This window comes from Pempheris klunzingeri, chromosome 13 (assembly GCF_042242105.1).
Source record: "Pempheris klunzingeri isolate RE-2024b chromosome 13, fPemKlu1.hap1, whole genome shotgun sequence".
NCBI lineage: Eukaryota > Metazoa > Chordata > Actinopteri > Acropomatiformes > Pempheridae > Pempheris > Pempheris klunzingeri.
In genome coordinates, this window is record NC_092024.1 from 17,677,831 (window position 1) to 17,738,778 (window position 60,948).

Here is a 60,948-nt window from a genome sequence, read left to right on the forward strand (position 1 = left end):
ACAATACACTTCAAAATACATTTTCTGTCAATGTGACAAGTGTGTGGGGGGGGAAGTAATCTTACCAAAAATAGCTTTTCTTACTAAGCCCAAGTGGCATGTAGCCTCATGGATAGTTTTTCGCTTTATTTACCCAAAGGTTTGAGATATTTGTCTCAAAGATTTCTACTGTCAAAGCAGCGCAATAGAGAAAAATTGAATTTTGTCTGAGTCCTGATGGACCACTGTCAAACATTTTAATTGGAAGTAGTTCAGATGAAAACTGTCCACAGGGAGGTTTGTGGATTATCCGCAGCAATGGGGACTTTATTTCAGGATTGTTGAATTTTACAAATTCCTTTCGCCAGTGCTCTGAGAACCACAAAATTCAATGGTATTGAGGTGGAGGCATAAATCTCAAACACTGTGTGTCTAGAAGCTGTGTAATCTTGACTGCTGTCTAATCAAAACCAAATCTATCTGGCTCAAATGCCACTAGTGATACATGAGTAAATGAGAAAATGTGTTTTTCTTGGGGGGGGGGGCATTTTGGGTAAACTGAAGTTTTAAGGATTCACCTTATTGCTGTTCTTCACTGGGTGCAACACATGTGGTAATGTATCTGGGAAGTGTTCCCGGGCATGGCAAACAAAATTAGACGCAGGGTAAAATTGTATTTGCTCTCTGCTGCCATGGGGGACCCGTTATGTAAGTGGTTTAAAATGTTTAGGCAACTTCTTGTTGTCCCTCTCTCTGGTCCCCTTCCTCTAATGCTGTGTTAGTGTTTATTTTTACCCTGTGGGCAGACCAAGGTGCTCTCCAGCATGTGCACAAACTTCCCAGAGATATATAGACACACACACAAACAGTCCATTCTTGTCATGTGATGCAGGCCTTGTGATAGTTGATGTTGTTATAGGAGACACATTCCAGCAGCATTTGGAGGGGGATCTTAGGTGTGTGTGTGTTTCTGTGTGTGTGTGTGTGTGTGTGTGTGTGTAAAGAGCTGGGGTGCCTAAATCAAATCCACCGCACATCATCCATCAGCAGGTCTTACCCTCACTCATCGGCACGGTAACTTCACACCGCCAGCGACGCAACCACAGACCAGATCCCATTCTAGCCCCTATTTTTCCACTCTTTAGGGTCATCTGCTAAAACTGCGGTTTCAAGCATCACGATCAAGCGGCGCCGACGTCCTCAACGCCTCTCATAACATGGATGCAGGAAACAGGAGTCCCATCAAACCCTTTTGACCATGTGGATCTAATAGCAGAGGTCACACGTGTGTAACAGGGGAGGGGGTAAAATCTCCCCAGAGCACATTTCCATCGCTTTCTATCAACACACTGTGTGGACGTCAGTCAGCTGTCCACCTCAATGTAAAACTCTTGTCTACATTTATCCACTCAAACTGTATCATGGTCTGCAGTCCGTGCTGTAGTCGACTACCTGGTCTCCATAGAAACACAGATTTTGAGCACAGAAGTATTGCACTTCACCAAATAAGTAGTGTGATTTAACTATACCTGCTGCCTGATGTGAACACCGTAAGCAATTTCAATTCATAATTCATCGATTATTGGAAGAGGCCCTTGGCATAAATCTCACTCACTTTAACTGTGGTTGCTGTTATAACCTACAGTGATGACTATTTGTACTGTAGATTGAACTGCACCTTCCCCAGATTAATCATCTCATAGATGTCACTAAAAGCGACACATTCAAGTTCAAAATGAGAAAATGTTTTGTTTCAATTGATAGTGAAATTAAAAGTCCATCTTATTGTTTAGAGGTTACAGTAACCCCATGATCCCCACTGTGACAACCTGTACTGCACTGTGTCCTACATAGCTGTCATTATATTGTCTGTATATTGTCACAGTCCAGGGGCGATTTAAAACTTTTAACTGGGAGTTTTAGGGAGCTTTCAGAAAAACCTAAAATAGCACGTACACAGTCTGGATCTTCACTCAATTCTAATAAAATAATCTATAAAGTGTCTCTTTTACTACTTTTTTTTTTAACTGTGATGAAATGTCACCCAGTCTCACTATTGTGTAGTTGACTTGATTGTTTACTCAAAGAAATGTGGAGTTAAATATTAAAAGGCCAAAAAAACACACAAACAGATTCCAACGTCTCAAACGTGAATATATGTTGGATTCTTCAGTTTCCCCTTTCAGCAAATTAATAAGACAGTTAACTGAACAAAAAGATGTCATCCTGATTTCAGGTATTGCTCATCTTTTTATTATCTCATCTTTATTATCTTTTTATGTATTCTTTGTCACCGTTTGCAGAAGTTTATTGAAGCACAATGTGCCTTCACAATGTGTTGGTTGTATTGTAAAACCAACTCTGAACTTCTAAAATCATGCCCTTAAATACCCCTCTATCTAAATAAATACACACATAAATATCAAAACTTTTAAAACATTTTTAAACGAGAAAAAGTAAACTGAAATGAACGAACCCACCGTGGACCTGAACTGAAAACAAAAGTTGAAATCAAATCAAATGAATGATGATCAACATCTACAGCATCTCTGGTTTACAGACTACGCTGATAAATTGATTGAGAAAATCACTAGCAGATTCATCAGCAATGAAAATATACTAGTATATACTTTAATATAGGCTATAGAAATGTAAAATATTATGAGATTATACGTTAAGGTCAAAGGCTAAAATCTTTTGTGACAGCTACCAGCATCACATGAATATGGTAAAGGTACATTAAGCCTATAGATGTAAAGCCAACTGTTGGACAAAGGGAAATACTGTGTACATGTACTTCAGAATGATATGCAGCCTATATCCTACAGAACATACAGTCTACAATAACCGGTATATTCAAGGATCTTTATTGTGACACCAGCACACATTTCCACATGAGATGGCATGAAATTAAATACTTGGTTATACTCTGAAGAGAATAAATAATATAGAAGAATAAATAATAATAAAGAGCACTACAAAACAACAACAAATGCACTATAACACACTATACAACAACAACACTATAAAAACAGTACAAAAACAAGCATGCATGTTACTAATAAATGTTGCATATTGCAGAAATGAGCTGTGGACCTAACTGGCCAGCCTGTCAGTCTCCTGGAGCCCCCGCCCCGCCTCTCTGTTAACGGGAACTCCCCCTAAGTTCCCCGGTTCTCCTCTCTCTGCTCATTCTCTCCATGAGCTGTCACACACACACACACACACACTCATACACACATCCCCCCCCCCCTTCCTGCACACAGACACGATCACACACACACACGGAGTCGCTGCATGTCGGAGCAAACGTCCGTCCTCTCCGCGCCGCTCCCGGTTACCGAAGAGCGGCTGTTTGGCTTAGCAGGCTGCGGCGAGCCTGGTCGTGACAGAGTTTGGAAGCGGCTGAAGGAGGAGTGAAGGAGGGCAGAGGAAGGTAAGAGACGGGGTCCAAACCACTGTTTTCTCCGCTCTCCGCTCACAAACTTTGCCGTGTTTTCTGCCCTCCGCGCTGTTCTCCGTGCGCCGCGGGGATGTGGCGTGCCTCTCCACAGCCGCAGGGTTTCTGATAACTGGGGCCTGTTTATTCAAGTGCTCCTCTTTGCGCGCGCGGGTATGGGGGTGCGCGCGTGTGTGTTTTTTGTGCGCGCACGCGTGCTCCTTCGCAGCAGAAGGGGGCGGAGGAGGGGTGGTGGTGGTAGTGGGGGATCCTCCTGTGGTGTCACAGGAAGTTTGGAGATTTTGGACGCGCGGATTGTTGTGGATCATTGAAGGTGGCGACCTGCGTTAATGATAATAATTAAAAAAAAAAGACAAAGCTCATGTGAGGAAAGTCAGGCTGGTCTTGAAGTTCTGCTCAGGTAAAGTCAACGCTGCTTCTTTATTTTAACGCAAAAAAAAAGGTCATCTGTTTTGTCTACATTGCAGAGACTGAGTGAATGAGAGTGTTGCTGAAGTCCAACTAGTGAATTGTTTGGATGCTAAGAGCAGAAAGGACAATTTTCTCAATCTCAACAGATTTTTTTTCACTTCTTTCACGTGGATTTTTAATTCTAGGGCAGTGTGAGACGATTATAATCATTGTGTACATTTTTTGCAGTGCAGCGTTGGTGTAATTGGCAAACCAGTATGCTGACATATCATATACCCATTTGACTTTGAAGCACACTTTATACACCGTAGACAAAAGTTTATTTCTATAGCACCGCTGAGACACAGAGGCAGTTTAAATAAATTACATTTAAACCACAATAAAAGTGGAAACAAAGTGTTTTGAAATGTCTGCGTATACCCATGTGGGGCTCTTCACTTATCACTGCTGTGTGTCTCCTTTGTATGTGTGTGTGTGTCCTTTGACAGTCCCATCATTCGCTTGTGTGTGTGTGTGTGTGTGTGTGTGTGTGTGTGTGTGTGTGTGTGTGTGTCCGGGTGGTGATATCCTGTCATATCCTTAGAGGTGGGGGTCAGTCACAGGGTCTCCCCTCTGGAATTCTCCTAGAATAGACGTGGCACACACACACACACACACACACACAGATACACACCCACCCACCAGCAACATCTTCAGTCAGCTGAATGTCTTTTCTCCTAATAATGACCCATGATGTCCTCACTACTTTGATTTAACACTGTGTGAGGCTGCTGTTGCTCATTACCCTGAAATCCGCTTTATTTCAAAGCTCCATAAATAAGCGGACGACAACAGCCGTGACGCTGCGCTCGTCAGTTAGACCGCGTTCTTCCCCTTGATGCTGACACTGATGTAAGTCTCCTTTACATGCATCTGTTTCATCATTAGATGTCAGTGTGTGTGTGTGTGTGTGTGTGTGTGTGTTTGCCTTTGGGCCTCCTCTTTGTATTATCTGCCTTTGGAGCCAGGTTTAAACAGTTCAGATCCATCCTATTGTTTAAAATGAACAGCTTGGCTCTTTAGAGTCCGTTAGTCACTGCACCTCAGCTTTCATCATTACAGTTTTCTATTTTTTGGTTTTTTTTCATACTTAAATGTGAGATTTTCCTCTTCCTCAGTCTCATGGCATCACCACAGATGCTGGTCGGGATGTCTTGTTCAAGGACACTTTTGCAGCACATTCAAACCTGGGATTTCAAGTCTTTCTGGATATTCTTTCACTGCTCTTATGGACAGTGGAGAGTGACAGGAATGAGTCAGACAGGATACGTTAGAAGAGCAACCAACCTGTGCTCTCTTGTTGCTCCCTGGCCTCTTCAGTGGATGTGTCTGTGAAATGATGGATGCTAGAAAATGTCAGTGTGTGTGTGTGTGTGTGTGTGTGAGTGTGAGGGACAGAAAGAGTGAGAGGATCTTGTCTGCCGTAACTTGAGCCTGGCTGGACACACTGACTCTTGGACGGCCACAAAGACGGCTCTGCATGAACTGTGGGGAATGTGGAAGTTTGTGTGTGTGTGTGTGTGTGAGAGAGAGAAAGAGAGAGAGAGGGGGGAGATAAAGAGCATAAACATCCCATCACCAATCGCAGAACAAACACTGAACTACAGACACCACCACCATTATAATCATAAAAAAAAATCAATGACAGACCCTGAACTAAAACTAAATGTCAATTAACAGATTTGAACAGATTTTGACAGAAAGTCATTCAACAAAAATGATGATAATCAGTAAGTGGTTTAAGTCATTTTGAAGATAAAAATACCCAACAGCCTCGGGCTCCAGCTTCTTTAATATGACTATTTTGCACCATGAATTGATGCCACAATCTTGCTTTTTTTCTCCCAAAACATATTGTGGTCTCAGGGTGAGGCTGCAACTAGTGACTATTTCCATTATTGATTAATCTGCTCATTTCTTATTAATTGTTAGTGAAAACTGACCATCACAATTTCTAAAATGTTTTCAAATAACTTTTTTTTGTTGGACAATCTGTCTTACTGGCAGATAAGACCAAGAAAAGCAGCTAATTCTTAAAAAAGTTAATAATTTTTTTGCCAAAAATGACTCATTGATGACTAATGATTAATTAAGTCGGGGTATTTGGAGATACTGAGTACCAGAACACCAAAAACACTCTGACTGAACTGATTGGTTGAAGCTGTGCGTCACTCCTGTAGTGACATTTATTCACCGCAACAAATGAACAGAACAGAGCAGGAGATGTGTGGACAATGGGGCTGTGAGAATACAGTTTGAATCACAGAATAGTAACTGCTGGCAAAAACGGATGAATAAGCTTTGGTGCTCAAAATTCAGTCTGTGACCCAATGCAACTGAATGAAGGGGGAAACACTGCTGCAAGGACAGTGACAGAAACAAATGTGTTTTTCACCTTTCCTCATGGATGGACAGATTGAGAAGAATGCTTTACTGATGTGAAACATGATGTTAAACTAGCCCGGGGCCTGACATCTAGTCCATGTGTAAACTTATCCGAGAGTCTCAGCCCACAGGGGGAAACTTAGTATATTCACACTTCAGGGGAGCGAGAGAGGCCGCGCAGTTTGCATCCTCCTTCTTCCAGTGATCAGCAGTGGTCCTGGTTTTACTCTATTATCAAAGGGTTTCAGGTCTTATTATCTTACCTGAGCCAGAGTTCATCATGCTGATAGGAAATCAAAAGATGCTGCCTTTACCCATCATTATCTGTGTTTAAAAGGGCCGCTGATATCAATTGAATCCCTTTAAATGATAGAACATTTAATAATCGCAGCCCATGCTTTCCCCCACATTCCTCCCCTTCTATCTCCGTTCTTTTCATCTACACATCACAGAGGAGGTTGTTTTATGTGTTGTAAGTTCCTGATAAGTTGCCTCATCAGCTACTTCCCAGCTCCAATGGCTGGTTTGTGGGTGGACTGGTGGGCGGATGGGCAACAGTCTGTGTCCTTTTTGGATCTGTATTCACGCGAGCCGCGGTTTCTCACTGTCCCTCACAGATGTGCGTCTTTTCACAGGTGCCCGTGTCTCTCAAGCCCTGTGTATGCAACTCTGTAGGTGTGTGTGTGTGTGTAATGGCATGCATGCATGTGTGATATTAATCTGGGTTTTATCCATTTCTCACTTAAGTGTAGAAGGACAGTACGTGCCTAGCAACAATATCCCGTTGGTGCACGCTGGGAGTGTCCTGATGTAATGAAGTAATGACTGTGGTTGTGGTGGTTTAGTGCAGACAGGACAGATGTAGGTTGGACCAGTGGGCTGAGTCACACAACGTAGACTCACAACGCCCCGTTTCATTCCAGTTTTATTTTCACATGGATTAGTCATGTCTGGCTGATACCTGATCTGCTTAATAAGGATTTAAAGTTGAGCAGCAACAATCAGTCACTTAATAGACTAGTTCATCAAAAGTTGATTAATATGCAACTGTTTTGATAACTGATTAAGTATTTAAAAAAAACTTATTTTGGCTGTGGCTTGGACAAAACAAGACATCTGATGGTGTCATCTAGAGCTCCAGGATATTGTATATTAAATATAGACCAAATAATGAATCCACTAATAGAGAAAATAATTGGCAGATTAACTAGTAATACTAGTATCTCATGTCTTTTTGAAAGAGGGATCCTCTTGCTCTTCCTGAGCTTTCCTTTTTTCTCCTATTAAAGGTTTTTGGCTTGTTTTGAATGAACCTTCTCCCAGATTACACTTGAGCTGTTTGTAATTCAGGAATTCCATTGAATATACAAAAAGCACACAGTCCTGTAATAGTGAGGTCCGCACCGGTGAGAGCTTCATTAGTAGTAAAAAAGGAGCACTCCACCAATTTTACGCATGAAGTTCAGTTTACTTGTTATGACGATTACTACTGCTGTGTTCTGGTGCTGGAGGTTCTTCTGGAGGGAACTTTTTAAAGTCTGAGAAAATGATCTTGAAGATGTCATTAGGAATTTGGACTGCAAGTTTACAGAAAGCCTCTCCTGCAAACTGGGAGTGTGTAGTTTGAAAGACCTGGGTGAGAAGGGTTAAAAAGGCTTTAAAATCTGTTTTTGAAAGGCAATGCAGTTCACAATTGAGTTTAAAAACATCAACAGTGGGTTGGGAAGAAATCGGTGAGTGCCAGTGGACATTGGAAATTTAATTAAACATGTAGCATGGTGCGGTTAACATCTTTCTCTACCAATAGAGCTTCCTCTGTTGACATTATTTCACAATTTAGTATAAAACCAGTAAAAGCAGCCTTTTTTCACTGTTTTCTAACCAAGGGAGTAGAAATACAAAAAAACCTCAAAAACTTTGTTACTTAGATCCACACAGAAACAGATGGTATGAATCTGTGAATGCAAACCAAGCACAGACATGCAAGGTTATAAACAATAGGAGTGCGATTAATAAAACAGAGTTATGCAATAACAGAGTAAAAGATGTGGAAACTTTGTTTGAACTGAAATGGACAGATACACACCTCTTTGGTGAAGTCCGGACAACTCCCTGATACTCTGTTAAACTGTCTGTCAGACAGCCTGTGTGTGGATAAGAGTTTTATCTGTGCGTTTTAAGTGAAGGGGGTAATAAAAAGATAAAGAGAAAGATGCACATAAAGAGAAGACGAAATCCAATGCAATACAAAATTTTAATTAAGTTTCATTTTTGGATCTCTTTCATGTGTAATTATGGGTTACCCACGCCCTCCCTGTGTGTGTGTGTGTGTTTGTGTTTGGCTGTTCATCCTGATGAGTGTGTGTTGTGTGGGTGTGGTGTGTCTGTAATCAAGCCAGCCTTAAACTGTATACCAGGCCGCCGACTGCAGTAGGACTTCTCACATTTATGCTTTCTAATTGATTCAGAGTGTGATTTATGTAGCTCTCTGCACCCACATGTACTTGCCTGCCCTTAGTTGTGCAACACACAAGCACACACACGCACACACACACACACACACACACACACACACACACACACGCACACACACACATATGTATGCAGCGGAATACACAGAGACATACAATGCCCTGAGTTACTCATCTCTGCAGCACAAGGCACTATTGTACTTTGCGACTTCATGGCACTTTTAGTGACACAGTCATTCACATTTCCCAGCAGCATATGTGTGTGCGACTGTGTGTGGGTGGTCGTCTCATATTCCATGTAACACTGCCGGCTGCTAAAAATGAAGACGTGACAGGGAAAGTGTGAGTGTGATAGTGAGAAGTGGGTGTGTGTGTTTTGAGGGGAGGGGGGAGCTGTATCTCAATAAGCTGAGGTTACATGCTCTGCTTGGTTATCGATGCCTTTTGGCTTCAAGTGCTCTTGTCTAGTCAAAAATAATTTTCTATCTGATTTGTTTTAGATACTTTCACACTACAGCGTCAGCTTGAACAGAATGTTTTCTTGGTTTTCTCTGCCAGTAGAAAGAGGGGGTGATGCCGATAAATTAAAGAAAGGGAAATTCAGACATGGGAGAAGGAGAGAGGAGACACTTCAAAGTTAGCTTACAAGCACTTCACCTGTTCTTTCTGAATGTTGTGGTTTGTGGCAAACCATAAAAGTGGGCTACCATTACAGTGGAAAGGTTGAATTAGGTTCACTGCTTGTCAGTTCTGGTGGTAGCCTAAAGCTGGCTTCAAGTAGGAGTGGGTGGTAGTAGAGTGGGTGGCGTGGGAAAAACTGCTGTCATTACCGTTGCTTTTCCTTCATATTGATTAGCTGTAACATTTAGTTGCATATCGAACCAAAAAAGTTAAAATCAAAACTTTCACAGGTTTAAATAAAAAAAGACAGTAACTATGAAGATAGAAAGGAGGAAAAAGAAGTAGTATGCACCTGCAATATTGGCGATAATACCTCACTGTGAGGGAGAAAACTGGGTTCATGGTCAACTTCAGCAAGAGCTGTTGGTCTCAGTTGAACCAGGATGCTTTCTTAAACTGTTCAGCATTGTTTTGTTTTGTTTAGCTTACCTGGGGCTTCTGTTTAAAACCTCTATGATTGTCTGACTGCTTATTTTTCTTGCCCTATAAGACGGTGCAACAGATATAAATGATATTTAACTCATGCTCATGATACTAACTTATGCTTATTGATAGCTGGATGAATTGGAGAGATAATCTTGAGCGTTAAACAATGATATTGAAATATTGTCAAGGAGGGCTACAGCTAGTGATTACTTTCATTGCTGATAATTTTCTCAATCGATCAGTTGTTCGGTCCATAAAATGTCAGAAAAGGGTGAAAAACATGATTTCAGTTCTTTCCAAAGCCCAAGGTGATGTCCTCAAATGTCATGTTTTGTCTCCAACCCAAAGATGTACAGTTTACAGTCATAGAGGAGTAAAGAACCTGGTCCACAATGGGGTGATTCATACATGAGTGTGTGGGAAGTGGACTGTGCCTGATGGCCTCCACTTGCCACCTTTAACCACTGAGAGATCCACCCTGGGGGAAAAAAACAGGAAGGAAAGAATGAAAAGGAGGCTAAGATTAGTGAGACAGGGATGAGGAGCCGGACACTTTGATTCACAGATATCCCATCATCCTCTGCTGCTCATTGACTGGCTCCATTGTGGCTGCGGAAAAAGCGTGTTGATTGGTCGGTTGGGCCTGAATGTCACTGCTTCTCGTCCGTGGACTTTGGAATTTGTGTGTGTGTTTGTGTGCATTTGTGTGCGATGAGTTAATAGCTACCCATTGAGGGGTTGATTGTGTTCTGTTGTCCACACTGGCTCTCTTTGTCCGGACTCACACACACACACACACACACACACACACACACACACACACACACACACACACACACACACACACACACACACACATACACACCCTGAATCTGAACTAGGCATTCCACCAGTGGCAGGGCACTTGCCAAAAGAGAAAGAAAGAAAAAGAGGAAGAGGGAAAGAGGAAAAAAAGAAAGAAAGAAAATACGAACTAACTAACAGTACCATTCATAGTCATGGCAGTGTGGTTCTTCCTGGCCCTAGTTCGAGACATGAATGGGTCTGAGGCTAAAAATATTTCATTGCTGCTTTTTTATTCTCCTTTTACTCCTCCTGCTCCGGTCATTACTTCTCTCTTCTGTCGTATTCTCTCACAGTGGAAGCAGATGAAGAGTGTGCTGCTTTAAGATGCGTTTTATAGCATTTCTGAGTTTATAGAGTCAGACTGTGGTTGCTGTTGGTCAAGGTGTACATGTAGGTAAAATACTTTTTTACCAAAGTAACCCTTTGGGTAAAAAAATCTAGAAAATAGAGGCAGGTTATCAGTAATATAGCAAATTAAGGGGAGGATGACTTGCCACAAAGGTCATGAGACGAACCCAAACCTGTGACATTATAAGTAGACAGTCTGTGTCTTTGCCCGCTGAGGCAGTGGGACGTCCTGGCCGGCAACATCTTGAGCTGTATAACAGACAGGCTGACTAAATGACAGAGGCATAGGGCTGCTTTTTATTGGTCAGTGTGGGTAGACCATGTGTCTCACTGCCTACCACAGATAGAGGAAGACGGAGGGAGGAAGAGGGGGGGAAAAGATGGAGAAATGGCAAGAGAGAGGAGTGCAGAGACATAAAGGAAAGGCGACAGAAAGAGACGGACAGTAATCCGGCAAAACTCACAGGGAGAGGGAGGTAGACAGACAGAGAAGTGGGTAAATCATTTGATCTAACACTGGGAATTCGCTCTACCACGGAAATACCTCCAGTGCAGCATGGGAAATAGCGGGAGAGACTATTTCAGGCTTTGCTCCTGTTTGTTATGCCAGCAGGCATCTCGGGGCAGAGTGAAGGTTTTGCAGAGCATTAAGTGCATTAACATGTGAGGCCGGAGGAGAAGAAGAAGAAGAGGAGGAGGAGGAGGGCAGCATTCTCTCTCATGGGGGGGGGGGGATGACCCCACTGCACTAGTGTGCCCTCTCTTGTTCTTGCCCTCTCACAGTTTAATCTAAATCCATTCAAGAGCCTTTATTGGCAAGATAAGATCGCTCTGACATTGCCACGGCTTAAGTGCATCTCTCCCTCTTTCTGGTCGGATGGGAGGAGGAAGTAGGTTGGCGGTGAGAGAGAAATGACAGCCTTTATCTCGGTCAGTAAACACAAGCCAAGGGAGTCCCTACGTTGTTTAAACTGCGCCTTTAACTCCCAACTCGCATACATACACACTCAGAGGACACTGTAACACAATCGCTCACACAGAGACGCACACTGTATATATGGATAAGCAGGCCTGCAGCGGACACACACACAAACACAAACACAAGGTCAAACCCACAGCGATGCTCTTGTGCTCACACGCTTGTATGCAAAGGCACACACACACACACACACACTCAGAAGCTGTGGTTGGACAAAGCAGTGGTGTGTGTTTTTGTGTGTGTGTGTGGTGGATTGTTGGCAGCTAGTATACGGTGAACTGGTCAGATCCCAGCACACTCAAGCTTCCCTCCTGCCTGCCAGTCTGACCGCTAGTGGCTGTGTGTGTGTGTGTGTGTGCGCGTGTGTGTGTGTGTGTGTGACTGCTCTACAGCACAGTTCAACACAACTGAATTTGCCATAACCCAGAGGCTTACTCTGTATTTTTCTCTCATAGTTGCTCATTTTTTCAATTTCATGACACATAGGAAATGTTTTTCATGACCTGCATGCATCATCTGTGTTTGCATATGTGTGTGTTTGCAGCTCTATCGAAGTAGAACGATGCTAAACATTGCAATTCCCCATTTCTAGAGCTGCTGCTTTCCCAGTCATAGGTCAGAGGTCAGTACCCACTGCTAATAAACATTTAACAGATTTCTCAGCACAGTTTTCAGACACTATTAATTATTGTCATTTTGCGTCATCACTGTGTCACTGACAGGTGCAGAGCCCCACAATCGTAGCTTTCACATCTATGAAATTCTGCACATTGCACTGTGCGGATTTTTAAGGGCACCATATAGAACATAAATTCTTTCTTTCTGTCTTATCCTCCATCTTTCTCTTAGCTGTCTCTACTGCCCCACCTGTCTACCTCTTTATGTGTCCTCCACTCAATACAAATTATCCATCTTTCACCGGCATATAGCAAGTTTGGCTTGACTGATCATGTCGTATGTTCCCATTGCCTTTTCATCCCACATTGACCGCTTTCATGAGATAGTCCACAGTGGCATGAGAAGAGGGAAAGGTGAGGGCTATAACCGATTCAAGCTTATGTAACATACGTACATTGTGTGATTGTTAAGCTTCTAAAAAGGCGTCAATGGTTCCTGCAGAGAGATGTTGTGTTTGGTGGCTATAGCAGATGCATTGTGCTTACAACCAGAGGATGCTGGGTTGAGAAAGGCAGGAGAAATCTGGGCGAGGAAAGTAAACAGGCATTAAGTAAACAGGCCAAGTTGCCCTTGAGCAACACTAGAGTTTAACAACTCTGGCAGAGTTGCTCCTTTGCCATCAGCAGAGAACTCAGTAGCTGTGTGAATGCGAAGCAGGGTTTCACCAGAAATAAGTGTGCTCAGCTCATTTTCCATGTTTCTTTTTAAAACAACACACAATGACAAAGTCCCAGCGGACTCTCGAGGTTGCCAATTGTGTGACTTTTCCCTTATTTTGATCAAGAGAAGACGATTCTTCGTGCGTGCGTGTGGCATCTGTATCATATGCCATCACTTCCTATATTTGTCAGCTCTACATCCTTGTGGTTTCCATGGTTGCAGACAGAGCTGGATCCCTGCTGCGAGACAGACACGCACAGACACCAGACAGATGAGAGTAACTTCAACTGGTAGTTAGAGCCGAGTCGTGCTGAGAGCTGAGAACCAAGAAATCCTCAAACAAGGGTCTTTTTTTCCCCTCCTCCTTTCCTCCTCCTCTGATGTCTTGGAGAGAGATCACAGCCGTTCCCCCTGTCTCCACTAAGTTAAAGCAAGGCTACAATTTTGATAAAATCTCACCAATCATGCAAAACATTTTTCCGACTTTAAGTGGATTCAGTTTAAAAATTATATGGGTTTGGCATGATCGGTTGCGTGGTTGTGCTCCATCAAACAAGAGCCCCGAAATGTCTTGAAATGTTGTCTGTCAGACTCTTTAAAAACCTCCCAGAAATGTCACACCTGTTGCTGGTTGCATGGGTAACTTTTCTGCTCTGGCTGTATAGATGTTAATATGTGCTTTAGCTTTTAAATGTAACTTTCATTTTTGATCCTTTTTGGATGAAAGGATGAAATATGAGCAACATTTGCGGACAGTAAAAGACAACAACTACTTGTCTCTTTCCATTTTCCTCATGGGTGTTTTCTTTTTTACATTCAGGAAGCCTGTTTATTCACTTAAGCCCAGCTGTTGGGAAAGAGTTACTTTAGCATTTTGCCTTTTTGTGACATTTGGAGAGTTTACTCAAAATTCCCCTGGTAGTTGGATGGAAACACAGCTTCTACCTTCTCTCCTTCAGCTATTTTGCTTTTCTGGAAGCAGCCTTAAATGTGTATAAGGACCAAGGACAGGTACACTTTACTGATTTTAACTTGTTTAACAGGAACAACAACGTCTACTATGGTTTCTTTCTTTCTTGCTTTCTTTCTTCCCTTTTGCCCTCCTCCTTTTTCTGTCTGTCTTGCGTATCTCCTTCATCTGTCCTCTGATCTGTTCAGACAACCTTGACAACACCTTCTTCCTCACTTTCCCCCCCGTATCTTCTTCCGCTGTCCTGTGATCTGTCCAAGTACAGGCCCCTCAGGGGGGGGAAACACCAGAGATAGTGCAGTCTGATCCAAAGTGAATGACAAGATTTGTGTGTGTGTGTAAAATATTTGTGCAAGTGCAGTATAGGTAAGTAACTTCGACTCATATCTGCATCCTTGCCTTTATAATGCTGGTATGAATATCTCTCACTGTCTATATTAATATGTGTGTGTGTGTGTGTGTGTGTGTGTCTGCGTCTCATGCCCGGGAGAGCTGAGATGTGGTAGTTTGATATCATTGGCGTTCTTTCATGTGAGGTGAGGTGATTCTCCTGCTATGTGTTTGAACTGTAGTGAATCAAAGACAGCTTGTTGTACAGCTGCAGCTGTGGCTACATCACCTGCACGCTCAATCTGCCGGGGCTTTCTTCCTCTCCGTCTTTCCCTCCTTTCCCTCTTTATTTTTTGCTGTCTTTGTAGCTTTCTGGGCTTTATTCATTTTTTGACATCTTTCTTTTGCTAAGGATGCGAGATGTGGGCTTCAGAAGGTAAATTCACTTTCATTTGTTACCAGCCAGGTGCCACGCTGTCCACAGTTAACAGTTATTACAGCAAGTAATATGTTCACTATTATAGTTACAGCTCTATTGAACAGTTTTACAAACTGCCGTAGTAACACAGCGTGGGAATTTTGTGTCAAAAACACTTTGAAAGAGTGCATTGGTTTTATCTATCTCTTTTTTTCACTTTTACACAAAACTGTTGGTCTTTTCCTCCATCATTTTAGAAGAAAGAGAGCAATAACTCTTGACATGTACACTTTGGAATGTCAGTATTATTTTAGGACGGACTTGATCAAATCTGAACTTATCTTTAAACCCCAAATTTTTTATCTTGCATGGATAACTGATACCTGGTAACATTCAAACTTTGACATCAGGTATTTGTCCGAATATATTCCTCAAATTAAAACCACATTTCATAGAACTGTAATGATACAATTTATAAAAGGTGACATTAGGCAAGGGATTGGATTTGAATTGCCCTGGTGCTTCACTAAAATAATTGTACTCAGTGTCAGTTACCGACGCCCTGTTGACCTCTGTAGTCATGTCTTTTATGAAGAATGACGCTCACAAAAGTTTTGCCAGTGGTAGCTATCTGTCGGAGATCAGCAGCAGGGGAGTTAATCTGTTCTTCTTGATTATACATTGATAAAATGGATCATCTCTATCAGCCTTGAAATGGAGGAATTTTATCTTGGTTCATTTTTTTATTTGCTCATGAATTGGCTCCATTCCCTGTTGTGTTCTGTTTCTTTCTTCCTTCCAAACATTTTGTCTCCATGTTACACAAACATTAAGTCATTAGTTTCACTTTTTTTCTTTGGGAATTTAGATGCCAGATATTAAAAGGCCATGCTTCTTGATTTCTAATGATGATTAATGGCTTCCTGTTATTAGTCCCCATGAACTACATAGCGCCTGCCACACACTCTATGTATTTTGTCACGTAGACATAGAAAGGAAAAGAGGTTTCTGTTCCTCATAACTGTCCATGAGAATCGAGTAAAAATAGATTGTAGAGTTATGTTTGGAAGTCACAGTGAGTGTACAGTGACAACATACTACACGGTAAAATTAGCTACAATTAGAATAATAATACAATCCCATGCTCTGGCCTTCCCAGTCTGTACTTTCTGATTGAATCCTGATTAAAGGCTGAGTTTGGAAGCATTCATCTCAGAAACACAGAGACAGGACCAGCTACATGTTGACTACATTGATGTGGCCCGTGTGTGTAATTACACTGTAATTTGATCATGGTAAGGTTGTGATTAACCAATGATTTACTGGTTTATTTGTAGCAACATTGTATAAAGTTTCACAATAGAAACCAACGCATTCCAGTGAAGGGCTACGTGGGCTGTGCACTCATGGGAACCAGAGGGGCTTTTAGTGTTCGGGTCCTCGGGGACGGCTGGGACTGTGTTGTTGTTGTTGATAAACGCACTCCCACAGTTGAAGAGCCAAAACATACAGCACGCATGAAAAATACACAGTACACATGAAAAAATGTTCCAAAGTAGAAACACACACGTGTAGGAAAATCACATGCTGTTACCGATGGGTGAAAACTTGATTATGTCAAGCATCATTATGTCAACTTCCAGGAAACTAAAATAATAGTGTTATGTTTTTCATAGTGGCTGATTCAGGCACATGCCTCACATGCTTTCACCAATACTCAGATACTGTGCGTATGAATACACACATACACGTTTAACTGCACACAAACACATGAAGGATGAAGTTCTGGGATACAGAAATAACAGACTTTAGTCTCTTCCTTCTCCATCCTCCTCCTTCATCTGCCTTTTTCGTCGTACAGGGAATATTTTGTTACTTTGTTGTTTCGTCAGTTCCATATTTCCTTGATTCCTCTTTTTGCCTCTTTGACAGTAATTTTACAATCAGTATCCAACATATTTCTGCTAAAGAAACAGATTATATACACCACAGATGATTAACAAATATTAGATAACTTTCCCTTTAAAGTAAATGTGGTTTGGTGTAGCAGAAATATGTTTTTTCTCCTCTCCTACCCTATTTCCTAATTATTTCATGACCACTTGTATTTGTATTGCAACCACTGATATTCTTTGAATGTGAAATATGACATAAATTCTGTTTTAGGGACGTCTTCCTGACAGTCACTTGCACAATCAACATCTAAATTCCATATTTTGCAATATCTGAGGCGTACAAGCAGATGGAAAAGGGTCTCTGTGTTTGCAGAAGTTAACATAGCAGAATATAAACTATTATTTTTTGGAATTCACAATGTATAAGACTATTTTTTAAATCAAATTGAATACAGTTAATTAAAAACAGTTGTCCATCCACATGATGAAACAGTTAAATCCCGTTTCCATTTTTGTTCTGTCGCATTTTGAAGAGATACCATGATTAAGTGGCACATTTTCGGGCATGCATGGTTATAAAGGGGCAAAAGGGGTGGGTAGAGGAGCTGAGTGATACATTTCAGCCTCGGGCAAGGCGGGCTGTGAAGAGGGAGACTATGACAGAGAGGGAAGGTATCCTAAGGTATCCATCATTTAGGCTGAATCCAAGGAATGCAGGGTACTCTACCCCCAGGCGTCAGGACTTATATATAGGCCGCACACCTCAGGATGCCATCGCTGCCCTCCGTACGCCCTCCTCCTATGGATGCAACATGCACCTACAGCATATTAATCACACTCTGAAGCACTTTCAGACCGTTTTCTCATATATCACGTTGTTATGGCATGCCTTTAAAGTCTATTTCTCCTGTCTCCAAGAATCTTAAGTCTGTCTTTTTGTCATAATGAAAGGGGGTGATGATGGATTGCAAATTAGAAGGAAAGAGGAATCCATTCTCTAAACAGAGACAACCATTTGAAGTGAAGAGATGACAAATGTTTACTCTTTTCTGCCTTTTTTTCTTGGTCTGTCGTCCACGTGGGTCTGTTTCTGGCATCATTGGGCAATGAGGGTTTTTTGTGCTTCTGACTGAGCATGTGAAGATATGTGGATGTGAGTAGCTATGAGAGAAGGGTGTTTTGACTCGAGTCTCAGGAGTCTTTTTCTCCTCAAAATATCAAAGTCTGCCTCAGAAAGGATTCTGTCTCTCTTAAGCATGATGGACTTTCTCAATTCCACTCTTTTAAGTCAGAATATCATCTCTGCTAAAACTTGGACTCTAATCCCAAACAGTGCAGTGTGTCGCTGGGAAGGAGAGAGTTGAGGAGATGGGAAGCTTTTAAAATACTCAGACAAATGACTGATGCTTCTGAAATTTGGAAGTATTTCCCAGAAGAAGATCCAATCTCTGGACTTAACTTGACACAAAGGCCTAAGGCTTCTTGAATAGATCATTATAACAAGAAGCTGCTCTCTTGACTTCATAATGAGGCTTTTCGGGAAGCTGCTCTTTAGTTGCAGACTGAGGGGTGGAGACGGGGTGAGGATCGAAGCCAGTTTCCCAGAGGTTTACCGACTCCTGACTTCAAAGGCCAGAACAGTCACACTGTCACTGCTGCTGGAGGAGCCAAATCCTGAGGGATCAAACGTGTGTTTGTGTGTGTGTGCATTTCCAGTAGTGGAAAATTACACCTGCACACTGTTGATGTGAAAGGGCCACCACTACTTATGGCCAAATGCCAAGTACACAATTGAATCTTGTTACTCTTTTTGTCTTGAGAGCTTCAATTGTAGAGATAAGTAGACAGCATGGCATCAGTATTGATTATGTGGTACCAGTTTCATCTCTTGCAAGCAGGGTGTTGATTGGCTGGTTAGAAGGAGGAGATGAAAACAAGACTACTGCAACTGCGTGCAATAAGAAGGGGCTGAGAACATGCTTTTTCAGTCTGATTGACTGGATGTAATTGTTAAACCTCTTCAGAAAGTAAGACCTCAGATCCTGGCTGTGAAGTTTATACTTCTTGTCAAGCATTTAAATGTGATTTAAACTTAATTTAGCCATGAATAGTTTGCAAAGCATGCACACTTATTCCTGCAAATACTGGCAGTTCAGCCCATGAACTTGTGTGGGTGGTTTGTGTGGGAGTTATTGTGCTGAACTGTGCAAGTGTACTGTAGAAGTCGGTATGCGTTTGGGACTGAATGCATCTTACAGCGTGTGCTGTGTGTGAGTTTGCCTACGTGTGTGTAACGGCAAACAGATGTGAGGCATGGACATGGAAGACTTAGCAGTGTACCGACAGGATGACTGTGTGTCTGCCTTCCCTGTCTGCCAGTAGCTCAGTAACGCTGACTGGAAAATTTGGAATCACGACTCTCACTGTGTGCTCATGTTATATGGAAACACACACACTCACATTTACATTTATAGTATTTACTGGCAGCTAATGGTAAGAAGAAAGACACCCAAACCCTGAGTTGACATATAGCATTTACTGCCTTCACGGCTTTTATGGGAACTTTGCACACACACACACACAATGTTCTGAGATATGAGCCAATGACACATCCCAGCAGTATATAGCATGCTGTCATACCAAATGTATGAGGGATTTGAGGCAGATGAAGACTTGACTTGAATTTTGTTGGAGAGCTGTGTCCTACTTGTTAGAGTGTGTGTGTGTGTGTGTGTGTGTGTGTGTTGCACCACTCCAGATAAGGCTGCTGTGGAGCTGTTGGCCTTCTTCTGACCCACCTTACACAGCCACATACTGCAAAGCATCTCATTCTTCATACTGACTCACAGTAGCGATGATGATATCCAGTACATGCTGTCTTTTCAGGTTTACCCTGCTGTTCTTCTTTATGTCTTTTGAATAGATTTATAATGTGCAAGCCAAGAGTACAGTACATACAGTAACAGTCCGCAGCAGTGAGAGTGGCTGTAGAACTAACAATGATTTTAATAATTGTAGCAGGAATTTAGCAAGGGTTCGTTCTGTCATATCCACGGGTAACTTATGGTGTATGAAACTGTCAATCTGACCTAAGTGTGGTGCATCATGTGTGCACTGATCATTTGGCAACAATGACTATCCACAGCAGCTGATGGACTACCTACAAACTTACGGACAGATCAACATTGCCATTTTTAAAGAGTATTTCACCAATTTAGCATAAAGGATATAAATAACATAACTACCTGGCATTACCCACAATGCAACTTGACCCCTGACAGTTTGGTCTGAGATTTGTTCCTTTCATGAAGATCATGAGGTGGTAAAAATGGGTTAGGTTTTAGAGCTTTCATCATTTTTGATAGTGTTTATTCTGTTCCTTAAAAAAAAATCCTCAAAATTCCTCAAAAATTAAACTTTTATGGTGAAATGCAAATTTTCTCTGCACCCACTCGCTCCCCGTCAAATCTACATGGAATTAAAAGTCCTTTGTCTGACTTTCAGAGCTCTGAAATGGTGGGGGCTACCACCTACAGTATGTTATTGAGGTACTTCAGCTCTGTTATTGCAAGTATATCACTCACTTCTGTTTGACCTTTAAAAAGCAGCACCAGACTCACTATTTAGACCTTTTTCCATGCATGCATTAAGTCGACAGTTCATGTTTTTTCATGTCTTAATGTCTTGGTGCATCGACTTTACTTCTAAGCTTTGGTATCGTGACTTTACACGGTCATTTACTGATGATCCAGTAATAGCCTATAATTGACATCACTGCTGGCAAATCACTGTTAGTGTGTGACTTGCCAGGCTATTGGTCAGAGTGTTAGTATGATAAATTGTGACAGTAGTCAGCGTGATGGTCCAGGCTTGCAGCCAGTTAGAGCCATAGTAACAGCATTGCATTCCCACTCTGCCTTTGAACTGCTGCTATGCTGCTATAATGAGGGAATGTTCTTTTCTAAGCCTAACCCAGGGGAGGTTGTGAGTCTGTGTGTGTGTGTGTGTGTGTGTGTGTGTGTGTGTGTGTGTGTGTGTGGGGACACGTGTGTTTGTGGCATGGTGAGTCACTCGTGTTGCGGCCATTGTCTTTGTACTCTTGACATGCTGGCCTGTAACCAGAGGCGTTGTTGTTCTCCTCAGCCCCCAGGTGAAAGAAACAAACCAGGAAGAACGTAGGTATGTGAGCATGTGTGTATGTGTGTGTAAATGTATGTTGCCTTAGGGCAGAGACTTTCCTTATATGTAATCTCACATGAGATCACCACATTCGTTCTACTTTGCGAGCTTTGGCTGACAAGGCTGGGCGGCCTGTCAAGAAATTCAGTGTGTATTTGTGCACGTGTGTGTGTGTGTGTGTGTGTGTGTGTGTGTGTGTGTGATGACAGTAGAGACAGGTAGACCCCCGACCCCCCTTCCTCCTCACTAGGTCTCTGTTAAGTCCTGGTTTGACATTATTGGAGTGTAATAAGCCATACTCAGAGTCAGCTCATGTAGTAAATCTCTGCCATTGTGCTGCCATATTACAAACAGATGTGCACGCACACACACACACACACACACACACACACACACACACACACACACACACACACACACACACACACACACACACACACACACACACACCACACACACACACACACACACAAGCACACGTAAATACAGCCTGCAGCTATATATGGAAACTAGAAAAAACACTCCTTCCCTTCTTTTGTTTACTTTGAATCTCTGTAGAGACCAAGCCCAGTTTTCTAACCTGGTTGAACAAACAAGCTCTTTTCATTGTGTACTGGTTGTATTATATTATTCTCATTTCTTTTTTTATTCACCCACTTACATTTTACTTGTTTTAATCTGCTCTCTTACCTTTTGTTCACACAGTCTTTACTTTTGGCAGCCCTGCTTCTCTCTTTCACCTGTTGCTCCCCCTCCTTTTATTATTGAGGCAATGGGAGCAGAAACGCTCAATAAGTTTTTTCTCCTGTACCTTTCATTCTCATTTCTACCTTTTGCTCACCTGTATTGGGTTTCACCAGCTATTCTGAAATCCCTGACAATGTTTGTAAAGTCCTCCCTAAGTTAAGTACTAGCTAGTTTCAAACATGGGATTTACTAAGTTGCACCATTAAAACTTAAGAAATGTTTCATTTGTTGATTTATTAAGCTGAAAGCTTAGTGCAGCATATGTGTGCATGAATAAATACATGTGTCTTAGTAACTAATGTTCATGCAGAGGGAAATATCCAGTCATATTGACCTAACCAACACAATTTAGTCTAACGTTATCATAACATTTTCAATTTGCGGTATGCTGTAAGATTTAAAGGGAAATCATCCTAAATTACATCATTATTAACAGCATTTTAGTGTCGAAACAATAGTTTCGACTCTTGGTTCAGTCATGCAGCTGCGCTAATGTTACACATTTAGTAGCAAATAATCTCATGAGAATAAGTTTGTGCGGCGCAATGGGTTTTAGTGTAATGTTACTCACCACTTAGTGAAGTTTTAACTCGGCTAAGCTTGAACACACAAAGACCTGGTGCCACTGGCTCCTGGCCAGATGGTGACACACCTCAAAAGACACAAAAGAATCTGAGTTCTGTGTATCTGTTGCTACATGTGTATGTTTTTCTGTACATTTGCGTGGAAATATGTGCATTCAAGTATGTAAAATCACAGATTTTAACTGTGGCTTTCTGTGCAAGAAGGCTGCTTCTCATTAGGAACGTCTAGACCTAAACCCCGGGCTTATAGCGGCAGCGCCACAGCCACATGCTCGGCTGAGCCCACATCCCAGCCAGAGCATGCATGCACTTGGCATACTCCAACAGCTTGTGTGTGAGCGAATGAAAAACCTGCTGGTGTGCACTGATGTCTCAAACAGATGAAATAATATGTCAAGGAAAGCAGCAGCAAAACATGAGTGCACACAAGAGATGGGAGCAATGGAGAGATACTGTCAGTATTTATCTTTCAGGATCCTGAGGGGGGTGCGACTAACAGAGTGGATAAAACTAATGAGGTGTTGATTAAGACATGAAAGATGAAAGAAGGGGGAGTGCTCAGGAAGAAGCCAACAGGAGAAATTCTGAGTGTAGATAGTAGGAAGGTAAAAGGAAAGGACAAGAAGGAATATTTTAGGGGTGGCCTCCGGTTAAATGAGCCAGAAGGTGTAAACATGGCCCCGTCTCTGCGGATCAGGTTGTGTGTGACGCACCCAGAGACAGTGACACTCACAAACATGTGCACACATACATACCCTGAGATGAAAAGGCAGCCGGACATTTGACCATGAGCAGTGACTGGGGTCACAAACACAACTCTAAGAATAGACTCTAAACACTAGGGAAGAAAATAACAGAGGATGTGGCATGTGTGTGAGTGTGTGTGTGTAAGAGCAAGAGAGAGGCAGATTTGTGTGTTTTCATGTGTATTTAAGTGTGTTTGTGTTTTGTATTTATTTGTAGGGTTAACTGCGCTTATAAATGAGCAACCCAGTTACTTTTTTAAGACGTGCTTTTATCCCTAGCTGTAATGAATCCCATAAGCCGTTTAATATCAATTAAATCTTAGCATGTTTTTACTGTTGTTCCCACTAATTTTCCTTCAGTTGAGGTTGTGCACAACCACAAGTTTTATAGAACAGAGGGAGGAGAGTTGAGGCAGAGGTGAGGGGAGTCCAGTTTTATGGTCTTGTTTGTATGTTGGGTTGTAAATACCCTCCTAACAGGCTTAAAGTGACAGCTGGTCCCACTGACTGTCAAAGCTGAAACTGTACCGTACAGTAAAATACAGTGTTTTGAAACACACCAGGGGATTTTAGGGGGTCTTACAAGAGGCCAGAAATATATTTATTTTTGGTATATATTTTTTGTATATTTCTTATCTCAAATTCAAAACTATGGTTGGATGACAGTACCTCTGCTTTTATGGTTTTTATTCAAGACTCGAAGAAACCACATTGCGTCTTGTGCCAGTTTACGAATAGTCCCTGAGTAAAAAGAAATAAAACCAGACACTGAGTAGGGTAGAGGAAGATGAAATCCACTAATAGCAGGAATAAATTAGATTACTGTTGGGATGACTTATACTAAATTTTCCCACCAGCCTACATCATGGAAATCCTGATTAGAGGGTTGGTGAGACCCAATGACCAGTAAGAATCAGCAGCTTGAGGTATTTAGAAATACAAGTCTCAACCACCCCAATCAACATGTAGAGTGATCTGAGCTGCACTCTTCAATTCTACGTACAATTTTAAAAAAAGCCATTTGAAGACATAACCTCAAGCTTTTTTTCTGACTCTTATAGTATAAATGATTGAGAGGTTAATTGAGTAAACAACGAGTATCGATGATAACAATAATAAGTAGTTGCAGCCCTAATTTGGGGGATGGAATTCATCTGCTCGGGCCCAAACTGATGTGATTGGTTGAGATGTTGAGGCTGCAGCGGGGATGACGAACATGTGAGATAGGCTGCAGCACAAAGTACTGATTTAGATGTGGTTTTGTGTGTGTGTATTCTGTGTATTCGTGTGCATTGCGGCGAGATGGGGAGGGGTGAGTCAGTGGTGCCTCGAAACACGATGACTTTCCTCACCTTCTCCATGACGATGGGCCATGGCGACAGGGGTTTGCGGTTAGAAACCCTAATCTGCTCCTCATATGACCCTCTGATGGACAGGGACAGCAGTCAACTCACACACACACACACACACACTCTCACACTCACACTCACACACACAGACAGCCTTCAGACTAGTTAGTCTAGCTTTGGCTCTCCAGTCTAAACATGCTCTTATATGGATTTCTGTTCAAATCTGGAAATCTGTACTCTTTCTTTCATTATAAACACATAGTCCTGCTGCCTACATGTAACTGTCCAGTGAGGACAAACATGTCTGAAAGACAGCATGTTTGGACATACAGAGGACGTCTTCAGGTGGTTTTTTTTACACGTCTTCTCGTGACACTGTATACTCATCTGTGTCACTGATGAGACGTCTTCAGATGCTACTTTTGGAGAAACTAGTGGTTTTATTTTCCAGGTGTCCATCTTCATGAAAAAATCTGATTACCCTAAAGAAAGCCTCACTTCAAACCTTCCATTGGTAAAAACAAGAGACATAAGAGCATGTGACGTGTCAGTATATCAATAATAACCTTTCTGCTCATGTAAAGATGCTTGAAATAGACACAAGAAGGAAAATGGGGGGGAAAAACTGTGCCTGTGCTCTGCTTGGATGCTGTTTTCATGTTTGCAGCTTTTTGATTTGGGCCTCTGTTGTATTCTATTAGTTAATAACTGTGAGAAAGGGATTGGAAATCATATAGCAGTTCACGCCTGCTCGATCTCTCTTTTGCTTCTCCTTCTCTCTCTTATTTTTAGTGTCTGTTTCACCAACAATAGCCAAGGCGATTTTATTTCTGCAGCCCAAAATCGCAAATCACAATTTGCATTAGGGGCTTTACATTGCGTACAGCATACGAGACCCTTTGTCCTCAGCTCCTCGAATCATATAAAGGGAAAACTCCCATAAAACACTTCAATGGGGAAAAACGAAAGAAACCTCAGGAAGATAACAATGGAGGGATCCTTCTCCCAGGAGGACTGTGCAGGATGGTCTGTATGTGCTTATGTACAAACATTATCCTGTAATTTCCCAAACTGTCATACTCCACCCTGCCAGTTTACTGGTGTATCTTTGTACTGCAATTTTGAGTGATTTTTGAGTGAATGTTACTCTTTCAATAAAGTCTGTCAGCGTGAAAGCGCTCTGGTATCTGGGGAATGTCCCGGTCCAGAACGAGTCATTCAACTCTGACCATCAGTGGGTCTCAGTGGGTCTGGGATTTGGTCTGGTTCTGGCTCCATGTCGTCTAGTCTTGGTCTGCTTCTCTTCCTTTTTGGGCTCTTAGTATGCCTGAACACTCAACACATCATAATTAATTAATTCACCCCTTTTTTATTTATCATGTTACCTATTTTTGTACTGCTCTAGTTGGGCTAAATCTTAACTACACTGCGCGAAAGGACAGAATAAAAACAAATACATGTCTGTGTTTTTTTCTAACTCTCCATTGGGAGTCTGAAAATGGTATTGGACTGCAATGGTGGAGTGCTGTTTTATCGGATGATGGGGATGAGGGGCAAACTAATCAAAGTTTAAAAAATATTCAACCAATCCCACACAGAACAGATTTATTTCAGTGTACATTGATGGACTAACTGATCCATCACTTACCTGCTGAGATGGATTCAGCTGACTGGTCTCCTGTTGGAAGTGTTTGTTATGAGCTGGTTGCCTTTGGGTCTGGATTGTAGGTGGTAGCAGGAATAAACTGTTGACTGGCTGAATCCAGGTCAGCTGTCTTTGCACATTACATTAGATTCATTTGTGTGTCCTTTGTCTTCTGTGCCAGCGTGTGTGTTTGTGTGGGCATGCGGTTTGTCTGATTTGTGTGTCTCCATTGCATTAGCAGAACACAGCCAACAGCATGACATCATCCAAAATGTGTTTTTTAAATTAGCAGTAATGCAGAGACCAGGTCACCGTGAGCTTCAGGCAAAGCAGGATGGACAGATATGTGTGTGTGTGTGTGTGTTCTTATACATGCTATTGTTCACGTGTATGTTTGTGTGAGTCTAGTGTAGAGGTATATTGAACTGCGTACATTTGTATTTGCAACCGTATGTTTGCAGTCTTTGCTATTTGTGTGTATGTGTGCCAAGTGTGTGTGTGTTTGCTCGTACTGCAGGTTTGGATGTTTTGAAGCATATGCCAGCTTTCATCATCATCGTCTCATGTGGCTGACAGTGTTGCGAATTTACAGCATGTTTTTTTCTGCCCTCTGCAGAGGAAGAGGTGTGCGTGTGTGTGTGTGTGTGTGCGTGTGTGGGTGTGCGTGTGTGTGCATGCGTGATCAAGACTGTGTGTTAACCTTATAAGGCCAAGCTTTTTTAAGCAGGAAATATTTAAGGATAAGAAAAGATGTGAGTCACTGTTTTCCTTCATCTGCTCAGAAGCACAAAAACATCCTCTTGTCTGCCCTCAGCACCTTTCCTAAGAGGATATATATATTGTGTGTGTGTGTGTGTGTGTGTCCATGTGTCCTGTAGTCCTTGGGGTTACTGTCTTGTTCCTAATGAGGTGCTGAGCTATTCACACAGCCTACTTCCCTGAGAGATCTGAAGAGCGCTGTGGGAACAGCTGGTATAGCACTGGAGTTGTAGAACTGTGGACGAGTACTTGTGCCATCTCATTCTGCTGAACCGTGCGGCCAGTTAGAGAAGAGAAGGAAAGAATTAAGTAAAGGAGGTGGGAGGATAATGAAAAGAGGAATGAGTAAGTGGAGAATTAAACGGAAAGAGAAAAGCAGAAGAAAGAAACTAAGTAATGGACCAAATGAGAGTAAGAGGAAGAGAGTCTGAAGGAGGACATACAACTTTTCCCCTCATTAATTGTACACATTAGAAAGATGTTGGGATGATGTGTAACAGAAATGGTGTTTAATAGTATAAGTGTGAAGCCTGAGGTTGTTATGACCACACTGTACACTTGCATGGCTATGATAGGACATTTAGAGTCAGCTGGTAGCAGCTGATGAATGACTGAGAGGCATGAATGAAGCAGCTGATGCCAGTCAGCTAATGCAAGGATCATCACACTAACTCACACAGTGATTCATTAATGGATGTAGGGCTGCAGCTTTTCAACTGATCTGCAGATTGTTTTCTAATCAATTGTCTAAAAGCAAATAAAATAATGAAAAATTCCGCTCAGATAGCTTGTATTATCTGACCATCAGTCCAAACCCCAAAAATATTCATTTTACTCTGATTTATGACAAAGAACAGCATTATATCCTGACATTTTAGAACCCACTATAAGAAAATTATAGATTTTTTTTTCTGTCCATTGACTAATTAATCAACTAATTGTTGCAGCTCCAAACTGATGTCTATAGGATCATGTAGAACCGTCTTTAAATTGTGTTGCCTCTCCACTAAAGCTTTTACACTATATAGATAGAAAATAATAATCACGATCACCATTAATTACTGAGCTGCCTATTGCCTACTGACTGCCTATTCCTTTAAAGCCCTCTCCTGCCTGCAATATTTATCTACAAGGACCATTTACTTTGCTTGGTAGGGGAAATAATAGAAAACAAATGAATACTCTCTTTGTTTCTCGTGTCATTTCTCTGTTTGCATTGAAAATGCCTTCACAGTGATTTTTATAAAACTGGCCCTATAGGTCTGGACCTGCCTGCATGCAGCTTAGTCTTGTTCAGCTCTGACTGCTGTTCTGACCAATAAAGACCACTGCTATTATTCTGGGGCGTGCTCTATCAAGTCTGCAGACGAGGTTTCATCACGAACAGCTGTGTGTGTGTGTGTGTGTGTGTGTGTGTGTGTGTGTGTGTGTGTGTGTGTGTGTGTGTGTGTGTGTGTGTGTGTGTGTGTGTGTGTGTGTGTGTGTGTGTGTGTGTGTGTGTGTGTGTGTGTGTGTGTGTGTGTCTCCAGAGTGCCGTAATTTGTGCTCTCAGCAGCTTGGGTCTCATCCAGACAATAAGTTTGGCAGACATTAAGAGAGAACCCCTAAGTCTATGCCAGACACACACACACACACACACACACACACACACACACACACACACTTTCCCGTTAATACTCAGTCTTGATAACGAACACATGTTCTTCTTTGTCTCTTGCATGTTTGTCTCTATCTCTTCATTTTCTCTTTTACTGTATTATGGCAAATAAACAGGGTAAAAATATCAAAAGGACAAGACTACAAATGATCAAACTATGGGGAGAATGCATATTCATGTGTGCACATACTGTATGTGTTGTTGTCGTCTCATATTTCAGGGGTATTCCTCATCCATAGATGTAAGAAAATAGTTATTTTATATTTTACACTGTTTGTAAAATCTAAACAAACCTTTTAGATGTGTCAGATATCCCCTCTGATTTTCTCCTGCCTGTGTTTTGGCTCATGTACAGACGTCTGGTTTGCGCAGCAGCTCCCTGCTTGTGTCTGTGTGGAACCTGGTGGGGCTTTCTTTTTTTTTTTTTTCGCAATCCAGGCCCCAAATCTCCAGCTCTCCTCCTTAAGAAACACTGATGGCCTTGTGCATCTGGTACGGCGAACAGAAACCTCCTGCTGTGTTTTAAATGTCACATATTTAACTTATTGTACTTTAAGTTTTTGTTTTTGCTTTATTGGACAAGACAGAGAGAGATAGGGAACCTAATGATATTATTCAAACCTTATGTGTTATGAAGACATGTTTTTTGCTTTAGTCTGTTTCAGGTTTTGTGCTTTGTAGCTTTAGGTTGTTGTTTTAGACGTTCAAGTAGGACAATTGTTTCTCTTCTTTGTTTTCTCTATTTTGGATGGTCTGATTGCCAGCCGGGCCATCTTCCTCGCTCTTTTCACAGTCTGACAATGTCTGCAGTGCAGCTGCCGAAGAAAATGATGATAATTGACAGTACTGCCTTGTCCTGACGAGGCCCAGAGCTGTCTGCCTATCTCTCTGTCTGTTTGCACCTCTCTGCCAGAAAATGACAGCAAGACGGCTGATTGATGCGCAGCTGATGAACAAAGTCTACTTCATAATATATTTGACACTATTTTCAAGAGTATATGACTGTGTAGTTTGTGAGTGTTTGGAGGCAAATGGGCACTAGGAAGTCAACATGAATAATTCATTACACAGAGATTACAGAGAGATGCCGAGAAGTGGGTCAGAACTGCAGTTAGTTCGTTGGACACTTGGAAAGATCAGTGTTGGAGAGAGAGAAAAAGTGAGAGAAGAAAGGAGAGGAGGAAAAATGAAATAATTGATCAAATGCTTTTAGAATTCTTGAATATTGTATGTTTATGTAGTATGTGTTTTTATGCATTTCCTAGTGAGTATGTGTGTTTGTGTTTCTCAGAGGAGAATAATGTAAAAAGCCCAGTAATCCCTCTTTTGTAGCCTCCATTGTCCCCCATTTTAGGGCAGAAGTCAATACCCATGGAGCCACTAGTCTCCGTCTTGCCTCTGTTTAGTATGTGCATAGCATAGCAGAGCTCTGTTCCCTCTGTGTGATCTTAACAGCAACACTGAAGTTGTGCATAGAGCTGTGTGTGTGTGTGTGTGTGTGTGTACAGTGTGAGGGCTAGTATAGACCTGTCCTCTCTCCCCGGGGGTATGTTTGGGGTGCCTATTTGGGCCTTTCTTCACAAAGACCCACTTCCCCTGGGAGGCCTCCCTGGCCCATTGCTCACACACACACATACACACACACACACACACACACACACATAGCACAGCAATGTGCAGGCATTAACATGGGCAAAGTTGCACAAAGTACACAACCTCTTTTCGTGCACAATTGCTAATGTACACACACATACACACATGCTCAAACATACTTTAGGTGGCTGGATTGGAGGTTGTGACAGAAGTGGCCTCTTGTGATTTAGTGCTTCCTGGTGAAGGTCAAGTTTAAGGAAATACTTTTTTAGACAGAGGAGAGAGAAGGAGGAGGAGGGGGGGGGGGCAGGGAAAGAAGCAGAGAATGACAGGAGGGGAAGGAGAGGGCGGGAAAGGTTGTCACAAATAACCTCAGACAAACTCAGGGAACACAATCAACCAATCTACCTCTTCTGCTGTCTTCTTGTGTGAGAGAGAGAGAGAGAGAGAGAGGGGGAGAGAGGGAGGGAGGGAGCGAGGGAACGAGGGAGGGAACCCCTGAATAGAAATAGGTGCCCCTTTTTTTTAAAACCTAACTTAAAGCTAAGAGGTAACCTTCAGTAGGCAGTTTCAGTCTGATAAAAATTAGTCTCAATTGTAGCAAAGAAATAAAACATCATCTACCTGTAGTTGGAGTGAATAGGTTATGAAAGTAAATAGATGTTTATTTCATTTCATTGTAATTTCTTTTGATTCTTATTTCCTTGCAAGACTTCTTAAAAATTAACCTACATTTTCCATGTCTAAAGGCATTTCAGCTTTAAGCTTTGGCGTGTTGATGTTAAACTGAAAGCTGATCCCTCCACACATTCTCAGCTAACTTGCCCATAAAATATCAAAAACATTGCTTAGCTGCCACTAAATCATCAAGGCCTGAAAAGACATTGCAGAATGTGTGTGTGTGTGTTCAATGGTGAATCATTTTCTTTCTGTAATATGTGTCAGTGTGGCATTTGCTGGCATACATAAGTGGGTGTTTGCACGTGCATGTCAGCGGATGGCTGCTCAGTGTTATAAACACCAGTGGAGTCTGTTTACATGCTCGGTATCACTTTGGGAAGCTGCCGTTTACCAAGATATACACACAGATATTAAGTGTGTGTGCAGCCAGGACGAATGACTGTGAGTGGACATGTTTGTGTGCCCGTGTGTGTGTGTGTGTGCGATTACCATCCTATAATAGTCTATTTCTAACCGTCTGTCCAGACTTCAAGTGCAGCTTGCCAGGAAGTGTAATTTCCTGCTCAAGTGACTGATTCAGCAGCATCCAGCTGTTATGTATGCATGGAGAGAAAGGAGACAGAAAGATGAGGTGACCGCCTGTTTTTTCCATACAACTCCTTAATAGTTGTTTTTCCAGGTGCTACAAAGCCCCATCCCCACCTTGCCAGGCCCTCTCCCCCTCACACAAGCCCACCAATCATCCCTCTCCCTCTCCCCAGTTGCTCTTTTTCACACTTTTAAGTAGGAAACTCCGGCTCCATAATTCCCTCGAGAACCCACTACAGATCATATGTCCACACTCGCAGTCTAAGTTGTAATAACCTTTCAGTGTTTTTCTTTCTTCCTGTGGTTATTCTGAAACTCGTGTATCCCACAGGTATGCAGTTTTGGATTTATATAAACTATCAGCTGTGTGTAGATGTCTGTGTTGGGAGGATTTCGGTGAATGCTTTAAAAATTTGAAAAATTCTTAACATCAGTTGTTTGAATACAAAACCTTATCCTCTTAAGATTTTTATTTTTCTGTTTCTTTTTAAATCCTTTTGTAAATTCAAATTCACACAGCAAGCAAGTCTTATGTTTGCATTCTTTTAAATTCACATTGTAAATATACAGTGTGTTTGTATAGCTGGGACTTAAGCTTGAGGTTAAATTGCATGTGTGTGGTTGTGGTTGTAATAGTCTCACCGCGATATGACAGTTAATATATGTTTGTATATGCAGTTTGTGTGGGCATGCATGTGTAGGAGGGCACTGCTCTGAGGAATGCATTGCCCATGTGGCGGGGGAGGGTCAAAGGAGAAAAATAAATTGGTGCAATTGAAGACATAAAAGCATCTAAAAGTAATTGATAGAGGAGGAGGATACATAGAGAGTGGACGAGAAACATACAAGAGAATGAGAGCAAAACAAAGCAGGAATGAAAGAATTTGGTTCTTACATGTCGGATCTTTTCACTCTTTAGACAACCTTTAAATCACTGCACCAGTCAGTCTATCTTGCAGGTTTACTGCACAATGTGTTTACCTTCCAGTCACGCTCTGTTAGTTCCTGGTATGTGGCATACTGGTATTTACACATTGTTTGACTTCTTTTACTGTACAAAGCTGTCTCTCAATACGCACACTTCAGAAGTGAAGGTTTATCTGCAAACCAAAAAGTTTTCATTTTCAAGTCAGGTTTTACAGCCCTGTGAGGAGGTTTTATTAGTTTTATTTAGGCTTATATAAAAGGAGCAGCTATGGTGCTCTTTGATACAGACAGTGCAGAGTCTGGATCGGCTGTCCTAGTCGAGTTTAAGGTCACACTGTTACTCCTATTTCAGTACTTTTGTTGGGTTTGGCAGTGTGTTTCTGTCTTTTACTCCTTGTGCATGTGAATCTTTTTGTGAACCCTCTGAAGCACTGGAAGTTGAACAGAATGAAACACACAATAAAACAGAATAATACTTTTTTTTATGGCCTTTACAAACTTTATATAGGATTGACAGTGAATGTGAAAGCAGCAGGTGTTCGTGTTCGACAGATCTGCCTCTCTTTTGCTGAGTTGTGATTTCTCAGCCAGTTTAGAGAAAACTATGTAGCTCTGCTGTAACAAGAGTGGGAGTCACATATTTTTTCTATTTTGCCTGTTTAACCCTCCATGCCTCTAAGTCTTCCTTTCTGCCCTCCTTTTGATCTGTATATGTCTCTGTGTGTATTTGAGGTTGATGTGTGGTTTGCAGGCTTTTTGATGATCCGGCAGCTAAATCCTCATATCAGCTGTCATCTGGATGATAGCTGGAGGGAGGGTGTCTTGCTCATACTCAGCTCCATATTTATGCATACAGATGCACTCTCATGCACTCACATTCACAATGATCCACCTCTTGATAACTGTCTTAATGATTTACTTTCTCTGCCTCTGTTTTCCCTTTCCCTCTTTCTCACCCTCTCTCCTCCTTCAATCCCTCCCCTCTGTGCTGACTCACAGGTGGTGTCCTCCTGTCAGAAACACACACTTCCTCTGACACATGGCTGACAGCGGGAGACGGAAGGGGCAGGAGAGAGTGCAGGACTGACACACAGGCACAAAAAGAAAGAGGCAGTTGGCCATCTGTGGTCGGTCCCCTGCTATTTTGCAGCTGTGTCAGAATCAGCGAACGGTTCTCAGCTCCGTCAGGACTTCAGAAACCACAGAGTGAGATAAGGGGGTTCCTTCTACATCTCATTGCCCAGGGGATGAGCCTGAGCTGGTGCAATGTTAAGGCCTCGCTGGCCTCGGATTAGGCCCCTGGGGCTGCTACTTTGGAGAGATGGGTGATACCCCAGCCGGATCTTCTGCTGTTGCCATCCTCCACAGCTATCATTAGTGGCTAATGAGCTGCTGCTAGAGAGGAAACGGAGTAGGTGCCTGTGGAGAGAGGAGGAACCTTACAGCTGTTATTAAGAGGCCCAGAGATCTCAGACAAGGAATTCTTTTCCTCTGCAAGAGAGTGGATCCCTTTAAAGCTCGCATAAGGATATTTTCCTTGGAAGTTGTATTTTTTCCTGGTGTTTATTGTTTTGTTTTTTGGGGTTTTTCAGCAAAATGATTCAGTATTTAGACTTAAACTGTTTTTCTCTCTCAACTGAAGGAGTTTTAACAAAGCATAATTAACTTTTTTGTTTAAGCTATATTGTTTTTGTTTTTAACTTTGATATTATTTTCCCCTTCCTATGCCCTGAAGGACATTGGTCACAATGGCAGCAGCCTATCGTGTAGTGGTGAGCAGTGTGAGCTGCTACAACAGTGTTGTAGTAGACCGGCGCACTCACTCCCATGCTGTGCACTACTGCTCAGGGCCATGTGGGGCACTGTCCCAGGGACTGGACTGTACTGTCGCACACCGTGGCACCTGCTCAGAGCTACTTATTGCACCTGATCCTGCATACACTGACCCAAACAATTTACCCACACACTCCCATAACATGATCACCCAGTTACTTCCTAACCATGGTAAAATTAATGTTACCATGGATTCTAGTTATAATGGTGGTCTTGAGAGGGCAGGCAGCAGTGGCAATTTGTGTTTAGGGGAAGACAGCCCCACGTGGCGTGGTAAAAAGGCCCCCACTAGCGGAGGATCGACTGGGAACCTGAGCTCCTCCAGCAGTCTGAAGGATATTACTGAGGAGGCCATCAACCTGGCCAGTGGTAAGCTCAAAGAGTTTTCTTTTGACAAGCTTCGCCTCTCCTCCTCCAGCCACGTCACCTTCCGGAAAGGTCGTAAAGTCCGTCCTGACTCTTTCAGTCGTCGTTCCACTGACCTGGAGATCATCTATGGCCACTTCAGCTCTAACATCACAACAAATGGAACAATTAATGGTGTGACGAACGGCACAGTCACTTGTAATGATGAGAACCTGCCGCCATTTGTTCCAGGGAAAGGAGCAGGTCTTGAGGAGACAAAGCTAAAGAACAGCACAGGCACCTTGTCAGCTATCAGTAAAGTGGGCGGTGGATCAACAGGCACCCTATCGAGTATTGGGTCTTTGGACCAAAGTCTGAACGCAGTGGCCTCCCTGTACCGCAATGCCTTAGGAGAGGAGAACCTCATTGCCCGTCTGCTGGAGAAGACACGAGCGGAGGCAGGCGCTGGGGGAGCAGGTGGGGAGGACATCCGTGCCTGCCTTGACATCCTACTTAAATGTTCTGAAGACCTAAAGAAATGCACTGACATCATCAAGCAGTGTATCAGACGCAAAGCTGGTGGAGGGCCAGAGGAAGGAGGAGCCAGTCCTGACAGTGTGTATCGGGCTGTGATGACCCGACTTAGCTCCTATTTAAAGAGACTACCTCTGGAGCTGGAGGGAATTGGAAACTTGGGAGGCAGTGGGCAGGGGGGTCAGGGTGTGCCTGGGAGTGGGCACAGTGATCTGACTGAGCTGTTCAACACTCTTCACTCCATCCAGCAGGGGCCGTTCTCTCCAATATTTGGGAATGAGCAACCTCCTCGCTACGAGGATGTGGTGCAGTCACCTCCCATCCCTAAGACTGTTCCTCATTCTACACCTTTTTCTGCCTCATCTGTTTCATCTTCCTCCTCATCTTCTTTGAAATCAGACTCCATCCATACCAAACCAGTCCAAAGCTCTCCGTCCAGAGCCACTCCACTTACCAATGGACTACAACATCCGCATCCGTCTTCTATCACACAACACACACTCTCTCCCCCATCTGTCACATGCTCTCCATCCAGCTCCTCTCCAACACACTCTCCTTCCCCTCTTCGTACCTCCCCGACCCCACAGTACACACACACTCCTCCAGCATCCCCCATGGAGGCTCTTTATATTGAGGAGGAGGAAACGGATGTGGGCAAGACACCAGAACAAATCTCACAACAGACACACGCTCCAATCACAGGGATAAACATCATTCCTAACAAAAATGGGACAACTTTGGGTCAGCACATGCACCTTTCCCAACCCCACATACTCCACAACTCTTTGCCGGCCAGCCTTGGCTACAGCCCCACTTGGCCTTCCTCTGCCTCATTAACAGCCTCAGCACCCAAAGCTGTCTCACACAGGAATGATGACATTGACAAGCTGCTGATGGACTTGGAGAATCTGTCTCAGAGTATGAGCAACCCCAGAAACATGGAGCCTCCACTCCCAGCCAAAACTAGGAGGAGAGACGGAGGCCAGGGAATGATTTCCAGTGAGGCCCCCACTCAGCTCAAAATGGCCCACTTCCAAGTCCAAAAGCCAGACAGCCACCTAGCCATGAATGGCCCTACCTCCAGGACTCCCCAGAGTCTCATTCCCCATGGAGAGAACACTGAAGCTGTGGTGGGAGAGGAGGAGGATGGGGCACTGCTGTTGAGGATCCTGGAGAGCATTGAGAGTTTTGCCCAGGAGCTGGTGGATTCTGGGGCAGGGAGCACAGGGAGTGCTGAGAGGAACAGCGGGAAGGAACGGGAGGTGATGAGGCTCCTGCAGGACACTCTGGCCAGCACCGGCAGGGCTGACACCCCGCTAAACCCACCAGCTGCTCCCACCACTTCATCCATGCACACAAACACTGTCCCGACTATACCGCCAAAACAGTCCCTGGCAAATTCACCAGCAGTTTCCCCTGCACCGACACCTATAACTGCAGTATCTGAAGCTGTTTGCGATGCTTTATCAGAACCTGCACCCAAACCTACAACTGATGCTGCCCCAAAACCTCAGTCTACACCGATACCTGAGCCTACAACTGAGGTATCGTTGGCAGCTGAAAAAGTGACAGAAGTTGAAAATGTGCCAGAAGCTTCTACAGGTGAAACTATTTCAAAAGCCATCCCTGCACCTGGAGGCTTGGATTCCTCCTCAGATTCAGCCGAACCTACGCCTGTGGCTGCACCAGAAGCTCCCGTCCCTGCTGCCATCCCAGTTGTAGTTGCCGCAAGAGATGCTGCCGTTGACCCTACCGCTGTGAGAGACACTGGTTCAACCCTCCTCATCCAGCAGACTCCAGAGGTGATCCGAGTAAGTGAAAGACACACCCTAAAATTAAAGCCACTGTCAAATGCAATTGACAGCCAAAGAGCCAACCAGACATTTACAGCACATTGTAGTTTCAGACTCCAGGCAGCTGCATGATTACCCATGTATCAGCACAACTATCAGGTTTTATTTTGCACATTTATTATATTCAAAACTCCTCTTGGATTTAAAAGAATAGGAATGTTGAGGGGTTAAATCATGCAGTGTCAGAAAACTGCACATCCTAGACCTAAATGATTATTCTTTGTGTCTGGTCCACGCTGGTGGAAACGCAACCAAACCGTGCCGAGTCGAGTCGAGTTGAGCCGAGTAGTGCTGGTGGAAACGCGGCTTAACTCACTGCTTTGTAGATATCACTTTTGGTATTTTGATTACGGTACTAAACCAATCTGTTGCAAATAAGAGTTAGAACAGAGAGCAGAGCTGGGACACCCTTTTTGGTGACTTTGGAGGATATTCTATATGCTGTGCAGCTTTGATTTAATTCAGGCTTACTGTAGTTGCGCATAATAAAGATGTTTAATAGCAGTTAGTTTAGTTGAGTAAACTGATAATATTAATTAAGGGTCTGGGTGATAATACAGCAGCAGCAGCATCATCCGAATACGTACTTTAAATGATACTGTCACCATGCTGTAAGAAGTAAATAGACTGAGAGTGAGAGTGACAGACATACAGGAACCAAGACGCAAAGTGATTGACAGCATTAGATTGAGAACAGACAGTTTCAAAGAGAGACGCTATTACTTTCAATTCATGTCATGTAAAACGCCCAAGCGCTGTGACACAACGGGGTTGATGCTACTGTAATTGATGGGCTGTGGTGAATAGTATTCATTAACTGTGATGAACACGCTCATACAGTTTCCCTATCTGGGCTTGAATAAATCGCTGGCACTCAGCATCATGGAACAGAACAGTTCATTGTGTTAGGAGTGGCTCTTTGTTGACTTTTCCTGGTTTCTAACTTGTGTTTTGAATCGAGAATGTGTATATGTGCGCGTGTGTTAGCTCTCCTTTCCACCTTGGGGAATATTTAAAGGTAATTTAGGTTTTGCTACAGAGGGAGAGAGAGGGTGAGCAATTGGAGCGTGTGTTTTTATGTGTCTGTGACTTTGTGAGCACAAGATATTGTAGTGAATAAACTTAGAAAGGGGTTACCTCAGCGTGTCTCTGATGTGGGTACTGCACATTGTAGATTCAGGTAATTATGTATGACACACAAACACACAATGACACCTACACAGAATATCAAATCATTACTCATGTTTTTCCTCTCTCCTTGCCTCACTCCTTTTATGTTTTTCCCATTTACTAATCTGTTTGTTTTTTTTGCTCTCCCATCATCCCTCCTTCTCCTCACCGATCTCCCACTGCTGTTTGTGTGTGTGTGTTTATTTACTGACTGTGTAACCTTATGCCCTGCTGATATGTAGGGCACCTATTTATGAGGTTACCATGGTAGCTGCCACAGTCAGAACAGAACAGCCAGCACCCGAACACATCATTACACGATCTCATTCCTCCTCCGTCCTCTGTCTGCCTAACTATTACTCTTTCCCCTCTGCTTTTGTTTTTCTCCTCCTCAGCCTCCACGTCTCTTGTAACGTTTTGCCATTCTTGCGCCTTTCGGTCTTTCACTTTATGCTTTCCTTTTTGTCCTGCGTCTGTGGCCCACTTGCTTTTTTCCTTAGTGTCCTTCTTTCACCTGCAGTCAAGACGTCAGTCTACGTTGACCACCACTTCCCTTTCTGCCCTGTGATTGGCCGCAGTGTTATTTTGGGAGCGGTGAATAACAGTTGTTGCTGTGTGGAGGGCAGAGCAACCCAATGAGAGGTGCTGATTGGAGCACAGCAGGAAGGTTGGGGCAAAGTGGGGTAGGATGTGGGGGGCATCTGTTGGCACACTGAGTGTTAACGGTATCGTTACCCTCAAACCCCCTCCACCCCTGGCAGAGCTAGGTGTGAGGGAGACCTAAATCTGTCCGCCCCTCTGTACTATGGCATCCTGCTAACAGACTCACTGTCGCCACAGTGTAAATGAACCTGCATATATGTGTGTGTGGGTGTGTGATGGTGTCCATGTTTGTTTGTGTGTTGTGTGTGCATCTAGACTTTCTTAAATGTCCAGGTGTTCATGTATGTGTCTGAAATTATATATGTGTTCATGCATATGGATGTGCATGCAGATGTATTCAAATGAATCTCATTTAATGATTGTGTGTTTGCACAAGTGTGTGTGCGTGTGTGTGCGTGTGTGTGTCTGTTTGTTGGCCCATGGGTAAGCTGACCCAGTGCTACTGTGGGTCACAGCTGAGTTTGGGAATAGCTCTCCGACACCCAATACCAACTCTGGCACTCTGGGAATTATGCTAATATGCCCTGGTGCCAAACCCCTCCTCCTGCTTCAGTTGCACATTAAACCGCCAATCAAACTATAAACAAGGCAAGCCCCCTCACACACTAGTGAGAAAATGCCCTTGCACTGCCACACACAACTACTTACACACTCCACCTTGGAAATTTGTAGCTGTGTTTTCCTTGGCAGTGCCATGGCTTTGATGGGAAGCTGTGCTAAGCTCTCCGGGATGACACTGGCCACTGGCAGTAGCATCCTCATCTGTGTGTGTGTGTGTGTGTGTGTGTGTGTCTGTGCACACATTTTTTTTGGTGGTTCTTCTGCTGGCAGACTAATACAGCACCTGCACCTGTCAGAGCACACCCATTAATCTCCATGGAGACAAGGAGGTCAGCTGATATAAATCAGACTCTACAACAGTCAAACTCAGAGCGGTGAAATGTGGCAGCACTGATGCTGCAAGCAGAGTCGACTAAATCTCTCGTGGTACTTTAGGTCAATGGCCTTTCAGTGGCAGTTGGTCAGTCTTTCTCCTCCCCTCTCTGTGTTTTTGGGAAACATAAGATGAGATATTTGAGAGCACATTGCCCTTCTCCAAATTTGACCTGTGTGTTTTTGTGTCAGTAGGGTCGTTTCAGTGCAGCCAATAGTGACATGATTTAGAGACACGTCCACCCTCCTGGCTGTATCCAGAGCTGCCATTCTGATGGCTTAATTAACCCCCAGCTGATTTGAGTGATTTTACCAACTGCTTTGAATGTGTTGCGAGGCTAGAATAGAGCTAGTCAGTTACGGTTAGGCTCAGGTTAGGGTGTGCTGGAGGGTTTCCCTCAGGTAACTGGTGAGGAGTTGGAAGCGCTTCACTTCACACTTTCTGGACCCTAATTGCGACGTCTGCTGAAAAATGAATCATTTTTGGGTTGAAAGTGGTAACATGGCCATTGCCAAATTGAAAGATGTCCTTCAGTGGAATTAACTGTCCTTTGTGGCGGCAAGGCGACAACACACCGTGTGAGTGAATTGACTTTTTTGTCAGAAAAGTGAGCAGCCTACTGTCTCGTAGTAAGACTGCAACACCCACTTCACTCCATCAAAACTTGCAGATACGATTACACAACCCCCAAAACCAAAGAGAAATGCAGCCAACTGTAGCTGTGTAATCTGTCTGATCAGAGGTTTACCATTCACTTAATTATAATTGAATTGCTTTGTGGATATACCAGTGTTTCATAGTCATACAGTTCAACTTATTCTCATCTGAAAACAACAGTGCAGCAACAGTCCTCTTCCATGAGTCAGTGTTCCTCTTTTCCTGTTCGTGTTTGTTAGCCAACTGAGGAAAAGAACTATTGACCTTGCAGACAGAAACCTACCACTTTTTGGCATAAGGAGCCTTGAAAGTAAGATAGAAGGAGCAATAAAAAAAATACGCGTGGAGGTAGAAAGGAAATTACAGAAAGACGGGACAGCTGAATGAATGAATCCCTTTGTGAGACTGCAGGAGGGAGAAGTTTTTTGTTATCGGAGAAGTTGACTTAGAGAAAAGAGGAATTCATAAGGAGCTATAGAAGAAGAGGAACAGGCAATGAAAAAGAACAGAGATGCAAAAGAGACTCATACTGGGGGAGGGGGATGGAGTTGGGGGGGGGGGGGGGGGGGGGGGGGGGGGGCTTGCAGTGTACAGTTGTTGATTCTGGGTCGGCGAGGATGACATCATTCCTCGGCTTCTTCCACAGGAAATAAGGTCACAGCAGGAACCTCGGCCAAGCGGGGAAACACGCCTGTTTCAACCTAGGTGTACAAGCACACAGATGGGCGCATTCATTTACACACACACACACACACACACACACACACACACACACACAATGCACTCCCAGAAAGGGGCCTGTGTTGCTATGAGAGGACTTTTCCAATACTGCTCATACCATCCAAGGTTAGCGTGGACAATGGAATATTCACCACACACACACACACACACACACACACACACACCCGAGTTCCAACACATACACAGGCACACACACTCAGAAAAAATGGTGGACTTCATTAACATTTGGCCACACTCACACTCACACTCACTCACACACACACACACACACACACACACACACACACACACACACACACACACACACACACACACACACACACACACACACACACACACACACTCACTTTTACGTAAGTGACATCATGATTCACCACTCCCAGTGCAGGCTGGGATAGCATCCAACTGCTGTTTCCAGTGCAGTGTGCTCTGCTGGAGTGTGTGCACTTGCACAGATGCTTGTATGCACACACACACATGCGAGCAAGACTTTTTTTTTTTTTTTTTTTAATGCTCGTCACTCTTTCATCTGAAAAGTTTGTAGCTCAGTGGGAGGCACAGCTGCATAACTCTGTGGGCCTCCCTCTGAGTCACCATGGAAACCACCACAACATGTTTATGACCAGTAGGTAGCTGGTGGGACTCCCCTACCCCAGAATATCAGTTGCGCAATCTGATTGGCTGATGGGGGCTCAATCGCAGAATCATGGCACCAGGGGAGATCAAATGAAGACTGGATGTGTGTTAGGTTTATTTCAGAGTACTGACTGTGTTGATGTGGGTGTGGCTGGCTGTGTGTACGTGTCTGTATTTGAGTATGTGTGTTTGTTTCCATGTGAAAGAGTTCGCCAATGTCCCAGAACATCACGACTCGGTAGAAGCCTGGGTGCCGCCCACCCCTCCCACCCATCTCCGTACAGTCTCCCTGCTTAACCTCACCCTCCCTTTGAACTCAGCCTCCACCCAGCTTCACCCAAACTGGGCTGGGGGTTTTCTCCAGAAAACTGCATCAGTGTGAGATAATCTCACTGGTTAATCAAGACAAGAGTGTGAGGATTTATTATCTGAAAACATTTTCATGCATGCTTTCAAAACTTTTAATGCACCAAAAATAATTCAGAATGAATTAAATAAAAACTGTATGCTTGTAATGTTGGCCTAATTAGATTAGTTTTTCTTATTTTTTTTTTTACAACTGAGTTACTGCACCAGACATAATAATGTGTCATTAATTACAAATGCATGTTTTTACTTGTTTGGAGCCATTTGGTGATCTGTTAGCATACGGTTTTCAACATATGAACCTCTCACTCTGTCGTCTAAGGTGATTTCAGGATTTTAATTTTGGCAGTGAATGATGAGAGATGAGGGAGCTGGAGCAAAGCGTAAAAGGCCTCCAGACACCAGCATCCTCTGTCAGACCTTGGCTCTCCTGTAAGGATTGGGTGTTTGACAATAGTAGACATGGTAAGAAACAGAGAGCTGCCACCCTCTAGCGACTCCCAGCCCTTGCAGGCCAACCTCACAATTGTTTTTTCTTTATATGAGGAGGATCTATAGCTCCATCTACAGGATGATCTGTGAACTAACACTGGGATTTCCTACATCAGAATTTATTGCCCAAGTAGGTTTTCGCAAGCTCTCCCATTTCTTAAACTGCTTTTAACTGATTTTAATCAACTTTCCTGTCTTGAAACAATGACACAATATGCCATGATTGTGACATTATAATGAAGTGACTGCTGAGAGGAAAGGATGGTGCAAGATACAGAGGCAGTCGTCTTCTGTGGAATGCTTGAGTGAAATAGTTTACTGGGAAATTGCTGTTCAAGGTGAATGGTAAAAGTATGTTAAAGTGGTTTGTTTCATGCATCTAAATGGTTTGTGGTTTAGGATCACTAACAAGGCAACACACTGTACTTTTTAGCATCCTACATCCCTCTTCTTATGCATATTCTAATGTGCATTCTTCAGTGCTTTCTGACCATCTCCTACTAAGATTTCTTATCAATATCGCACAGCCACAGCAAAATGGGCAATGGCTTGTGCAGTGACTACATCTTAATGCTGACACATTTCTCCCTCCTGACATTCCTGTCTATCTTTACTCCTCTCTCTGAAAACGAGAGGAAACAGGAGCTCATCTGCTCTGCCATTGGCTGTGTGAAGTCTCTTACTGCACTCTAGTGACAGCTCTCTCACTGCAGCTGCAGGCTGAGGCCCATCAATATTGCTGACGTAGCGTAGCTTGCTTACTCTAAATCCTAAGATAGCCATGGGAATGTAATGCAAAACTTGCCCTGATAGCTATGAGAATAAATATAAAAAAGACTAAGCTATCCAGTGAAGGCATCGAGTATGTTGTTATTAAAGATTACTTGTTGACAAGCTGCTGTTCCTGCTGAGGGAGGTGATTTACTGGGCAGCTTTTTTTGATGATGTAGCTGAGCCACCCTCCTGGAAATAGACAGTAAAGTGACACAAGAAGTGAAACTGTCGATAAATCCTGTCATTGCATTAAACAATTCCTCTTGTGGTTATTGAGGCAACTATATTGCCTTAAAATTTCAAGTTTATGTTTTATTGTGATGCAGTTATTCAGAATGACATGCTGGAAGAGTACATGTAGGATAGAGCTTTGCAGGCCAAAGAGAAACTGCAAAATAGTAAAAAAAATATATATATATAATATATATATATTTATTATTTGAAAAAGTAAATTACAAATGTGTTTACTGCACTATTGGCTTATAGTTACTGTTATTTTATGTTTAACTATAAAATATCCTTGCTCAGACATGCAGTGCAGTAACTCGCACCTTCCCTCGTGCCAGGAAGAAACATGATAGATCTCATTTGTTTCATGCATACAAAAACTGATTTGTAAAAACAAGACGTCGCAGTCTTACAATGGGCTATGTGGCCCCTTAGCTGGGGGCAACAACCTGCTGAAGTCCCCTCTGGTCTGGCACATAACCCCCCTAAAATAAGTAAACTGTTATTTTTACACAGCTGTATTTGTATGTATTAAATAAACCAGGTATAATGTGTTGGTGAGCTTTAGAGGTGGAGTTTGTTATCATTGGACTAGCTGGCTGTTTGCCCCCATTCCCTATGTCTTTCTGCTATGCTAAGCTAACGGATGCTGCATGTAGTTGTGTGTATTTCCCAAAATGTCAAACTATTCCTTTATATCCCCATAGGAACATAACACATAATTGGTGTAGTCAATTGGTGCCACAGTTGAAAGTCTGACTCGGCATGAGCCTTGTGAAGTATGTCTGTTATCAGGTTTGGATACTATTTGGAGATGAAGAGATGAATAAATGTGCACTTTTGGAAAAGTGATCGATTGAATTGAGGCATTTCTTCATCAAAAGTCATACCATGTAGATATGTTGGGTTGTAGTGTGTTTCTACATAAACCTTCAATTGACTTCAATCAAACTGGCACCAAAGTCTGGCACCAAACGGAGGATTATAATATTTATATGATGAAGTCATGACTCTTCTTTTTTAGTTTCCTTGGGTATATGGTTAGCTTGATTAGCACCAACTGTTTGCAGAAACACAGAGGTGCTATGTAATTAGAGATAATAATACCCACAACAATAACGCTCCGCGAGCATTTAAGGCTAAGTAGTAATTAGATCACTGATGTGACAAATTGGAGTGAGTGTAAACAGCAAATGCTGCAGAATTGTGCTAGTAGTCGTTGCTACTAGCAACAGGATGTACAACGCAAACCAGCTGGTGGTGTTTTTATCACAAAATGTTGTGTGCTGATGAACAGCTGTGTCTTTAACTGTTCCAATGTTGTCCTCCTCCCATTCAGATGTGAGGTAGACCATGGCCAGCACTGAGTCACTTCAACTGTCACGGAAGCAGCACGCAAGCTCGGTTAATTGTCAGCAGTTTAGGGAGGAGGTTTCCAAGGCAACTTAGCGTGTGTGTGTGTGTGTCCTTGAGAGGAAGTGAGACTGGGAATAAAGAATAGAGCAGCGATGTGAACTGCATTTCCTGTTGCTGGCACAGTGACTCTGGGAGCATTCCACCCGCCACTCAATCCAGGGAAAGGGTTATCGCCATGGAGATGGCATTTGGCAGGCCTGGTCTAAAGTGAGCGTGTGTATAATGACAGAGATGGGGAGGAGGAGTCGCCTATCTCATGTCATGTCAGGTCCACTGGACAGTTAGTTTTCACTGCAAGTATTAAAAAAAAACATCACATAAAAATATCAGGATAACTTACATAAGAACTCACACTTGTCAATAAAGTAATCAGCCTATTGAAGACTTGATTTATAAACCTGTATTTATACTTACTGGAAAAGCAAATAAAAACATGTGTAAATAATTTGATAATTTTAATATTTAGGTTGTTCACAGGGTCAAAGTATTTCCTATGTAGTTCTAAATCATATTATAACGCATTAAATTGCAAATTAGAAAATGAAACAATAATAGAAGTGATGTGATTGAGCTGTCTAGTTAAATGCCTGATCATAACTCTACCAACTTGAGTACCTAGTGCATGTGTGTGTGTGTCTGTGTGAGTGTGTTGCCATGTGTGCATCCATGTGTATGTGTGTGAAGTCTGCCCAGTGCCTGAAATAAAAATAAACATGAAATCGGTTGCTATATTTACACAGTTAATTTTACACACAAGCACATAGCCATTTTCACAGAGCAGGTGTGTGTGTGTGTGTGTGGTTGTGTGTTTAGGAAGTTGTTATGTTCACACTATTCAACCTCTCTGAAAGACTGGAAGAGGCAGTTCCTGTTAACTGGATACATCAAGACATATGTGCACGCACACACACACACACACACACACACACACACACACACACACACACACGCAAACACAAACACACACACACATGATATACCAGACAAATTAGACACATGTATCAATGCTTATGTGCTAATTAATCCCTTTAGGAAGGCATGTGTGCCCGTCCAGTGTGTATTTAACAGTTGGCCAAAGGCGACAGTTGTCATTGGACAACTGATCCTCCGCTTTGCTTCCCCTGCTCTTCCCATCATGCATTTATGTGATCAATGCCGTGAAGGCTGCTGACTCACCTGTTCCTATAGCAGTGGGGTCGGATTAGGTTTGTGTGGTGGGCGGAGGAAAGCATTTGCAGACATAACACTCAACACACACTTATACACACCTGTTGCTCAGTCCCACCCCACAAACTTCAATCAGCTTTTGTGCCCTTGCTTCCACATTCCTCTCATCCTGTCTGCCTGCCTTTTCTGTCCTTGACTGAGCATCTTAAAGGAATACAATAATTTTTAAATTCTTACAAATATCAATTAAAACATATTTATATGACTGAATGAATGAAAAAGAGCATTTGTATTTCTCAACATTGTAAGCTAAATATATTATGTACCAATATCATAGTAATTTAGATTTTGTTCTTTTTTAGGATTAGTCCATGTATTAAAAGACTATAATGTGACATTTTTCATTGATTTTGATCATTATTATTATTTATTTTGGCCATTTGTGGACAGCAGAGCAAGCTTTTGACACAAAATCATAAAGTAAAGTCGATACAGTGAACATGTTGGCAAACAGTTGCCTATTTACGCATCCAGCAGACACAGAGCAACATCGGAGCTCACGTGGAGTCATGTTTCTGACCACCTGATCTACGCAAGTCCATTGCACGGGCCATTGCAAGTCTGTCTGTGTGCCTTATGGTAGTAGGTTGCATACAGATATGTATGCCCCAGATATGGGGTTGAAGAAAAGTTTAAGACAGAACCAAAACGTTAAAGTTTTGGGCCAAAAAAATCAAATGATGATGACGATGATGAATCAATGATGCTAAAGCGCTGTAAAGCTGGGGGGAACTGCAGAGTCAGGTGCTTATCCTCTGTGGGCGTACCCCTAGGAGTGACCCCTTTCACATTACAAATAGTCATTACATCCATTGTTAGTAAAAGAATGTTGATTACTGCAGATTTAAGACAATATAACATTATATACAATATAATACAATAACATACCGTACCACCTTGAAATTTAAAACCGTAATTCCAGGTCTTATTGTCGTAGCATTTTATATAGAATAGGAGCAAATAAAGGCATGGGTTTGTGCGCCCACAGAACTGATATCACACATCATTGCTGACCTTATGTATCTGTCCCATTAGGAACAGTTTGTCCCACACGTTATTTTCATGTCACCTGAGCACACTGCAGCTACTGGCCCGCATGCTGGAGTAGAAAATCTTTAAGCAGTTGGCTCACACAGTATCCTCACAGTCTTCACATCTTGGTAATTGAACCATTTTATTCATTTTGCTGATGTGCCAGCTAGAGTAACAAATATTCTAAAAGCTGGAGTCAAGTTTAAGTCTCACAAGACTGAGAGGCCGGTACTGGGACCAAGCAGGGGCTTTTTGAGAGGGCAGGGTTACACCGACTGTCAGTCAGACAGGAAAAGAGCACACAGCTGCCCGGTGGCATCTGCGTTGGCTCCCTTTACACACAGACAGTCACACTAACACAGTTACATGCACACACACGAATCTCTTTATGCAGAGATTTATGATATCAAGTGCGTCGCTACAGTTGATGAGGTGGTGCCGAGGAAGTGGCGGCAACTAACTTTCAGTGATCGGCCCGAGCAGCAGACACGGGTGGGGTGGGCGGTTGGGGGTGGAGAGGGAGGGGTGAGGGATTCAACATGACTTGAAAGGCTGGTGAGATGGCAGTTGTGCGATCCTCAGATTGTGCTCATTTGTTGATAGACACAAGATAGTGATTGTATTATGTTTCCCCCTGCAGCACGGAGGTGAGAAGTGAACAGAAAGAAGACTGTGTGTGTGTGTGTGTGTGTGTGTGTGGGATTGGTATTTGACCTTGGCTTTCGTACAGAGTCCAGTTGCTCCAAAGAATTCAGTAGGGCGTACAGTGAACTGAGAGGAGTTACCCTAAAACCCAAGGTGACTCACTTAATTTTCTGGAAAGTCACATGGACACGTTCTGAATGTTTTGGACATGGCTAGTGAGAGAGAGACTCATCTGTTACTTGCTCTATCCTGTTAATGATGCACAGATATTAACACAAAGTGATGAAATATATCTGTTTTGAAAGGTTTTCAAGGCCCCTTAGTTCTTAGGCCACTTTCCAAGGAGAAAATCTGTTCTCCTTAGTTCCTGTCAAGTTTTCATCCAACAGCAGTGATAAATGTATCCCTCTGTCTCACTAGTTACTATACTAATGGAGCCCATTATAGCACTAGAGGGCACTAGACTCTCCATCTGATGCTGCTCTGAAACACAACCTCAGTGGCATCTGTGTTTACTGCGCCAACAGATTCTGAGAAATTGATGGTTTCCTTTTCTTTGACAGTCAGCGGCAATCATTGATATACAGTACATGGTGCAATATGTGTAAACAGTTATATGGCAAACATTTAGTTTGGTGTCTTAGTCTAGGAGGGATTTTATCTGGACAGGATTAAAGAAGGGCACGCCTGTCTGTCCTGAGGGATCCCCTCTTGCACTGTCGGGCTTCAGATTGGTGCTGCTACTGAAGTGGCACTGGCTTCATCTGGCAGCGTGGGAGGAGAGGGCAGATTTAGGGCTTCCTGGCAGATGGAGGATGTTGTATTGGAAATCTATACTCTCATCTATTTATAATAACTATTGTTTAGCTACTACTATATATGTTACTTTATCAAGGTTAGAAACATGTTTGTATTTTTACTTCAGAGTATTCTTTATGTATAAGAATTCAGTTAATCATTCATTCAGTTAATCACTTTATCACTTAGTAGATCATTACAAAAATAATTGTAACTATTTTGTAAATGAATGATGAATCATTATGTCATTTTTGTAGCAAAAATGCCGGAACTTCCCTTGTTTCAGCTTCTCAAATGTGAGGATTTGCAGTTCTTCTTTCTATTATGTACTAGTAAACTCAATATTTTGGGGAAGACATACAAATAAGAAGACATCACCTCGGGCTACAGGAAATTATGATGGCTATTTATGCCTTTTTCTATCATTTTATAGAGCAAACAATTCAACAGTTAATGGAGAAAATTATATCAGATTAATCATAATGACAAAAATAATTTTTTGTTGCAGCCTTATTTTCTGACATTTTATTTAATAGCATAATCAGTTATTTAAAAAGATGATCAATCACAGTAATAATTATTAGTTTCAGCTCATTTTAGCTGTTGCGGTCTATAAAGAGTTTGATTATTTAACAAAATGGAACACTACTTTAAGTCTCCCAGCAATAACCAACGAAATAACTGTATGTCAACAGATTTAACAGGTGCTTTGCCTGCTGATTCATCACTACATCCCAAATTACCTCTATGATAAATATTTCGGCTTACTTGTCCTTTCGGCTCATGCTGAACCATCCTTCCTGTGTGCGGAGAAATTATTTCAGCCGGACTCACTTTGAGTTGTAACGTCCCAGTAGCTAACTTTAGTCAAAGGCAGGGACTGAGGAGGACCCCCCCCCCCCCCCAATGCTCAGGACAGCCGGTTTGCTGTGTGTGTGTGTGTTGCCAGATCCCGGCATGGCTCATGTTTCTAAGTGCAGTTTCTCAGAGCCCAGCTTGGAGCGGCAGGCACCAGTGAGACTGCACCAAATGCATGCATCCAGAGCTGACCGGGGGATACCACAGGTTCTTTGCCCAGAGAGAAGTTGCTGTTGGAGCTGTGATTGGCCAAAAACAGCCCAGTACCATGGTTCTGCCTCCTGCTCTGCATTGTAGCACGGGAGTCTTAAGGAACATCTCTTTGTACAGATACACTGCTGGACTACTGCTTTGGGAGCCTGTACATACAAGTGGAGCCTGGAGGAGAGAGATTTTGTGAGTGAGTGATTGCCAAAGGGTGTTTTGCCAGAAATCAAACATATGCCCTCCTGAGGTGTTTGGCCATTTTTTTGGTTCCTGGATATCTGAGCTGTTAAGTGGACTTCTTTGCTACAGTCCGCTCGATTTCCTTCCCAGCGGTAGTTTGGTTGACGGGCAAGCTGGTCCGTCTGTAGTCGCCGTGTCAGTAGCCGCACCGGTGGCCGTGTCTGGTGGGGGGTTTCGTGTCTCAGCCCCCACCATGATGATCAAAGAGACGTCGTTGCGCCGGGACCCTGACCTCAGGGGGGAGCTGGCCTTTCTGGCCAGGGGGTGTGACTTTGTCCTCCCCTCACGCTTCAAGAAGAGACTTAAGTCCTTCCAGCAGCAACAGGTCAGTCTGTGCAATGAGCAGGATGGACAGGGTGCAGGTTTGGACATGCATGCAAGATGAGAAATATGTCAGATGCACAAAAATACGCTCACATCCAACAATCTCTAAATGTAGGTCTCTTTCTTTGTTTCTTTCTTTTACACACATAGGCGTACACAGATGTTCATATATTATACACACACACACATACAGTAGATTCATCTTGTTGCTCTCATACACACAGAGTGACATGCCAGGGACTACAAACTATTCTGAGGCAGATACCAGCAGGGTATTAATAGGGCAGGAGGTGCAGGAATAGAGTGATAGAATGAACTCTGTGAAGGAGAGTGGGAGGGGGAGGACCGCTACAGCTGTCCTGCTCAGTACACACAGGTTGGAGGCCCTTGTGAAGACACACAGCAAATACACCATGCACCTGGTTTCAGACCTTTCCATTTCACTAAGTTAATTCTGTAGCTTTTTGCATCACCGCCCTTGAACTACAGCAAAAGTGTCATCACTCGTTTCTTGTAGCGTCAGTAGCTGCCTTGTGAATTAGATAATAGAGTATAGAGTTGATAATAAAAGAATTCTGTTCAGAGCTCTCCCTGAGGACAGTCCACTGTGTGTGGATGCATTTTTTTGTCTCTGTTACATGAACTGAGTCTTGTCTTGCACATCAAATAGAAATAGCTGTCTGGAACTCACTGAAGCGTTTTTCTTCTTTCCTGCTTGTCATTTGATTGCAGAAAGCAATCTAAATTCTTGGAATTATTGTGAAACATGACATAAAGATTTAAAACTTGAATTTTCAGCGAGTGCTTCCCAATGTTAGACATATTATTCGTTTTTTCTAATGTAGGCCCATTTTTGCAATCCATAGTGTTGTTCAATTTGTGTAGCGCTAATGTACATTCTTTATTGATGTGCATACCAGTGTGTGTGCACAAGGGCTTGATCAAACTGTCATAAATACAGTGGTACTGCTGCCGTGTGTGCTGTTTATTTGCCTCTGGAGTTAGTAAAGGTTTTAAATGAACAGCATAGTTTTATGCTACCTGGAACTTTTTCTGCCAAACAGTAAATCAGTCTTAAATGCTGAGTGCTTTGTAGTGTAGTGCTTAGTGACTGACAGATTGTAAAACAAGTCTCTCATTGTTTGTATGTATGTTTATGACTCATTGGGAGTTTCCACCACATCCCTTACATGGGTCCTTTTATCCCCAATAAATGAAGTTGTGTCTTGTCTACAGCTTCGGGGGCAAGTTCTTTATCTCTTAGCATGTTCTTAGTTACTTCCCATAAAAATTAACATGTATTTAGGAAAAGAAGGGGATTTATACATTTGGATCAGGTCAAAACCATGCAGCAATATAGCTATAAGTGCTGAGTCAGTTAGTATTCAAAATGCTATGCAGGAGTGTGGTTTCGTCGTGGAACAGTAAGCTGCTGTAACTGATGAGCAATTTGCAAATACTAAGTGTGAACCCACCACCACAGACAATTACCCACAACTTTGCTTGTCCATTCCCACACATGATCTCCCCTCTCGCTTTTCAGGTCCAGTCCAAACCAGAGAAGAAACCAGGCACACCTCCACCAGCCCCCGCCCTGGCCACAGCCACACCTGCCCCCACACCACGCTCGCCCAGCCCTCCTCCGGCTCCGGTGATTGTCACCCCTCCTCCCCCTGCCATCAACATTCCCAGGTTCTACTACCCCCGTGGGCTCCCTGCCCTGGGCCCGGCCGCCAACCACGACGCAGCCATATCTGCCATTGAGAAAGCTTTCACTGAGTTTGAGGAGGAGAAGGCTGACATATATGAAATGGGCAAGATCGCAAAGGTGAGCAATTTAACAAAGGAAATGACAAAGTTCAGAATTCTAAAAAAACACCATTTACTGAATACCTTTTTAGTATAACAAAAGCTTAAACATTTACTTAATGTTTAACATTAACATTAATATTAATGTTTACCAAAGTTTACCTACCACACTGATTTATTCCATAAATATTTTCTGGAGACAGTTTTGTTTCTCATTGGCCCTGGTTGATACAGTGCTGTTTTTATGCTGCCACTCCCTTTTTAATCAGTGCCATCCCAGATTCTAGGAAACAGACAATGTGGTAAAGTACAGTATGAAATGTTTTTTTCAGAGTAAGGTACTGAGTTATTTGTGTTTCTGCTCAGGCATGCGGGTGTCCACTCTACTGGAAGGCCCCCATGTTCTACTCAGCGGGTGGTGAGAGGACGGGCTTTGTCTCCGTTCACTCCTTCGTGGCAACCTGGAGGAAGTAAGACAGACTTCTTTTTTTTTTTTTTTAACTTTTTATTTATTTATTTTTTTTGCAATAAACAGCAGCAAAAGCAACAACAAAAAAAACACAAACAGGTGAGGGCTGGGAAAAAGAAGAATTACAGTAAGCCAGGGCAAGAGGGTACAGGTACAAAATTTCACATAGAGAACCAAAGATATGATTGCTAAGAGTCTATATGGTTACAGTAGTCCCATTTTTCCCAGTATTTATCCCCCTTCTCCTTCTGGAGTCGAAGTGAGAATGTCATCTTTTCCATTGAGCGGATGGAGTTGATTATATTAATAAGAAGGACTTTGTTATCGCTTTCTTGCTTGCAGCCATAAAGATCTTCAGGAGGTATTTGTCACTTTTACAGAGGTCACTGGGGATTTTGCCCAGGTAGAGGAAAGCAAAAGAAAAGTCTGGTTTCAAGTCCAGAGTCTCTGATATTAAATGCCCCACTCCTCTCCAGAAAGGCTGAATATGTGGACATGACCAAAAGACATGAGCATGGTCTGCTGAGGCAGATTTTTCCAACAAGAATCTCTCCAAAAGAAGGAGTTGGTGGTGGAACACTGGGTTAACCAGACTTGATGCCATTCTTCTTCTGCTAATACTATGTTAATTTCTTTTTCCCAACATTGCTTTATATAGACAGTTGAGTTTTTGTTCATTGAAGTGAGACCCTTATATAGTTTGCCTACAATGGCTTTAGAGTTTTTTAAGTTATATGCATCAATTAGTATCTGTGTTATTCTTGAGGGTTCAACTGAATCAATGCTCCCTATTTCCTGCAAAAAGAAGTGGCAAATCTGTAGATACCGGTAAAGGTCCTCTTTGCCTAACTCAAATGATTGGCATGAACAAGACAGACTTCTTGTTCATCCAAGTCTTAGAAATATTACATCATAACTCCAATCAGGTTATGATGTTAAATGTCTCCCAAAACTTCTCCTCTCCTCTCCTCTCCTCTCCTCTCCTCTCCTCTCCTCTCCTCTCCTCTCCTCTCCTCTCCTCTCCTCTCCTGCAGGTTGTTGCACAGTTGCCACGATGATGCATCAAGGTTTATTTACCTGCTATCCAAACCTGGCTGTAACTACCTGGAGCAGGAGGACTTTATTCCTCTACTGCAGGTAAACGTCTTCACCTTCACCATCAGTAAATCAGATGACTGAGTAAAACATTACACAAGCTCTGTGCTGCCCTCTGTATTTACCACAAACTTCTAATCTAAATGATATAATTTGTACTTTTCCCGTTCCTTCTGTTTTCTTGATTAGGACATAGTGGATACACACCCTGGGCTTACATTTCTGAAGGATGCACCTGAATTCCATTCCCGCTACATAACAACGGTAAATGGCATCAAAACTGATTTCAGTCTTTTTATATTTCATAATAAGAATGTATTTTAACATTCTCCATAAAAATAACTGTAAGTAACTGAGGAAGTTTTGATTTACCTTCACCTTTGCTTAATTATCTCTATTATGAAACCTTGTACTTCCTTCCTTTATACTTAATATTGTACCCCATTATATGTATTTGTCAGCTTTGTTTACTAGTAGTTTTACATATTTCATATAATGTATATGTATTATTATAGATTAAACTTTCCAACATAAAAAAATGAAATAAAAATAAAAACCACCTTGACTAGCTACAACTATAAAGTCAGCTTACATTGTAAATGCATCAGTAATAATAATCCACCAATGAAGTATAATAATATAACATTAATCAGTCATTAATAAGGAGTTTCACTGCAGATCAGTATCAGATATCAGAGACTTCTCAGAATTTACTCCTACATTGTCAGCAATGTGTGTGGGGGGGCATGTATGTGGATGGGACAGCTGCAGCACGAGCTTTAGAAGTCGATTATTTTTTGTGTAGCAGTGCAGACATGCAGAGAAGTCCACGCTGCGGTACGTCAGCGTGTGATGACATCATGGAAACACTGATGCCCCCTACAGCCCGCTGCAGCACAGACCCCGACCCTGTACATGCCCATATTAAGACACTTCCTTCAGTTAAGGCCAGCTGACCCGCTACTGTATGAGACATTAGTAGCCCTGTGAGGTCCATGTACCAGGAAATGGGTGCTAATCCGCTCTTTACTAAGCCTACGTGTTTTGTTTCAGGGACAGCGCGTCCGGACCCTTTTGTTTCCATTGTATGCTAAATACCTGTGTCACTCATGCTACTGTATGAATGAAGAATACAAAGTACAATTCCAAAAATATAGATTCTTGTTGGCATATCTCTCTCATGGCAAGGTGAGAAATATATTCAATAAGTCTGGATCAGAGTTCCTATATAGGTACCATGCTAATTTCGTGCTATATTCATAGACTGAAAGCAGAGTCCATCCAGCCTGACGGCTCTCATCAGTGTCAGAGCTTCTGGATCCCTTTTTAGACTCCCATTAGATAGAAAAACGTTTCATACCCTTGTGTCATCTCTCAACTTAACTCTGGAACTGTAACATGAGCACATATACCCACTCAGGACCCAAATTATCTTAAAATTCAAAATGCTCTTTTTTCTAATTGTTCTCTTTTTTTCTTTTTACTGATTTGTGTTTTGTATTTATGATGTGCTCAAATGCTTTGTGCTTTTATCTTGTGTTTTGTGTTTCACTTTTGCACAACCAATTGCCTTTTGGGGATAAATGAAGTCATTGATTGATTGAGAATAGAGGTGGCAAATATCATCCTAATCTCTACGGTATTATTGTGGAGCTTTTACATTCAATTCTGTAATATTTACATCATAACTTTCTGTGCCTTTAACACCATAAGACTTTATGGTATAACCTAAGTGTCTTTTGACTCTTCTTATCTACCTACCAGAAAACTATTCACTCATGCTAATCAGCACCATTTTGCTACTCTTTTATCCCAGGTGATCCAACGGATATTCTACGTGGTTAACCGCTCGTGGACCGGTCGTATGACCATGATGGAGCTGCGCCGGAGCAACTTCTTACAGACTTTGGCCCTGCTGGAGGAGGAGGATGACATCAACCAGATCACTGACTACTTTTCCTACGAACACTTCTATGTCATCTACTGCAAGTTCTGGGAGCTGGACACCGACCATGACCTCTACATCGACCCCAAAGACCTAGCAAGATACAACGACCATGGTATGATCAGCTTTAAGAGCAAAGGGTTTACTTTCCACACATGGTGGTTGTTCTCTCTAAAAATCAAGTATTTCAGAAAAAGAATGTAGGCCTAAAGGCAAAACAAATATTATTTCAAAATCTAAAACATAAAATCAGTGACATGAAGTCGTCAATATGAAGCCAACACCCTCTATCAAAGGACAGAGCACAAGTGAGAGGGGACATGTGCTGTACAAATTAAAAGCATATGACACCTCTCCCTGCTGTAGGCAAATTTGTGCTTTGTGATATTAGGCTCATTTTTTTTCTTATTAATTTAATATGAATTGGATGCCAGTAAAGAATCAGAAGCAGACTGTCTTTGGCTTTTGCACATTCATTTTCCATTTGCTGGGCCCTCACTAGCTATTGCAAAAAAAACATTATCTGTTTGTCCAACTCTCAACACTTTCATGCTGTTTCGTGTGCATTGGATTACACTGTTAACTGCATTACACGATCATTTAGCCAAAATTTAATTCACTTACTCACTACTTACGCAAGTGAGTGCACTGTGTGCGCAATGGTCTCTAACAGTGTCCATTTGTTTCTGTGTATTTGAACGAAATCACATTTGCTGATTTTTCTCATTCTCTCCTCTGACAGCATCTTCAAACAGAATTATTGAAAGACTGTTTTCAGGGGCCGTTACTCGGTAAGTGGAAACACACACGTATAAACCGAGAGGAGCTGATTACTTCACCAGAATGGCAGTACTGAATGTGAATTGCCGTGCCTCTCTTGTTTCCAGGGGTAACGCTGTGCCGAGAGAGGGCAGGATGAGCTACGCTGAGTTCGTCTGGTTCCTAATATCTGAGGAAGACAAGAAAAATCCCACCAGGTACCACACAGTTGCTTGGTTCTGTGTAACTGAGCAGCTATCTGTGCATCTCTGCATATGCTACGTTCCAGCTGGATGTCACATGCTTAATTTGCATATTCACTTCTCCCATAGTTTGTAGTGTTTGCGTCTGTATGTGGTGTGTAACTCTGTGTGCATTTTTCATTTCTCTCTCCAGCATAGAGTACTGGTTCCGCTGCATGGACATGGATGGTGATGGTGTGCTCTCCATGTTTGAGTTGGAGTATTTCTATGAGGAACAGTGTGAGAGGATGGAAAGGATGGGCATCGAACCTCTGCCTTTCCAGGATTTGCTCTGCCAGATGCTCGACCTGGTCAAACCTGAGAGCCAAGGTTAGCACCAGTACTAGCTCACCCTTGGGGCTTATTAATTATTTCTCTTTATGGGAAATCCAAACCCAACCATCACCCTTTTTACCGTACTATCGCTTTTTACCTCACTGTCATTATTTTCCAGGTAAGATAACCCTTGGTGATTTGAAGCGCTGCCGGATGGCTCACATATTCTTTGACACCTTCTTCAACCTGGAGAAATACCTGGACCATGAACAAAGAGACCCATTTGCTGTACAAAAGGTGCATCTCTTATATGTAATATTCAGTTATATTATAGGAGCTGTCAATCCAAAGGTAAATCATTTTTTGCCAATACCTGTAACATACTCATATTTTTGGCATGCATGTGTTGTTCCAGGACATTGATAGTGAAGGTCCAGAGCCATCTGATTGGGATAAATATGCTTCAGAGGAGTATGAGATACTGGTAGCAGAGGAGACTGCAAATGAGCAGCTACATGAGGGGTACGGCACACACACTCACACTTACATGCATGCCTGCATGCATTTCCCAAGATTGGAAATGCAATCAGTCTTTTGAATAGGCTTAGTATAAAATGTATGCAGTAACAATTAACCAGTTCTACTCTGTGCTCCCAGGTCATTTGATGATGACTATGAATCAGAGGAGCTCCAAGTCCCTGGAGAGATTGGGAATAAAATGGAAAAACTGGTCATATCTGACCTGTCAGCATAAAACTCATTTCCTGGAATTCCTGGGCTTTTCTCTATGGAAAACAAACAGGAACAAAGTGACATATGGCCCCTTTGGATGGATGCATCAAAAAATACATGGATGTAAAGACAGAGAGAGACAATGATTTTGGCATCTGTTTTTCAAAGACTCTGGAATCTTCTCAGAATGGACTCATCAGTTTTTGTGTGTGTGTGAGTGACCTTAAACCAGTACTTTTCTGTGGCTGGTGCAATAACGCATCTGTATTCATACAGAAAACAATGTCACTGCCTCCAGCTCTTCACTTCTGAGAGAACAAAGCCAGTGATGAAAGGAAAAGTGTACAATAAGCTCTAAAAGGAATCAAGGAAAAAAAACTGTAATATATTGTAATTACCATTGTGAATGCTCTACTGACAATCCTGCCAGAAGACAATCACCTGAATTTTCAACTGTCACTGTGCTAAAGGTTGACAGACGGGTAGACTGTCAGTTACACAAATAGACTCCTAGTTGGAGAAACAAGGAGCCACAAACCAATAATTATAGTTACAGGCACTGCCACTGTCACCAAACATGATGCATACAGACAGACACTGCCATTAGAAAACTGCTGCCTGTGCAGCTTGTCACTGTGTTCCTTGTAAAGGAAGTAGTTAAACCTCCAGTCCCTTCAGGGAGGAATCATGTAACAGGTTGGGTGTTTGTAACAGCACCTCTCAGTGGTCACTTTTTGCTACTGCACACCATTAGTGATGTGCACGATGCATTAAGGCCGGGAGAGTTCAATTCACCACACAGCCTGAGCTGCTCTATTATTAGTGCGGCATTATCAGCGCTCCACCTCTGGACTGCCATTGTAGTCATTTCTAAAAAGTCTCTGACTACAGGGGCAGAAATGTACCAGCCATACACTTCAGTACACTGATTCTTTATCAGGTCACAGTGAGATGAATGCACATGAAATGATGCATGCTGACAAACATATCAAACTCTCTGGTAGAGTTGCCCACACACATTTCCACCTGCAACAGTTGTAATAGCGCAATAGATACACATAAGAAATGTGAGTTGCTCGTGTCAGTCTCATGCAAGTATCAAGCACATCCCACTGTATGTTTTCCTCACATCCTTGTTGATTGTGTACAGTACCTGGTAATTACTTTGATCTGTTATGCCAAAAATGGTCATTTTTCTGCATAAAAATCTTATTGACCTAAACCATTTGTTTATAAAATGTTCTGATGTCCATTCTCCCCATGACACAAATCACTATGGATGCTTCTTAAAGTGTCATTTCACCCAAATTATGAAAAAAAAAAACAACATTCTCATAGCTCTAGCGGTATCTAGCCTGCAGATTGGTTTGGTTTTATTTGCCAAAGTTTTAGAAAAGGGGGGGGTCTGTGTGTGTGTGTATGAGTGTGAGTGTGTGTCTGTGTGTATGTGTGTGCATGTTTGTATAACATTTTGATTAGGAATAGGACAGCACTTGTCCACAATGGCTTCAAATTCTGTGGCATATACCTTCTTTACTGGCACTTACTGTACACAGAGACACTTACACACACCACACAGTAGTTTCTATTGAAAGGGAAAACGAGAGCTAGTGGATGCTGTAAGGCCTGAAGGACCTTGAGTATCCCCATCTGCTCTATAGCCATTGTAAATGTGCCTGACTGTGTATTAAACTATATTATTATAAAGATTACATTAACAATAAGCCATTATAGATATAACGGCTCTGAGTATTGATGTATTTTTGATGGTTTGTATTTGCTGTGCCACTGTGTGGCTCGGGATAGGGGGGTAAATTATGTTAGATGAGTGTATGTTTGTGTGTTCGATGCACAGTGGATTTCATCAGCATAAGAGGGGGAATCCTCTGGGAGACTTATCTGACAATCACAAAAAGTATGAGAGACATCTCATATGGAGACCTCTGAGACTTTCACTGCTGTGGCCACACAAACAATCACACACACTCAAGGAGATCCATCCAGACAGTATTCAAGAGGAACTGTTGAAGGCAATGGGGTGTCTCCGGTTGATAACTTTCTGGCTCTATGTAAAGTGTTCTGGTGCTCACACATGCAGCGTCAGGTAATGAAAGAAGCCATGCAAGACTTTTATTTTGAAATTGCATCTCTACTGTAAGAGGTAGAGTGAAGACTTTTACTTTGGTGTACTCTCTGTGCAGAGGAGACTTGAGTACGCTGAGATCTGTTCAAATCCAGATGGTTGTTGTATTGGCATGGTTTTCTTTCTCTGCATCACTTTTCTTTCTTTCTTTCTTTTTTCTTTCTTTCTTTCTTTCTTCATACCTTCCTTCCTTTGCCTCCTCCGGTTATTTGTTGCTTTTGTCTGAAGTTAAAAAGTTTAAATAAAGATGTTTCAAGAATATTTACTCTCTTTGAATATTCGTTATGGTTGCCCCATACGCCTCCCTGCTCTGCCCTCAGATACACAAACATCTCTCTCACAGATGTTCGTCATCATTCCCTCCTTGTGTACACACACTGTGTACTGTAAGTATGTTTGTCTGCACTGGTGCGCAGTAGAGTGTACTTTACAGCCATGAACTGCAAAGTGCCCTGTTTGTTTACCTGAAAAGCAGATTTTCTTACATTGCTACTTTTTCTGGTGTGGTATGGTATCAAATCCTTTTACATCTCTAGAGGTGCCATTTTATCTAAACAAATTTCCACTTGAAACAGACACTGGGACACTTCAAGGTAACTAAGGTTTTTTTCTCTCTCCAAGTGCAGGAAAAGATTTGATGCCAGTTCAGTTCATTAAGGGCTTGGACTGTGACTGGCATACATGATGTATGCAGCTCTGTACTAAATCACTGTGGCTGGCGTCACTGTTGTCATGACAAACGTGGACCAAAACAGGAAATGTCTAGGGAGTGTGGCACAATGTTGATTGTTCTTGGCAGAAAACATTCAGGAGATTCCCAAGCTAACCACAGCCAATGATCTCAATTTGAGTAAGAATCACTTAGTCATTGGATTTTACCTTGTTTCGTAGATATCATAGACCATTAAATTGCCTTTCCTGGTACTATTGACAACATAAGCCAGCTAAGTGGTACCACCTGGCCCCACTGACCTCTCCACCACCATAGTCCGTCTGTACCAAATTTTGTACCAATCCATGTCGTAGATGTTGAGATATTTCACAGGATGAGTAAATACCAACCTGTTGGAGGCA

General features: G+C 42.5%; 1 protein-coding gene across 2 annotated transcripts; it reads left to right on the forward strand.

Moving 5' to 3' along the window:
• The first annotated feature begins 34,179 nt into the window (after positions 1-34,179).
• Positions 34,180-60,135, forward strand: ppp2r3a (protein phosphatase 2, regulatory subunit B'', alpha). Of its 2 annotated transcripts, none has more exons than XM_070842289.1 (12): positions 34,180-36,954; positions 51,948-52,232; positions 52,580-52,683; positions 53,717-53,819; positions 53,967-54,041; positions 55,594-55,837; positions 56,465-56,513; positions 56,610-56,699; positions 56,878-57,053; positions 57,178-57,296; positions 57,415-57,521; positions 57,657-60,135. In XM_070842289.1, exons 1-12 carry the CDS (start codon positions 34,180-34,182, stop codon positions 57,751-57,753), a joined length of 4,224 nt encoding a protein of 1,407 aa, XP_070698390.1. In that variant the 3' UTR covers positions 57,754-60,135. The 2 variants fall into 2 exon arrangements, with proteins under 2 accessions (XP_070698390.1, XP_070698391.1); XM_070842290.1 differs by lacking the exon at positions 34,180-36,954 and adding an exon at positions 50,274-50,405.
• Positions 60,136-60,948: the final 813 nt, after the last annotated feature.

Excerpts from the sequence above, each read along its gene's own strand:
- ppp2r3a (XM_070842289.1), top strand. The coding sequence starts at position 34,180 with ATGGCAGCAGCCTATCGTGTAGTGGTGAGCAGTGTGAGCTGCTACAAC. Across the intron at positions 56,514-56,609 it reads TTTTCAGGGGCCGTTACTCG|GGGTAACGCTGTGCCGAGAG; the intron begins GTAAGTGGAAAC and ends TCTTGTTTCCAG. Across the intron at positions 56,700-56,877 it reads GACAAGAAAAATCCCACCAG|CATAGAGTACTGGTTCCGCT; the intron begins GTACCACACAGT and ends TTCTCTCTCCAG.